General features: G+C 37.0%; 2 protein-coding genes across 2 annotated transcripts; both read right to left on the bottom strand.

Annotated features, from left to right (window-relative positions):
- Positions 1 to 10,351: 10,351 nt before the first annotated feature.
- LOC122966809 (DELTA-stichotoxin-Hmg2b-like) lies at positions 10,352 to 13,220 on the bottom strand. The gene is made up of 3 exons (XM_044331141.1): positions 13,130 to 13,220; positions 11,377 to 11,554; positions 10,352 to 11,282 (listed from the first exon to the last, which is right to left on the bottom strand). The coding sequence occupies exons 1-3, from the start codon at positions 13,218 to 13,220 to the stop codon at positions 10,853 to 10,855; spliced, it is 699 nt and encodes a 232-aa protein (XP_044187076.1). The 3' UTR covers positions 10,352 to 10,852.
- An 8,226-nt stretch (positions 13,221 to 21,446) lies between these two features.
- Positions 21,447 to 48,229, bottom strand: LOC122966808 (leukocyte immunoglobulin-like receptor subfamily A member 6). Its single transcript, XM_044331140.1, has 6 exons — positions 47,964 to 48,229; positions 47,550 to 47,864; positions 30,275 to 30,568; positions 29,920 to 30,138; positions 26,984 to 27,304; positions 21,447 to 21,556 (listed from the first exon to the last, which is right to left on the bottom strand). Exons 1-6 carry the CDS (start codon positions 48,022 to 48,024, stop codon positions 21,447 to 21,449), a joined length of 1,320 nt encoding a protein of 439 aa, XP_044187075.1. The 5' UTR covers positions 48,025 to 48,229.
- Positions 48,230 to 52,764: the final 4,535 nt, after the last annotated feature.

Raw genomic sequence — 52,764 nt, 5'->3', positions numbered from 1 at the left:
AGCACAGTTGTGCATAGTAGGGGTGTGCCCAAATACAAATACATTATTCGGCAATGCACAAATAGTATGTTTTTTTTTTAACGAATGTTTGTTTCATATAAATATTTTAAAAATTATTTGTATTCAGGAAGAAAAAAACAAAAATATGTCAAATACCAGTGTGCAGGTTGGTCACATTGCTATCTCAGTCTCTCTCCTCTGCTCTGCTGTTGCGTCTCAACAGGGGAGTCACATTCGCCTGCTACATGACACATATTTCCTAATTTGAACATCAGTCCCAGAGTCGGGGGTGTTCCCCAGAGATAAAGCTGAGCTACTGACACATGCGAAGTGCTCCCAGGGGACTCTCCATAACCTGTTGTTTCCCTTCTCCTTTCCACAAAGTTAGGTTGTAAAAAATAGGCAATAAATGAAAAATGCAAAGCAAGAATCACCTTTGAAGTTCTTCCCTAAACGTTTCACGCTGTGCTGTCTCTGTGTTATGGGTGTATAAATAGGTAGAGGTCTGTCTGTAATGAAGCGATGAGTAAAGTTTAGCTCAGTAGTCAATACAGTCACATGATCTGGGAGACTCCAGTTTGAGACCCGGTGTGGAGACCCCCTTCGTAAGGTAGTTTATTCATGCACACTTATTGTAACATTTTAATTTTCTAAAACTAAAAGCACATCCCTAGTAGGCTAGCGTTTCACAACCCAACCCCGTGTTTTTAACACTGACATTTTTTTGAGGCCACAAAGACAGCAGTTGCTTCTCTCCTACAGCTGGGAAAGTAAGACTGAAACAGCACTAGTTCCTGCTCAGATATTAAAAACTTATCATTAACACAAAATTCAGCTCCTCAAAGACTGTGGACCTGGAGGAGTATTTCTTCTTTAAAATGCAGTTTTTTAAAGGTATACTATGCAGGAATTTCCTAAAACACAATAAATAAATATAAACTCATACAAAAATAATTCCTCTCAATCATCACTTACAACCCACAAGAAGTGCGTGGTGGTGTATGTATCTACAGAGACTCTGCCCTCTGCCTGTATTTTCTTATTAGTTTGTGTGCAGCTCCCAGTTTGTAGCCCCAGGGCTGGCTGAAGGCATAGACAATACAGGCATTCGCCTAGGGTGCCACCTTGTCTTGTGGGCACTGCTCACCCTCGAAGAAAAGTAAATAAATAAATGAATAAACAAATGAATGAATGAGTGTTTACATACACCAGGGGTGTCCAAACTTTTTTTAAAGAGGGCCAGATCTGATAATGTGAAGATTCCCGGGAGTCAGTGGTCCCTTCTGACATTTTTTAAACAGTAAAAGTGACATACAAATGCACAGTTCTATAACAGTTTTATTTTAATTGTCACAATTATCATTTTTTTAAATGGCAATGTAACCAAATCTAAGCCACTCAGGCGTGAACAAATAAAAAAAAGACAATTCTGTCTTTCTTTCACATCTGGAGTCAGATAACATAGAACAAACTGTATGGAATACCTTAAACTTCCATGAAGTTGATAAAAACTCTTAACCCCATGTTCATTTTAAATGTGACTTATATGAGTAATGCAAAGTCTGTTAACATTTAAGCTTAAAACATATGACTCTTGCTCTTGTCTTTCACAAGATCATTCAGAAAGTAATATTTTGTGTCATATCTACAGGTACAACATCAGCAGTTATAGGCAAACCTTATTCAAAAGCTTAATATAATAAGTGCCAGAAGTCCAAGTGCATATATTTATAACTGTGCTTTTGGCTTTTCACTGTTACTAGTGACAGATGTTACCATTCAAAACACTCAGAATTTCAGATTGACCAAGAAACAGGTAACTTACTGACACTAATGAGAAGGGTGATACTGAGATCTGGATTTCAGTAGACAGGCCAGGTCTGGTTTGAGGGAAGTGGTTGAGAGGCGTAAAATGTCACGTAGGTGGAAGTCACTTAGTCTTGACCTCAAGCAGTTCTTTTTTAAGTTCATGACAGAGAATGTCTTCTCACACAAATATGTGGAGCGGAATAAGCTCAACATTTTCTTTGCAAATGTTCGCATTTCTGGAAACCTGCCTTTATCCAGCTGCCGCTAAAAGTCAACAACAGAAAACTGCTGGTGTCTGCCACGCCACTCATTGTCACACTGCAGCTCAATGAGCTCCAGCTGCAGCTGTGGCGAAGCATCACTGGGGTCCACGGAGAAGGGAGAAGAAAAAAGCAAATGTCCTTAAACTCCATAGAAAGAGATCCGATGGCTACTGCATACCTCTTTGTTTGCGCACCGATGTTGTCCTGTGGAAAACTGTCCATGACCTCTTGCAAAGCTAAAAATGTGCAGTGCAGGGTTCAGTTTGTGACAAGTGTTTTTGGAAAAGTTGCAACTTGGTTCCAAAGGCCTTAATGTGCGCATACAGTTGGCTCACCACTGCATCTTGTCCTTGGAGGCTAACGTTCAAGATGATTCGCTTGTTTGGCCTTTAAGGCTTTGGAGGTCAAGCAGCTCCTCTATTACGTTCATGTCATCGTCAACTCCTCTCAAAAAAATCAGTAGCTGTGCAGTGTCAGATGCATCTGTGCTTTCATCGCAGGCTAATGAAAAATAATCAAAAGTCACTCCCCTGTCCCCCAGTTGTCTCTGAATATCTGACAATATGTCCTCTATTCTCAGTGCCACAGTGTTACGAGCCAGGCAAACATTAGCAAATTCTTGCTTCTTCTAGGGGCAAATGTTCTCCACCATTTTCATGACACAGTCCTTGATAAACGTACTTTTTATGAAAGGTTTTCCATGTTTGGCGATTAACATAGCAACTTCGTAGCTTGCTTTGGTGACAGATTCATTTGACTCACAGGCCCATGTGAAGAGTTGCTGTTGTGAGGCTAAAGCAGCTTGGAGTTGCTTCACTTTTTCTGTGCGCTTACTCCCTGCTAGCTTGTTGTATGCGTTAGCATGTTTTGTCTGGTCGTGTCTCTTTACATTGAATTCCTTAAACAAGGCAACAGTCTCTTGACAAATTAGGCATATAGCGCCATATCACAACAAAAGTCATCTCAAGGCACTTTTCACATAGAGCAGGTCAAGACCGTACTCTTTAATTTACAGACCCAACAATTCCCCCATGAGCAAGCACTTGGCGACAGCGGTAAGGAAAAATTCCCCTTTAACGGGTAGAAACCTCAAGCAGAACCCGGCTCTTGGTGGGCAGCCATCTGCTTTGACCGGTTGGGTTGAGAGAGAGAAAGAGAGAGGGAAAGGGGGAGGGGGGACAGAAGAACAACAATCATAACAATAACAATAAGTATAAGCGTCAATAGCCAGGGAAGGATGCCATCAGGACTGTGAAGGACCGCGAAGGCTCAGCCCAGAACCCAGGGTTTCCTGTGAGATGAGAAAGCACAAAAAACTCCGGGGAAGAAGCAAAGTTATTGACATGAATTGATGTTACATGAATGCATACAGATGGAGAGGAGGAGGAGGAGAGAGGAGCTAAGTGCATCATGAGAAGTCCCCCAGCAGTCTAGGCCTATAGCAGCATAATTAAGGGCTGACCAAGGCGAGCCTGGTCGGCCCTAACTATCAGCTTTATCAAAAAGGAAAGTTTTAAGCCTACTCTTAAACATAGAGAGGGTGTCTGCACCCCGGACTGAATCTGGTAGATGGTTCCATAGAAGAGGAGCCTGATAGCTGAAGGCTCTGCCTCCCATTCTACTTTTAAAGACTGTAGAAACCACCAGTAAGCCTGCATTCTGGGAGCGCAGTGTTCTTGTGGGATAATACGGTATTATGAGCTCTTCAAGATATGAACACACAATTGCCTCGATTTTCAGCAAAAAAATATTGTAATTCCCATCTCTCCTGGAAGCAGCGTCCCTCACTGTCAACTTTCCTCTTTTTATTTACAGGCGCCATGGCAGAAATTAGCGAGAAGTGTTCACAGCAAGGTCACAGAGCCAGATAGAGTGGTGCTGCCACCATGAGGTGAAAGGAGAAATTGCATTTTGAGCCTTCTATGATTTATTTATTCTGTTTGACAGTCCTAGCGGGCCATAAATAATACATTATAAAACTGAAGCTGCAGGCCGTATTAAATCTGACCACGGGCCGTGATTGGCCCCCGGGCTGGACTTTGGACATGCCCGTGTTAGATGCTGGTTTGGTCGTTGCTCTTCAAAATCCCTGTTAGCGACACGCTGTCTGTCCATGACTTGTACTTACAGCAGTTTGTTTACTTTGTCTCCAATGAGACATTAAATTTTGCACTTAATCTGTGGTTCACATGGGTGCTGAACTGTGGGGATGACCCATATAAATCACGGATCACCACTAGCAGTAGTCTACAACTGTTTTCAATTGTGAGTGAGGCCATGGTCTTTACTGGTTTTCTTCCAATTTCAATCAATCAATCAATCAATCAATCAATCTTTATTTATATAGCGCCATATCACAACAGAAGTCATCTCAAGGCACTTTTCACATAGAGCAGGTCAAGACCGTACTCTTTAATATACAGAGACCCAACAATTCCCCCATGAGCAAGCACTTGGCGACAGCGGTAAGGAAAAACTCCCCTTTAACGGGTAGAAACCTCAAGCAGACCCCGGCTCTTGGTGGGCGGCCATCTGCTTTGACCGGTTGGGTTGAGAGAGAGAAAGAGAGAGGGAAAGGGGGAGGGGGGACAGAAGAAAAACAATGACAACAACAAACAACAACAAGCACAAGCAGCAACAGCCAGGGAAGGATGCCATCAGGACTGTGAAGGACCGCGAAGGTTCGGCCCGGGAGTCAGGTTTTTCTGTGAGATGAGAAAGCACAAAAAACTCCGGGGAAGAAGCAAAGTTAGTGACATGCATTGATGTTACATGAATGCATACAGATGGAGAGGAGGAGGAGGAGAGAGGAGCTCAGTGCATCATGGGAAGTCCCCCAGCAGTCTAGGCCTATAGCAGCATAACTAAGGGCTGATCCAAGGCGAGCCTGGTCGGCCCTAACTATAAGCTTTATCAAAAAGGAAAGTTTTAAGCCTACTCTTAAACATAGAGAGGGTGTCTGCACCCCGGACTGAATCCGGTAGATGGTTCCATAGAAGAGGAGCCTGATAGCTGAAGGCTCTGCCTCCCATTCTACTTTTAAAGACTGTAGGGACCACCAGTAAGCCTGCATACTGGGAGCGCAGTGTTCTAGTGGGATAATACGGTATTATGAGCTCTTCAAGATATGATGGTGCCTGACCATTAAGGGCTTTGTAAGTTAGGAGAAGGATTTTAAATTCTATTCTAGATTTTACAGGAAGCCAATGTAGTGAAGCTAAAATGGGAGAAATGTGGTCTCTTTTTCTAGTTTTAGTCAATACACGTGCAGCTGCGTTCTGGACCAGCTGGAGAGTCTTTAGAGACTTGTTAGGGCAGCCTGATAATAAGGAATTGCAATAATCCAGCCTAGAAGTAACAAATGCGTGAACTAGTTTTTCTGCATCTTTTAGGGACAGGATGTGCCTGAGTTTTTGTGATATTACGTAAGTGAAAAAAGGCAGTCCTTGAAATTTGATTTATGTGGGAGTTAAAGGACATATATTTGAAGGATAAGCTTCTGTTATTTCAAGTAGTTTTAATACACTGAAATAAAAATTCCACAAGGGTCATTCCTTGCACCTTTGCTTTTTAATTTATACTCCCACTTGGTTCCATTATAAGGAAATATAATTTAGCCTTTTCATTCATATTCTGAGTTGTATCACTGGATATCGTGAATGTTTACTATACTTCACTTGCCTCTATAGTTTCATAGCTGTAAATGTCTTTGATTAGCTGATAACACTGCAGGCAAGTTATTGATCTTAAATGTAGTAAACATAGTTTTATAAATATAGCCGCAAGCGGCAATGAGCGGGGTCCAAGCACAAAGGGCAATCTTCGACTTAATATGACCTTCAGAAGAAGTTGAAAAGATGCCACATGCATAAATTGCCACATGGTGGCAAGTTTGAATTGGCCACCTGGGGATTCAAACCCTGGACCTTTAGATCCCCAGAGAATATGACTTTCTGACTGTGACACTGGGGAGACATGGTTTCCACACACCTTCATACAGCTTGAAGCAATGACATCACATGTGCTGGACTGGGGTATTTTTGTCAGTTTAAACTTAAAACACTTACAACAGTCAAAATGTTGGTGAGACACCATTCTGCTGTGTGGTGTATTGTCAGATATTTTGGTGATGTCTGATCCAATACTGAGCAAAAAAGAAAATGTTGTGCACACAGTACAAATTACAGCAAGATATTGAATATCACAGACTCACTGTTTGACTGATCTGAACACCATCTGAAAGACTGATATCTACCATCTAGAGAATGTCTGGCAATTTTTCTGGTTTGGTCCAGAGATGCTCTGCACTAACTTTGTGTGGAATATTGTCAGACTAATTATTTAAACCAGATTGTTGCAGTCATTTTAAGTTGTTCTGAATAACATCATGAGCTAAATGCTCTTCTGAATGCAGAGTAAAAAACTGAAAACTCAGTATGCACTTTCATCAAACATTGTACATTTTCTGAACTGTAGCCTGCAAAAATAAATACACAGTAGGAAAGATTGTAGTTTTCAAAGTCCTTTACACATTCTTGGTTGATGTGATACTTTAAATTTATCATGACATGACTATTCAATAAAGTACAGCAACTTAAATAATAAATCAATGCCACCAAGTTAAACAAAATGTAAAAATCATTCCTTCCACAAAATACAATACTACAATTTACCGATCTTCCCTAAACACCTCACACAGGCTATCGGTAGATACTTCATAGGCAACCGCGCACAGAGTGCTGAAGTGTCTGAAGTGTCTAGTTCTTCAGTTACTGCAGGTCATACTACTCTGACAGGTGTGTGGCCAAAAGTAAGTAAGTTTGGAAAGATTAAAATAAGGCGTTTTAATGTAAGATTTACATAAATGACGAGTAGAGCTGGCGTTTTGCCAGAGAGAGAGAAAACTACTAAACTGTGCAGTGGAAAAAAACATCTTTGGGACTCCAGCGGGCGTTTCCCTCCAAATTAATGAGTTATCCTGGTGAGTTAGCCACTTCAGGTTAGCTGGTTAGCATTAAGGTTTTGTTCCAAAATAATTTAATCATGTGTTAGTTTACCTTGAAAGGTATGATGAAGCAAAATTCAGTCAGGATATAATGTTTGTGTGACGTGATGAGAATATAACTGATGGTGCTAAGCTTTTTAGCCGCTAACCACTTAGGCTTAATTGCAGCCTAGGTGCTCGGCTGAGTGCAACATGCTAAGCTGCTGATGTAGCCCTGGGAAAGCACTTAAGGCAGTTTCTGCATATTTGAAATGGGCTTAAATACTAATGTTTATGTACTATAAAATATACAAGGCCAGAAACGTGCATTTATTTGAAATGTATGTGTACAAAAAAAGGGGGAGAGACTTAGTTCAGAAATGTTTATACTAACACTTACTATGAAGCCCATGTCCATAATGCATTATAAACATTCCTATATTGTGTTATAATCTGCTTAAAGCACTGTATAATTATAGTTTTAAGCACTCATAAATATTCATATCTCTTTATAACAATAATCATAACACATTATAAAGCATTTTATAATGACATAAGGTATATAATCACAATACTTAATAATTGCAGGTCATTCACTGACATTTTTTGCAAGGATCACAGTGTATTATAATTCTCATAGTTGTAATACATTATAATAATTTTATGGTAAATCAACAATCACTGTCATAATGCATGAAAATGTGATTATAAGTTACTTCAATGCCAGGATCCTACTGAGTGTGTGTGCGCCACATTTCAGCTCTGACGCAGTTTTGCTCCATCCTCTGCATGGTGTCCTATCCCACCAGGAGTGTTTCAGAAGCAGAGCGTTTTGTCTACAGGGAAGCCATGCACCTTTTAAATTCAGTTGCACTACTAAAGGAATTACTGCAGCCTAGTCAAAGCTGAAAGAGCGTCTTTAGGCTACTGTGATTACTGTAGTAGCAGGGCAACTAAACTGTCCAATTTTGTTAACTTGCTCAGATTTTGTTGATTTGGTCATTTTCCTTGATTTTTGTACCATTGGTAAGTGGGCCACGTAGTTAAATGGTTGCTTAATTTGTCTGTTTTAATTGTGTTTATTATTGATATACAATGGGGAGTCTGCACAGGGTGTTTTATTTTGAAAATTGACCAGATGCTCTATGTTACTGTCTGAATGGCCTGAAGAAACCAGAGGGTTCATTATAATTAAACTTTAGAATATATTTCATTAAGATATAAAATAGAATAACATAACAAGGCTGCACAGTGTGACAGTTTCAATCGCATATGCTATTAAAAATAATTCTGTGCAAAGAGAAATATGTATCCACTCATATGTGTGACTTGTATTAAATTACTCTTTTTACTTGCAAAACTTTTAATGCACTTAGGGTAACTAGTGTTTCCCCTATGTTGGCGGGGGGCGGGGGGGTGCGCTGAGTAAAAGTCAGGAGACTAAGCAGCCAGACATTTCTCCGTCCTCTATTTCTCTGTTTAGTGTCTTCAGGTTAGGCTAACCCATTGTTGCTAACTTTGGAGCTAACCCCCTTCACTTTTCCAGCAGTTGGGGAAACAACAGAAGTGACTTTTCTTGGTCTTGACAAGCTGCAGCATTTCTTAACTTACACACTGTAGTCTGTACTGTACATCTACTATCAGACTGACCTGCTCCGTTCACATTCACATCACTTTTCTGCCACTCGCTCTCTCACTCAACTACTCACTCACCCACTACGCACACATATTAATATTATGCACTGCAATATTCCTTAAAAGGAGCTACACTCCCAAGAGTTTCCCAGGCAACAACACAGAGGTTAACTCACGTTTTGGAACAGCGCTGCACAGAGGCTCCCAAATGCTATTGATTTCTGAATGAATGGATATTTGGCATTATTTTTGGCATTAAAAAATACTTTTTTGGCCTGGCGGGGGTTCTCGTTGCCTGATAAGTGAAAAGCACTGATAATGCATTAAAATGATAGATATGATACTTTTATAAGTCATTATATAAAGATTAGTTGAGGAGATCATAGGTGAAGATAGCAACAGCGTCTCGAGGAATGTTGGGATTAAACAGCACACTCCCTGGTGAAAATGAGTCAATATGAGGCAGCAAAGGTGTGTAGTAGCAGCCACTGTCAATGTATACACTAGAGTGTAGGAAAATATGAATGAATGTTTTGGAAAAAAAACTTATTTTGATGTAAGGGATAAAAATAAAAATTGCTGTTACCTGGGCTTACACAGGGTATAGTCAGAGCATTCATTTGTAATGTCGTAATGTCATGTATGTCATGTCATGTATATATATGTGTGTGTGTGTGTATATATATATATATATATATATATATATATATATATATATATATATATATATATATATATATATATATATATACACACATATATATTAAGACTGTTGTTACCCACTTTACACTGTGGGTAACAACAGCCTATTTTGAACATGATTTTATGAAATATTTCTGTAAATTGTTAATAGCATTGAGTTCAATAACATTGATGTAAATGAAGTGGTTGCCTTACTTCACTTTGAAGCTCTTGTCTTTGATCTTCATTTTGATACATAAATTGTGTATAAAAGGTATAAATTGTGGCAGTGACAATAGTTTTGAAAACATTTATTTTTAAAAAGTTAAACAGCTGAACCTCGATGCCTGTTTCTCACAATATCCAACCAAGTTACATACATGTACATACATGACACACATATTAAAAACATTGCAAAAATTGCAGTTTATGTACTGTATGTCCATATATCTTTACAGATATATACATAGTTGAATATAAATGCATATATGGTGTATGGGTATAGAATAATGTTCCTTAAATTAATTAATTAGATATGTATTCATCCTTCCAGCCACTGAATTTAAACCCAGGATGTTCTTGCTGTGAGAGAAACAGGTAACCACTGTACAGCTGGGCAGTTAGATTTGACTAATATCCCAAAATATGGAATTGTTTTGTATGGACATGTATTCAAAACTACATTATTTTTGCTTGTTGCTGTAATAAAAAACAAGGGGAAAGCTTTTGCAAAAGTGTTTGTTTAAATACTTCAGCAATTTCATTTGAAGTATTCAGTGAAATCAACTGAAAATTTCATATGATGCTTCAGTATCTCTTTCTCAATATATGCCTGTCCTGAGACATCTTTGTACATATCAGAATCCCTTATTGAAACATGCCTAACACTAAGCTTTTCTTTAATAAATATTTGGACTATGATTAATAGGTTTAGTTTGATTATATTATTACATTACATTTTCTATTTTATTTTATAAACACACATACAAGGAGATAGAATTTACAGATTTATTTGGTGTTACAGATTTTATACATATCGGTTTGGAACTGTCAGTAACCTTTCAATGATATAACACAGCCAAAAAACACATATAGCATAACTTATGTTGAGACCCTACTTTAGACCCTTATTATTGCCTGTTCTCATCTGTGGTGTTGACTGCAAATTGTGAACTTTTGTTGTTGTTTTTGAGCCAAATTTCACATAGAGTTTTCCATCCAGAATGATATCAATATTATCTGCTTTCTTTATTTTTGGGGCTAAGGAGGAGAGGCATTCAAAATGCTGTATTTCAATATATATTAGTATAGATGCAACCCCCCTTTTGAATGCATTGGAACAATGTTTTCATTTTTCCAGATCAGTGTATTACTCTGACAGCCCATGTGATTACACCAAAACCATCTGTATAAATTTGTAAAATGACAACAGAATTGTGGTAAAATACACAAGTGAGTCATTTAGTAATTGATTGACATTTTACATTTTAGTCACGCAGTTCATGACTTGCACCTTCATGACAGGTTGGTAGGAGTCTGACATTGTTGCCATGACTTTAACACGATCATCCTCCTGAATGAGAGCTGGGCTGTTCGCTTTACCCCTGACAAATGATGGGCTGGTGTTATAATACATGTCATTAAAAAGGTCATTATCACACTCTTTGTTCTTTTCAAAGATTCCCACTGCGTACCAGACTGAGTACACATTAAAATCAAAGGGCACAGAGAACATGACAGCTATTTTCTCAGTGGGCTGGTCTGTATCCTTCTCCAGGAGATCATAAGTGAAGACACCAACAGATCCACATGCTGTGTTAGGAGTCTTGCTGAACTCCACGACATCACATTTGGAAGGGGCAATGAAAGGTGACAGAGGTATGGCACAGCCTCCACTCTCAATGTACATCCTAGTTATAGAAACAGTAGAACAATCCTTATGAATTGAAGATATTTGTTGACTATTTATTTTAACATAGATGTGTGAAAAAATGTGCAAAATACCTGGGATTACAAAGGCTGAATTTGCATTCATTCTTAATGTCAATGGTGCACTGGCGATGTGTGGGAGAAGCTTCACCAACTGCAGCACCGACCGCTGTTGCCTCCCCAATAATTCCAGCTGCTGTTCCTGCTATAACTTCCGCTATGGTATTTTGTGAGTTCTTATTCCTTCTCAGGTCTTAGCCAGGTGGAAATTTGTCACTGATGCTTGTACAATGTTTTTTTTAAATGCTGTTCCAAATTACACCGTTTTAAAACAGAGCATGTCTGCTGGCATAGTCAGCACAGTGGATCTGAGTTGTTATCGGTGAAGAAAAGCTCATCTGTCCATTTTTCCTGAAACTTTCAGTGCTTATTTTCTATGTTGTGAAACTTTCTCCCTTTGCTAACCTGTTCTCCCTCACATTCATTTGTTTGTCCCTTCTCTTCCACCACATTTTCATCTTGCGTTTCACAATAATTCAATCAAAAAATCTCTTAATTTAAACAACCAAATACGTTGTTTAAACTTGCACTCCAGAACGACACATAGCAGCATTTTCTAATCTGATGTCATCTCCACTGCGCCACTGCTCTGGGTCATAATTACTTCGGCTGCTTCACGGCATCTGTCACTCAAAATAATTATATGTCATTATGTCATATTGTGATGTTTTTCTTTCTGTTTCAATTCAACCTGTACAGTAGTTGGTCTTTCTCTCTCTGGCTGCTTTTGTTTAGTCACAAAACAATCCATAATTTGTCATGCATTGTCATGCATTGTCATGTTTTGTCATGTTTTGCATTTGTTGGCATAACAAATATATATACTGCCCCCAAGTGGGGGGAAGCTGTTTTGCTAATCAAGTTAATAATATTATACAGGCTTACATGTAAAACTGAGACAATCATGGGCCGCAAACTGAAGGCTACCCTACTTAGGATCTATTTGTTTTGTTTTATTTGTTTCGCACACATAAAGACAAAACACATGAAGGAAATATAAAAAGTACATGTGAAGGTGTGGTAGAAACCTGTAATGGCTTATATGAAAACCACACCCAAAAGACATACAAAAGGTAAAATACAAATATACAAACTCATTGATACGTTTTAAACATTAGTGTTCAAAAATAGTAGAATTATACTTTTAAAAATACAGAGAATCAGGAGTATTGCCGTATCGAGTATAAAAAACAGTTACTAAGAATGATCACTATTGTTCCAAGTCAAATGTTTTTGACAGTAGAGCAAGTCTTTGTACATAGACAATGAAAAAAGGAATCCATTAAAAGTATGTTTTCATTCCCCACGAAAACTCCATGATATTTGATAGAAAACTGATCATGTGATGTTTTTTACAGAGGGAGATGAAGATTCTTATCTGTCTTGTTGGGTAATTATGAAATTGTGAGGTAAATCTCTAAAACTGTGAGGTAAATCTGTGTTCTTATATCTCACCTAAAGTATCACAATATGAAATATTTAAAATCCTTTGGCAATATGAACAATTACACTAATCTGGAATTTTGCAAGCACCAGCACAGTGAGAATAGCAAATGAAACATTATGTTGCAAGTAGATAGAAGTAGTAACTCATGGGAAGAAGTCATCTTTAAGTATATGGACCCACCTGCCTGAAGAGACTGCAAAAACACAAATATATAACACCAATTTTGTTTTCATTGTACTGGCTCCCTGTCTCCTTCAGGATTGATTACTAAATTGCTACTCACAAACAAATCCATCAACAGACATGTGCCTCCCTACCTACAGGAATTGATCACACCACAAACCTCTGTCTGCACCCACAGATCTGCCAACAGTTTGCTCCTCCAGGCCTCCAGTACTAAGCTCTGCACCATGGGGGATCGAGCTTTCTTCTCTGCTGCACCACTCTTGTGCAACAGCTTTCCTAACAATCGGAGGGCAGCACAGACCGTAGACTCTTTTCTTTTTTTTAAAAAAGGCCTTAAAACCTTTCTATTCAGGAAAGCCTTTTCATCTTACCTCTTATTACTATTTTCTTTATGTTGTGTTTTCTATGTTATCAATACTGTAGCACTTTGACTTTCACTATGAATATAAAGTGTCATACAAATTAAATATATTATTATTATTATTACCATTCTTAACTGGAATGATCACCTCTGAAGAACGACTGCAAGCTCTAACTGTCAGGCATGAAAGTCACCTACTTATACAGTTGATGGCAAAACCTGTTTCTGCAGGAACTCTCCTTCCAAGCAAATTGTATATCAAAATGATCAAAATCTTTCATCACTCTCAGTCCCTTCACACATGCAACCAAACATACAAATGTTTTTACAGGTATTTTTTTCCATGGGGCCAAGAGATTTGTTTACTGATGTGATTAGTCAGTGAATGGTGCATAATTTTAATAAAATGCAATAATTTCAACCATGTCTGTATAGATAGATAGATAGATAGATAGATAGATAGATAGATAGATAGATAGATAGATAGATAGATATAGCTATATAGATATTTATAAACCAAGCTCTGGTTTTGCAGGATGTACAATTGAAGGCTGCAGTCAATGCCACATTCAAGAAAGCTTGTCTAACAAATAAGAATATCAAACAAAATTACTACTCAAAAAAAAACATCAGGTAGATTTGTTTTAAAAGATTTTACTACTTCATCAAAGTTCCAAAAAATTAATGAGGCAGAGTTCAAATCTATGTCACACTGTGTGCAAGTAGTAACAGCACAACAAACATTGGACTTGGCTGAGCTTAAAATCATGGTCTTGTCGTTTTTATAGCTTATTAAATTAAATGTCAACCAAAATTAACCAATACTGAATTATTTGCCATGTTAACTTAACTAGACAAACATTCTGCAGGTTTCTTGTCAACAGATTGATGTTGTCACTTCTGCTAAATGTAACTAGCTTTTCTGTGGCGCTCTGTCAGAACAACATTCTTACCTGATGGGTTAGATACTGTGTGATGATCAGATGTGATCAGATGACAGCAGACAAACACACTGTGGCTCCTTGTAGCTCACTCTAAATACAACACAGAAACAGCTTTAGTGATCAGTTCACTCGAGGTTTCAGGTCCCTAAATTTATACAACCACTATATAGCAAAAGTAACTGGTGTAAGTTTTACCTATCACCCTCAAAATACAAATATACTTTACCAACTGTCATATTACCTGGTATCTTTCACGTGATGTGTTGGCTGACTGTAATTGTAAATGATAAATGGACTTCATACAAATATGTCATGGAAGACAATGCCTCCCAAATTACATATTTTTATCAATATAATGAGGAAATCTTGTTAAGTAACGTATCTGGGAAGTTGAAAAATGTCGATAGTGAACATATCAGTAAATGTATATTTTCCCTACAAAATCTGCTCTTGCAATATTATACACTTGTAGCAACTAACTACAGCATTGTTAAAACATTTTTTATGGTCATGTTAAAGCACTCACTGCACTTGTTAAGGTTGGGAGAAAACAGTGCATTGGTTGAATACAGAAAATGTTCGACCACCTCCTTACAACTTCAGTGGTGTACATACAGTAAATGTACCACTTTATTCATTAAAAAAAACATTACCTGTGAGAATAATCCAATTAAAGATTATGTTTCTTTCATGTGAACATAATCTGGAAAACAAAACCATATAAATTTAACTTCCTTGCCCTTAACCAAGTGTTAGTTGCCTAACTATATTTGCCATAAGCGCAATATTTCTCTAACCTTAATCATACTGTAACTGTCATGCACAGATATTATAAAAAAAAAAAAAAAAAAAAGAAGAATTTCAAAAACATTGGCGTTGGATATTAAAGAATGTTGTTATTGAACATGGTAATAACTTAATAAGCAGTCTTATTTGTGCATTTTTACTTTTTCCTGAAGGAGAGGATTTGTATTATCTGGTCACACAAATACTGACTGTTCTTTCTAAATAGCAACGGAGGAAATGGTGTGATATATACAGCCACAAAAGGTTTTACAGAAGAGGTCAGGGTGAAGGCAGATTTTATCCCCCTTAGTATGCTATTTCAATTACCTATTCTCACCTGGAATGAAGACCTCTGAAGGACGGCTGCAAGATCCAGTTGTCAGGCTTAACTCTGTCAGTGTCGACGCAGGACTTAAGAAAATGGCTGTGGTTAGATCCTTTTTATTTAGTACCCTCCCTCCCAACAGGAACTTGTGTCATTTACTGAAATCACTTCATTCACTACTGACTTGGAAAAGAGATTGACATTGAAGTTTAAACTATGCAACTTTTATTTGGTGATAATTACAATATCTTTGATACTTTTCCATTTGCCTGTCTGCTTTAATCACTCTGTAAAGCCTCTTATACATACAGCAGTGATACAGTATATTTCATAATGTCATAGCACAGGGTCATGTGAGGTAAGATGAAGAGTTCTCAGTCTATCTTCCGAGGAAATGAAAGTAGCTAATGAAACCTTACCCTTTTTTCAAAGAATAATAGAAATCTTTTCAGGGACTTCCTGTTCTCTTTGGTTGCATTTTGAGACTGTGGGAATTTATTTAGCACACATTAAACTCAATAATTCTTGCACCAGTTATCACATTGGACCATTTTAAGAAATGTTGTGGCTCTGTGAGATCTCAGTTACTTTGGTAAGTACAGTGTTATCATGGCTACGAAAATAAAATGCAGGTTCTAATAAACTGTAGTTTTCCTTTAAAAAGCTGTCATTAAATAAAACCAAATACAGAATGGAAACAAATTAATTGTGAGCAAAAGACTGACGAAAATACATTAGTTACCATAAACATTGTGTTATGTCTTAATACTACTTATCACATAATAACAACAACAATTATATTTTTAAAGGCAGCCTGTGAAGTTTCTGACCACTAGTAGCGCTGTAGAGCAATGTTTTTAGAAGGGGGTCCCCATGTTGTTTGTATTGCGTAAAACACGTTTGTTAGACCCCAATGATACACACAGTGTTTTTTGGTGAGTGAATGTAAACATAACTTTTGTTTGTTTAAAAGAAAGTTCCACAGGACCGCTTTAAGAACAATACTTCCTGAGACCAAGAAGGACCCATAAAAGTTTTTTTAAAAAGTAAAAGACCTGAACAACAAAAGACCAAGCAGCAGCTCAAAACAGACACTGAGTAAATAAATAAGTCATTCACATAGTCTTGAAAAAGTTCACCGAAATTACTCTACTTTCTGGTGATAATTACAATATCTCCAACAATAAAAGATACAGCATGCAGGGACAGATTAGACAACCAGTAATACACACATATTCATCGTCATTTCTGTGACTGCATTACCAAATCTGATAAAATTATGGGCAACATTTTATTTTACAGGTCTGTTATTTCCTTAATTTCTTGGAAGTTTCATAGAAAAAAGCCATGTAATTTGGTCTGATTACAGGGAAAGGGACACCATGTTCTGAGACTGTAATTTTTTGTTGTTTAAAAGCAGTTGTTGATTTCCAGAGGAATTACTGAGAAATAAAAGTTCGATTTACACTTAAGTAAACATTTGTCCTTTATTTGAATATATTTACAAGGAAATTATTAAGTATTATGGACCAATAAGATAAAGCATAACCAAATTATACATACGTGACTTCACTAAATGTTTTTGGATTTATATAAATATATACAGTATCTCTATTTTTCCATTTGCCTGTCTGCTTTAATCACTATGTAAAGCCTCTTATACATACAGCAGTAATACAGTATATTTCGTAGTATCACAGCACAGGGTCATGTGAGGTTAGAAGAGTTCTCTGAGAAAATTAAAGTAGCCAATGAAGCCTTCCCCTCTTTCCAAGAATGAATATCATGAGAGTTAACAGAATGTGATGTGGACACAGAGCCTTTACTTTTTCAGGGACTTCCTGTTCTCTTTGGTTGCATTTTGAGACTGTGGGACTCTATTTAGCACACATTAAACTCTGTAATTGTTGCACTAGTTATCACGTTAGACCATTTTCAGCAATGTTGTGGTGTTCCGAGATCTCAATTACTTTGGTTGGTACAGTGTTGTCATTGCTACGAAAATAAGTCACAGGTTTTAATAAATTGTAGTTTTCCTTTAAAAAGCTGTCATTAAATAAAACCAAACACAGAATGGAAACAAATGAATTGTGAGTAACAGATTGAACAAAATAAATTAGATACCATAAATATTATGTTATGTCTTTACACTATTTATCATGTAACAACAACTACAATTATGTCTTTAAAGGCAGCCTGTGAAGTTTCTGACTACTAACAGCACTATGGAGCAATGTTTTTAAAAGGGGGTCCCCATGTTGTTTATATTGTGTACAATAAGTTTGTTAGACCTCAATGATACACACAGTGTTTTTTGGTGAGTGAATGTAAACATAACTTTTGTTTGTTTACAAGAAAGTTTTTTGGGGCCCCTTTAAAAAACATACTTCCTGAGACCAAGAAGGACCCATAAAAGTTTTTTTTTTTTAAAGTAAAAGACCTGAACAACAAAAGATCAAACAGCAACTCAAAACAGACACTGAATAAATAAATAAATCATTGAAAATTATTTTAATCATCTAACTCACACAGTCCTGAAAATGTTCACCTAAACTACTGTATTTTCTGGTGATAATTACACTATCTCCAACAATAACAGATATAGCATGCAGGGACAGATTAAACATCCAGTAATACACACAGTGTTTCTATTTCTGCTTAATGATAATGGACACATATTCATCATCATTTCTGTGACTGCATTACCAAATCTGATAAAATTATGGGCAACATTTTATTTTACAGGTCTGTTATTTCCTCACAGGGAAAGGAGACGCCATGTTCTCAGACTGTAATTTTTTTGTTGTTTAAAAGCAGTTGTTGATTTCCAGATGAATTACTGAGAAATAAAAGTTCGATTCACACCCAAGTAAACATTAATTCTTCATTTGAATATATTTACTAGGAAATCGAGTATTATGGACCAATAAGATGAAGCATAACTAAATTATGCATCCATGACTTCACTAAATGTTTTTGGATTTATATAAATATATACAGTATCTGTATTTTTCCATTTGCCTTTGTAAAGCCTCTTATACATACAGCAGTAATACAGTATATTTCGTAGTATCACAGCACAGGGTCATGTGAGGTAAGAAGAAGAGTTCTCAGTCTATCTTCTGAGAAAAGTAAAGTAGCCAACGAAGCCTTCCCCTCTTTCCATTTCAAAGAATGAATATCATGAGAGTTAATAGAATGTGATGTGGACACAGAGCCGTTATTTTTTTCAGGGACTTCCTGTTCTCTTTGGTTGCATTTTGAGACTGTGGAACTCTATTTAGCACAGATTAAACTCTGTAATTGTTGCACCAGTTATCACGTTGGACCATTTTAAGCAATGTGTTCCGAGTTCTCAATTACTTTGGTTAGTACAGTGTTGTCATTTCTATGAAAATAAGTCACAGGTTCTAATAAACTGTAGTTTGCTGTCATTAAATAAAAACAAACACGGAATGGAAACAAATGAATTGTGAGTAACAGATTGAAGAAAATAAATTAGATATCATAAATATTGTGTTATGTCTTAATACTACTTATCACATAACAACAACAACAATTATATTTTTAAAGGCAGCCTGTGAAGTTTCTGACCACTAGTAGCGCTATGGAGCAATGTTTATAAAAGGGGGTCCCCATGTTGTTTGTATTGTGTACAATATGTTTGTTAGACCTCAGTGATACACACAGTGTTTTTTGGTGAGTGAATGTAAACATAACTTTTGTTTCACTAGCAAGGACCACACCATCAATGAGATGCGTTTTGATGATTTATTGAGGAAAACAATTAATGTGCATAGTTCTTCCAGTTGCTGACTACGTTGTGGGGAAGCTTACGGGGAATCCGCCGCAGCACCCGGGCAACACGCCTACGAAGGAGAGGAAGAATCATGAAGAAACAGGAAGAGAGAAATAGGGTGGGAGGGAGGGGCGCAGAATACGAGAGCGGAAGAAGCGTAGAGGGTTAGGTGGTATTTATAGGAATGCCGGTAGTGGCGTAATTGAGGTGTGGTCCTGCTCCTGAAACTTCGCTGAATAGCTTCAGTTGTCTACAAGGAAGTTCCATGGGGCCCCTTTAAGAATCATACTCCCTGAGACCATGAAGGACCCATAAAAGTTTTTTAAAAAGTAAAAAACCTGAACAAGAAAAGACCAAACAGTAACTCAAAACAGACACTGAATAAATAAATACATGAATAATTGAAAATTATATCAATCACCAAACCTGCAAAGTCCCAAAAAACTGGGTAAACCTTACGGTTCACCTGAACTACTGTATTTCTGCCTCTGCAGTTAATCAAATTTCATATACATAATGTTACAAATTAATCATTTATAATTTATTCACATAAGTTATTATTTTAAGCCCAGAAATAACTGACTTGAGCATACACATTATCTCAACTTGTACCTCTGATACCAGCTAAATGAAATTCCATGACTCATGAAAACTTATTCCTGGTTGACCATTTATATGTTTGCTTTATGTCTTGTCCATCTTGACTCTGATGACGACACAGTAGCGTTATTACTCTGTTTGCACTATTAAAGTCTGCAAATCAATCAAAGTGCTTCGGTCTTCTTTTGCTAATTACCAAAACTGGACACCTACCAGATTCAAGCTACATGAAATAAATGTGGACAATAACCAACATGTCATGGCTGTTGGAAAAATACTTAAATCAAAAGTTAAATCACACAAAATTGAAAAGAAAAATCATATAAGGTTGCAGCTGCACTCCTTGCTCTCCTTCCCCTCCTCTTTTCCTTCCATGTGGAAAACCTTTCCATCAGGCTGCTTCCTCCATATCAGCTTCATGTCTTTATTCAGGTCGTTGTCCTTCAGTGTCTGATGTAACTGAAAAACACAAACAGTCTTTATTAGGGATCAAGGTGAGAAAGCTACAGTAAAAAACTAACAAAAACAAACAAACAAAAAAAACTTTTACTTCTCTAAGTCCGAGTCTGAGTCATCAGTGCTCAAGTCCAAGTTGAGTCACGAGTCCTGAAAATCACTTGAGTTGGACTCAAGCACTACAACACTGGCTCAGAGTGCAATAAATGAATCCAGTTCAAACTTCTAATAATAGTCTCTAGCAATTAAAATTTGTTTCCTCAGTACATTTCCTACCAGCTAACAGACTACAATTCATTAAGTGATGGTCTTCTAACTGTACACACTGTATAAGATTCACATCTGGTGAGGATGCTTTTTGTTATTTTGCTTTTCTGTAGCAAACCTAATGACAAGCCTGAAGACCTGAGATCTATCACAACTCTCTGATGTCATGTAAAATGATATTCTTCTGTTTTCTGTTTGAGTGCAGGTGTGCTTCTGTGTTTTGTATGGGCGCGTAAAAGCATGTGACCAGGCGGTAATAGTGAAAAGTGTTAATTAATGTCTGATGTCTTCGGGAAAGCGTGGTTAGTGAAACGTGTCCGTGCTAAAAGCAGGTGAATAGTGATCCTGTTAGTGTTCAATTGTTTTGTATGTGGGCTGAATGAGAAGTTTGTTGATGTTGTGTTTTGGTGGGTGCATGTTTCCTTTTTTAGGGCCTCGTGTGTCAATTTTCATTTTAGGAACACATTTGAGGCCTTTAGGATACACAAAAACTCACAAAACTTTGTGCTCATGTTGCACCTTGTCTTGTCTTCAACATCATTCAGCATTTCAAAAACACAGAAATCTGCCTGATTCGTTTGACTGGTTAGTTGTCACTTATTTCTTTTGTCTTAGCATATTTCCAGATTATATCAAAAGGTTTTAATTCACTGAACACTATGTACTTGCTTAGTTGCTGATATGACCAAAGAATGTAAATAGATAACAGTGTAGAAAGGACGTAGCCTGACATGAAGACACCTAAGTCTTTTGATAAATATTCTGATGTTCTCCAAACATATCCACAGTTTGTTCAGCTAAAGGCTGGGTAACATTTACATAGTCACTTTCATCATTTTCTTCTGGTCTGTTGCCGTTTACAGTAACAAAAACCTCCTCAGCTTCTACATAATTATTCTCACTCTCCTCTTCCTCTACTCTTCCTGCTTTTCTTTCTGCTTCCTCCTGGTGTCTGCAGGCTCAATATTCTCACAGACTCCCTCGTCCTTGTCTTCCTTATCTTCACAATGGTTCCTGACAGTCACTGAAACATAAGCAACACAAGAACAATTGACAGTTTATCTATAATAAAATCCGTTATCCCGTTATGCTTCGGATGATGTAAACAGGAAGTGCCATGGAGCAGGTGACGTAGGTGTGGGCCACAACTGAGCTGCTAGTTTTTCACCTTTTAATTTTGGCAAATCTGCATCATAGAAAATGATGCTGCATGAGCTATTAGCACTTCCTGTTTGCACTGTAACCATGGATATACAAACTACAATCATCATATCACTAAATATGATGACTAGGACACTGCTCTCACTAGAGAATAAGTTGTGCTGATTCCAGCAGGCTGTGCATAATGTCTGTGTATTATAATGCCACCAGCTCTGAGCGTCTCCTCAATAACGGCAGTGATGTGTTTTCACTCAGGTAACAAGAGTTCCTCTCTGAGTACTGTGTGGGAGCTGTATGCTCAGATAAATGTCAAATCTGGAGGCTGAAGAATCTCAGTAGTGAACTAAAACTTTACTGATCTGATATAACATTCAGCTCAGCTGTGTTCACAATACATCAGTACATTAGTAATTAGCATCAGATGTCTGGTTGTTAGGAACAGTAGCATTGAGCTGTTATTCATAAAATACAACAATGCTTAGCTTAAATTCTACAGTGTACTCACATTTAATGCTGACACTAATCAGTGTAGACTGTGTAGAAGTGTACTTCTGTGTGGACCATGTGACTTCATAGACACAACTGTAGTGTCCCTGGTGTTCATACTCAGCTACAGGGAAGTTAAAGGTGGCTGAGTGGTTGATGGCTGGCTTGGTTTCAATGATGTTGGAGCCAGAGAGGATGAGAAAGAAAACACCAGTGGGACAGTGGGAGGAAATAGAGTAGGTGCTGCAGTCTCACTAGGTACAAAAGGGTACAAGATACAACAGTATAAAGACAATATACAATTCCTTACTTCTAAACCAGAAACTATGAGATCACGATTTATTCTGAACATACTAAGGCTATACTGTTCTGAAAAGCAATGCACAACAAGACTGATCTTTATGCAAATATGTTGCATTCATAAAATTAAAGAAAAGTATTTAATTTTTAATTTTTAAAGCATATACAGAAAAAAATATACAACATATGATGATACAATCATTTTGAATTGGAGTGTACCAATAGGATAAATATTACCTTTTTAATAGGTGATAATTATTCATTTATATTAGTAATTGTATATAAATTAATATAATAAACAAATAATGTATGTACATTTATATCTTTTATATTTATTCATGCATTTAAGTTTTTAAAAAAAATGTATTAATTAAATTGTTATGGTTCTGTCCCAACCTGGCCTACGTCCCTCCACTAGGCTTTTCTGCCTATTTACTGGACTGAGTGGGAAGAAGGACAGATAAGAGAGGTTACAGATTATATTTATATTTAACTAGTGCTAAAGTGAACTTTAGCACTAGTTATGTTATTCAGAGCTGCAGCTGTCTTTTAGTTCAATTTATGTTGTTTCATGCAGCCTTATTATGCAAGCCACTCCACTTGACAGACTGATTTATTCATGTTTTTGTTTTTTGTCAACAGCAATGTATGTTGAAGTTTATTTTGCTGTGTGTGCTTGTTGTGACTTGTGCACTTAAGTTGTGTTCATGTGAGTTCTGAGACAGTTTGTGCATGATCATATTGTGTTTTCTGGGTTTTTTGCTTTTCTGTTTGCTCTGCATTTCCCATCTGTGTTCCTGTGCTCCACGCCTTCCCTGCATCACTTTCATTGCCCCCGCCCTGCTCCCTGTGTCCTCCCCAGCCAATCAGCTCCCAGCCTACCCTTGTGTCTTACCACCTGTTCCTTGTTGTTTCATTAGATTAGTTTGTATTCAAGTCCTGGTGTTCAGTTCAGTTTTGTTGGATCCTTTGTTCTGTATTCTGTTCGCTCTGATCTGCTACTTTTGTTTTTGCCTGCATGAGCCTAAAATAAGGTTAATCATCAGCCTTGCTCAGCCTGTAGTCTCCTGCATGTAGGTCCACTCCACATAACATAAATTAGTCTATAATCCAATCTAAGTATACAATCTATACCAAATCACACCAGTAAAATATTTTAAAGTAATCTTTAAAATAATTAATTGAGAACATCTCAGAACTATCTCTGTATTGAAAGTGCAGATGATGGAGTTTGTCAGCTCTGTTACTGATTTAAATAGATTTTAAATAGAGTTTGGAATTTGTTTTATGTTTCCAGAACAGCTGCAATGTTTAACCCAGCAGCCCAAGACATGAATTCATATTTGGCACTATGTGGGATGCCCCCAAAGTCATCTTTCAGGCATCAACCATTCTCTCAAGCTCTAAGGGATAGTACGAAAATTATTGGGGTTGGGAGGGGAGCTGAATCTTATATTTTACTTTATTAAAACAGTGCAAGATCCTCCCCAGCTATATCTATATTTTTGTTGGACCCTGCAAAAAATGCAATACTCCTTCCCAAAACTACTCAGAACAATGTATTTATGTGACATAAAATCCTCCACCTCTCATCTCTCTTGACCCTTTATTATTCTCCATTTATAGGACAAATCTTTCAGAAATACCATATCAGTTTCTATTTTTATGTGGATGACTCCCAGATCTATTTCTCCTTTGACTCCAACAACACAACACAATTGGTCAAAATACAATCCTGTCTTACAGATGTTAAAAACTGGCTCTCTCAAAAGTTTCTTCCATTCAACTCAGATAAATCAGAAGCTATTATCATAGGTCCAGACTCTTCCAATGAGCACTTTTCCCGCCACTTAGGTTCTCCGTCCTCTTGCATCAAATCACCAGGTGAAGCCTGTTTTTCAGACTTTGCTTTCTGTACCTTCAAAATATCTAGAAATATATAGTTTGAGAAATAGTTTGGAAACTGTCATACAGGCTTTTATTACATCCTGGTTAGATTACTGTAACTTACTTTATTCCTGTCTCAGTCAATATAACTTCTCCAAACTTCAAACAGTCCAGAATGCTGCAGCACAACTACTTACAAAATCCAATAAAAGATTACACATAATGCCAATTTGAGCATTCCCACACCGGTTATTATTGTGATTATTATTGTTATTATAACTGAACTGAATTACATAATTATTGGTGAGTTCTGGAGGTGTGGAAACTTGATGCAGACATGGATTATTCTGCATTGATTCACAAATGTCAAAAATCAATTTTCTAAATGTTAGTTAATAACGTGACATTGACAGAACGAACAAGGCGACACACCTACCTACCTTCCTGCACACACACACACACACACACACACACACACACACACACACACACACACACAGATCTACAGACTCTAATTGGTCCTCACAAAAACAGACACCTTCACACATGCACTAACACACAGGTCTAAAACTCAAATTGGTGACAGAGTACATACACATGCATAAACTTGCCCCTATCAATAGGGGACACAGGGAGAGATAACACAATGGCTGAGCAAAGGCCATTACAAGAGGTATAAAGTCATTGTCTTCTCAGTATCATTTCAACATGGACCAAACATTTTTATGTAATAACTCACATGCTGTGAAAATTGCATACAATACAATTAGAATGCTAAAAACGGATGAAAGGTTGCATGAGGTAAGCCTGTGCTTTTTGAGATAATATTTCTGCTTTATCTCAGTGTATTCAGTATCTTTGCCTGCACTGACATTTTACGAAAATAAATATAAAATAACTACAGGATCTGAGTTAAAAAAACAAATTACCAGTGTTTTATCAAATTAATGTCAACGATGGAAGAAACAAAAGACAGAACTCAGACAAACACATTCAAGTACATTGCTCTGTGTAAGATTTTGCATACATTCAAGTCATTTTCAATCATTTTGAACCATCTTAGAGCATGGGAACAACATGTATGAATTTCTAAAAATAAATACATTCTAGTAAAGTATTCTGTTTGAGCTCTTATTGGGTTGATCTGCATCAGACCCACATTTATTTTTTATTGACGTTTATCGGTTCATTAATTCTGAAACTTATAACAGGATAACCCTGTAAAAATAGTAAATTACTTTGTAAAGTAAGTAAGGTAATTTTACAATACATTCTGGTTATTAAACATCTTGAAATCTCATACATCTCAAATGGGGATCTGTATTGAATGGATTGGAAAATGGCAGTAGAAGAAGTTGATATAAAGGTACTTTTACATAGACCTTCTGATTTTTGTACTTTCAGAACCCCACACATTAAGGTGAAATGTCTGGAGATATACTGGGGAGTTGCTTGCAATTACTGTCAAATAATGTTTATATAAAGTAAGCCCTCTACATTAATTGGTAAAGCCTGTAAATATACTGGGAGAGTTGCTTGTAATTACTGTCAAATAATGTTTATATAAAATAATGATTATTAAAATCATGTTTGTGTAAACTATTATCACATGATCTTATTTTTTTTTGTACAGTATAAAACCAACATTTACCAGGGATTTACTGTAAATAGATTGGGTAATCACATAAAATAAAAGCCTAAAGCTTTCAAGATATCATTAATGGGTGTTACAGGGTAATTTGAATGTAATTTTACATCACAGCTTCACAGGATCAGCACCTTGGAGAGCTCATCAAGTCCTGATAACTGTTGATGATTCTTTACATGATTAAAATTAATGATTTAATTCATGAACAATATTTAACAAATATTCTTTAACATTTTTGAGAGTACATTTTTGTTTGTTTTTTTGTAGAAAGTGAGCTTGAGTGTTTTTGCATCCACTCACATCTTTCCATTGATTATATTCGATTGTACCACCTTTAAAACTCACTTTGCATGTGAGCACAACAACAATACATACATATAGAAAATTTTAATGTAATGGAGTGTTTGGGTGCAATGAGGAAGCAGTCAACCATTTAGAAATATTTTACATGGTATTTATTTACTACTGTTTCCTTCTTTCATGACTATACAAAACTGCATCCTCTGCATACACTTGCATTTTAGTTCCAAAACAGTCTGCAGGCAGGTCCTCTATACCAGTGGTTCTCAAACTTTTTCACATCAAGGACCCCTAAACTGACATAAAATAGACCACAGACCCCCATTTAAAAAGATTTTGTCCCAGGGTCCCCATGTGATAGGATTTTTGCTTTTAGATATTTTATTACAGAAAGTGTGTAAAACCTGTGACCAAAATAGTTATACTTTCTGTCATTGTGTTACTTATGAATGGAATTATAGTGAAAATAAATTATTCCCCTTTTTGCTGGAGACCCCCCGGAACCCCCTTACGTAACCCTGGGGGTCCCCAGAGCCCACTTTGAGAACCACTGCTCTATACAGACCGTAAACGGATTATGTAAGAATAAGGTAAATTGGTGTATCCCAATGTTGAATGTACATTCATAAAATATAACAATGCGTAGTTTAAATTCTACAGTCTACTTACATTTAATGACAGTAATCGGTGCTGTCTCTGTTGAATTGAATTTCTGCCCAGACAGAGTGACTTCATACACACAGCTGTAGTTGCCCTGGTGTTCATACTCAGCCTCAGGGAAGTTAAAGGAGGCTGAGAGGTTGACTGCTGGCTGGGTATAGATAATGTTGGAGCCAGAGAAGATGAGAAAGAAACGGCCTTCACGATAGATGGAGTTCATGGAGCAGGTGAAGACAAAGCTGTAGCCCCTGGTGACCTCTGCACCCTCAGGACTCCAGACCAGCTCTCCATTGGGAGATGTCAGGGAGATACTGGGCTGCTGCAGTGGCACTGGATAGAAAAAAGGGTACACAGTGGGGGTGCGCAATTCAGGAAATCTCACAATTCGATTTGATTTGATTTCTTGGGGTCACGATTCAATTCACAATCAATTCGCGATTCAAAATCGATTTGATTTGCGATTCAAAATCAGTTCTCAATTCAATAAATTCATAGATTTGATTCTAGATTCATGTTTTGAGTTACTCTCTCCGTTTGCCTGCAGTAGACAGACAGATAGGTCTCAAATAAAAAAGATCACACTGAATCAAATGTAAACATTCGCCACTCAATGTCAACCTGAGTAAGATTTATGTTCCTTTAGTCCACTTAGCCAATAGGAAACCAAAGCAGCCCTGAGAAGGGGTAAACAAAGGGTCAAATGAATTCTTAATACAAAAATAAAAATAATTGCAAAGATAAACTGCTAATTGATATTTGTATATTTACTACATGAATATAAAATAATGAAATGGGCAGCTTCGCTATTTACTGAATTTTATTGACTGTTTCACAGAACAGCTGTTTAAATGCTTGTTTTGCTGCTGCATCTTGTTGGCTCATTTTTGGCAGTTTGTCATAAGCTTGTCATAAGCAGGCAAGGAGACTACGTTTTTCATTGAGAGAAAATTAATTTCTCATTCCTGTCTGCAGATAACCAGCTGGCAGCAGACCTGCTGTGCGTTGTGCGTTTAGGCCATGGGGGTGGGGGCTGCAGGGGCCGCAGCGAGAAAGTTGAAGCAGAATCAACTTTTGGAGAAATGCAACCTGTAACGTTGTACAATCCTATACAAACCCTGTACAAAACTATGGGATTTAGCGAGCTAATTCATGTCAGAAAAAAAATGGAAAACAGTGTCGTGGCAAGACTGAAAAATGTGATTCGATTCTTGGAATTTCAGAATCGATTCTGAATCGGCAGAGATAGAATCGTGATTTTTAGGTGAATCAAGGTTTTTTGCGCACCCCTAGTACACAGGATTTAAAAAATATACATTTTTGAGAGATGAGATTTATACTGAATTCTGCATATTCAAGCTATGTTATTCTATAAAAACATTTCACAAGACTAATCTCAATGCATTTTTCTAAAAATGAAAGAAAAATGTATTAATTTACACAATTTATAATTTTATTTAGCAGACGCTTTTATCCAAAGCGGCGTACATCTGACACTGATACAACACAAGCAGGGATCTTGTCAGGAGACAATAACATGAGTAAGTGCCAAAAAACTTAAGTTTGAGTCCGATAGGACGTAGATGCCGACAGGTGATGCACAGAGGCAATGCATAGGGTGCATAGATTGCATAGAAGCTGCATGTTTTTTCTCCACCTTCAGTCCATCAAAAATGAAGGAAAAAACGAAGAACAGAGGATATGTGATGATACTATGATTTTGACTTGGAGCTGTGACACTGGAATAATTATAGACTTTTTAGTTGATTATTATCAATCAACAAACTGATTTGCTTTGAAAACATAAAGTGATAAATAAAATTAGTTAAAATGATAATTTATATGCCAATTAAGAATTTTACAATACTATTATTCTAATAAAATAATGAAAGGAGAAAAAATGGACAGAATTAATAAAAAACATACGTTTGAACATATTCTGAGGGCTTTTATATTTTTCTTGCTGTTCCATTTACTAACGGGTCTTCCTCTAATAATAATTAACCAACCTGATCTGCTGTTATGTTTAGTTTTTTACTTGACTTTTTCTTGTCTTGAACATGTTTTCATTGAGACTTGTTACATGTGTTATAGGAATATAGCTGCTACCTTAGTGGCAGCTACTGAGGATCCAAATAAAGAATAAGAATTTTCCTTTTTATTGCTTTTCATAGAGCTTGACTGCTTCCAAGTCTTTGTACAGAGAGGTGAAAATGAGATCAGTCTTCTCAAAACTGTAAAAAAAAAACCAAATATAAATGTTGCCAGAATGCAGACAAAGACAATGCGATTTTGTGTGTGTGGTGTTTATGGACATTATTGTTCCATATTGTTATGTGCAACAGAAAGGGAGCCACTTATCAATGGAAAACAGTGAAATCTCTGGGGTCACCTCAGAAAACAAAGCAATGAAGAATAGCAATGAACCTTCTTGGAAACCACTTGACTGGTTATTTGTTAAGATTTCTATTTTGAAACTTAAGCGACATTCCAGTTGCAGTTTGACTTCTCACTTTATACTAAAACACGGCCGTTTCCTCTTGTTCTTTAGCTTTTTATATTCTTAATGACATGTCACTTTAGTTTTTCAGCAGCTACATAAAATATTTTGAAGGGAGAATTTAGGATTGTCTTCACTCTTACTAATACTAATTACTTCTAGTGCTGGTTATATTGTATTTTTGAGTTCTTTTAACAATAACTTTTTGTAACACAATTTTTTGCATCATAATTTGTTTTGTTATGACGCTAACGCCTTTTATCTTGTGATGTTTTCAGACAGATTTGATGGTGTTGCTGCACTACTATTGTGTGATTCTTGTTTGTTTTATGAGTTAATGTATTGATTAATTTGCTTTTCTTACCAGTGACAGAGAGTCTGACAGAGTCACTTAGAGGGGAGTTGAAGTTTCGTCTTGAACCACTTATCTCATCCACTTATCTCAGACACTTGTACAATCCTTCATCATCAAAGTTCACATCAAGGATGTTGAAGGTTGCAGGGTTTCTCCTTGATGTTTGAGTCTGTCTGTATGAACCTGAGGTCTTCTTCAGAATGAATGTTCCACCTAAAACTTGAGTTGAGATCGAACAAGTGATGCCAATGTTCTGACCCCAGTTAACCTCACCAGCAGGATTCATGGAGATGCTGGGCTTTGGGAAGCTAACTGGAAAAGCAACACAATATAAGAGTATTAAATGTGTTGCCTTTGAGCTGAGCTTTATATTCTTATGAAGTTGTTTGATTTCCATTGATTATACACACAAGTGAATAAAACATCAAGTGCAGGACTTAGATCTTACCAGTAACAGAGAGTGTGGCAGAGTCACTCGGGGAGGAGCTGAATGATTGACTTGAAATGCTTTTTTCATACTGACACTGGTACGATCCTTCATTATCAAAGTTCACATTAGGGATGTTGAAGGTTGCAGGGTTTCTACTTGATGTTTGAGTTTGTCTGTATGAACCTGAGGTCTTCTTCAGATTGAATGTTCCACCTGAAAGCTGAGTTGAGACTGAACAAGTGATGCCGACGTTCTGACCCCAGTTAACTTCGCCAGTAGGATTCATGGAGATGCTGGGCTTTGGGAGATCCACTGAAAAAAATAGCACAGTAATCAGTGTGAGTCACAGCATTCAGTGTTATATCCTTGATTCACATTTGCTTTTCCTTTTATTTCAGAGCTCAGTGAGCATGTAGTGGTGAAACAACCACCTGAGGCAACTATTGTGGGCAGAATTTGACACACATCAATTATCAAATCACCAAGTCACAAGCTTTGTTTATTCAATCCTTAAATTGGATTCATGATAAATGATGAAAAAATAATAATAAAAAAAACATATGTATAAGGCACTCCCTTCTCTTTTGGCTTTATTATATTTCAGCCTCTTAACAAGTTCTGACTGGGGGAGTCGTGATCATTTACTTTTTATATACAGTGACAATAAAAAGATATAAAACGTAAATGTTCTGCATTGAAAATCCAACTTCAGTGAAACTAAACAAGTAGTACATGTACTTAAAGTAAGCAGTTAAGTTTATCTACTTTATACACATTTAAGTAACCATTTGTGGTTCCAAACTTAGGGGTCAGGCCCCTCCAATAGGTCATCATATAAATCTAAGTGGTCGAGGCATGATTAACGGGAGAGGAAAAAAGACAAAACAAAGTTCTACCACACAAATGATATTCTTTTCTTTCTTTTTTTAAAAGGGGACATATTACTACATACCATATTTATATTCTAGGGCTCTCCTGGAATATCTTTGCATGATTTACAGTTTAAAAAGGTCTTACACTGACCCTTTTTTGGAAGCATTTGTACATATTCTTTTTTGTACATATTCTTTTTTTTAATTTATCTCATACTGATCCTTTATGCAGCCCCTCACTTCAGCCTCTGTCTGAAACAGGCCATTTTAGCTTCTGTCTCTTTAAGGTCCCTTCTCAATGAGCCCACTCTGTTCTGATTGGTTAGCTCCCCAAAACTGTGCCTTGACTGACTTCATGTGGTTCAAGAGGTTATGCACATACTGTAGTAGTAGTAGGATTTCACTTCTTTTTCTCGTTCTTTACTCAAAATTGAAACTTATCAAATATATCCATACTTGTTTGAGCCAGAATGTGATTCCAAAATATGAGAGAGGACAACGTAAACAACACATGAAAAGACCTTAGCAGTAACCTCAGCAACCAAGGCTACAGAACAGACAGCCATTTGTGGGCAAGTCTGACCTCATCATGAGGAGGAAGTAGAATTAACTATGCAGACAAAGTGTTCAGGGCAGGTTGAAACCCTGGTTTTTAACTTGCAGGGAGCATTTTTTACTTATATTCACCTCAAGTTTTGGAACTTTGACCATATTTAACATAAACATCCGACAGCAGTACATAAATAACAGAAAATCACCAAAAGCATAATATGTACCTTTGAACTTTTATCAAATGTTTACTTTTTTATGAAATTTTCCTCTTTGAGTCTCAAATTGTTTATTACTTTATTTTAATTAAATTGCAGCACTGGAAAAAATGTTCTTTGGGTGATAATTCAAAGATAGACTGTCAGTGGAGAATTTTAATTGGTGGCAAATTAAACATAGTTAAATGTCTTGCACCATTTGTGGAGAATTTACACAATTTGTGCAACTTGTACTAAACTAGATCTGAACCGACAAGAATGACTAAACAAACACAAACAAACATCAAAAACATAGACAACCGTCAGATAACCTGAGGCAAAGGAGAAGCTGTGTTTCTGCATCTAGTAGAAGACATCCCTAAATTTTCCCTCAAATGTAAAAAAGAAGAAGTTAAAAAGTTCCACGTAGTCTGTTGTAGGCGACAGATGAAGAAAATGCCACTATTTTGTGTCAAGTGTGTGTGTGTAATATCAGCATGTGACTGATAGATGTCTTGGTGGTGATAGATGATAGGTGGTAATACAAATAAGAGGAAGTTGTAGAGTTATAAAAAGAAAAAGCCAAGAGAGACTCAGGGTCCCTTTTCTTTTTGCAGGACCTCTTTTTTCCATAGGGCTTTAAGAGAGATCTCTTTGAGACTCTTTAGTCTTTTAGCTTTTTGTATTGTAGTTGTAGTTTCGTTTTTGTACTGTACTTTTTGCACCTTATATTACTTCTTATTTTGTAAAACCAAATAAAACTGGTTTGTATTTTCATACATTCCAACAAAAGTTCCTGACTTGTGCTCATCTCTTGGGATAGACTGACATTAGTTTAAATTTATTTAGATTAAAAATGATGATGAAATTTGTTAAGGATAAATTAGTAGTGTTTATTGAATAACAGGATGGCAGATTTAATGACTGAGGTCAACATGCTGCTGTACATGTGGTAGATGTATGATTTCAGAATAGAATTAGGTTGAAAGATTTATTATTTGGGGTTTTATTGGCTACATTGTTAGGGCCAGGGCTCCGAAGCTACCCTATAAAACCAGGCGAGTGTCCTTAACCATCAGAGTGGGCCTCCTCCAGAGATGACCTGTTAGAAGGCCATCTTGGAGTACTTTCAAACCTCCAACACCTATTTGCACCAATACACTTCCTTGTGACCCAGGCTGTTAGGAATTCCTAAATAGGGCTGTTGGTAGTGGTTCAATGACAGCTGGTGATTATAGAAGCCAGGCTGAATCTAGTTCCCTAAGCAAGGCTTGGGTGGTCTTTCGTGTAGATTTTGGGAACCCTGTTTGATATCTAGGTCAGAGGTAAAGGACAGCCGTCTGACAGTGCCTTATCCACATTAGCAGGGGGTATCGGTTATCTGTAGGAAGAAACCATTACACCCTTCATAATGCACTTACAATGTAAATGATGGGGCCCAAATCCACAGTCCTCCTGTGCAAAAATGTATTTAAAAGTTTATCTGAGGCTAATATTAAGCTTAATGAGTCAAATCAAGTAGATATCTTTCAACATTACAGTCTTTTTAGCGCCAAAGTCCCTCTTTTTCTTACTATACTTCCACCACAGCTCAACAGGGAAGGAAACACAAAGTCCGAGGAAACACAAAGAGGGGATTTGATACTCAAAAGACTGTAAATGTGGCAGATATCCACTTGATATGACTAACTCAGACTGCTGAAGCCTCATATAAGCTTCACATCAACTTTTAAATGCATTTTTGTACTAAATAACTGTGTGGACACACTGTGGATTTTAGCCCCCATCACTTACATTGAAAGCACATTTAAAGGAGATTTTAATAGCCAGTATGAAGAGGAGGAATGATTGCAGTGAGGAAAACCTCTTTCACTGATCATATGGACACCTGACTGTTGTTTTAAGACACACTTGAAAACTTGAGAGCCTGTCCTTCAACCTTATTATAGACCATGAATTTACTATCTTTGAAAACTTGTAACAGGCCATTTGTGTATTATATTTCAACTTGTCAAAACATCACAACCCTCAGAGGAGATTTAGCATTGACAGAGAGAAGTATGCACACTGTGGAGGTACTTTGAAGAAAATGAAGAGGAACTTGTGGGCATTTAACACCCCAACCCAGTTTTACGAAGAGTCTCTGACAGCCAGTTCTCAGAGCCACTAGTTGCTGTTGTCGTACAGCTGAGAGAAGCACCCATACATAATTTAGACATAACAAAATGTGTGAGAAAGGGAAACAAATTCACAGACAGCAGATGGTTATGGTGCCAGAAAAGAGGAAGTTTAAACTTTAATAACAAAATACAACCATATTTATAGATTTATATGTAGAGTAACATTTGCTGTTGTTACCATTTACTGTTCAGTCTCTTAACCCTGTATCAGAGCTGTATTTAGTTACTGCTAAAGCAAATCAAATATTTCCTACTACTTCACACGAAAAGTACGCAAGTGGCCAAACACTGGGTCGCTATAATTCTGAAGCTCCACAATGAAAGCCAAAATGAAACACACTGTATTTGTCAACAAGTTATTGTGGATTGGGATAATTTATCAAAAATGTGTCATTTTTAGCATTTTTCATCGCTGGGTCATTTTTCAAAGGGAGGAATGGAACAAGAAGAAGCAGCCACAATGAGCTGTTAGATGAGGAACTACAGGCTGCACACCTCTGTCTTCTCAGCAAGGGAACAGCTACTTTTACAGTATCCTGCTGTTGTTGTGTGGAAAACTACTTGCATTGCGTGCAGCATGAGATCAGATCATGTTTGCCATTCATATTGACTGACTTCTTTATTAAAACATTTGGCTACACTGTAAACATATACATCATTCTGCTATTTTGAACAGCTGCTCAAAGAGCGTTAAACTTGAATTAAACCTCATGCACTATTACCACCAGTAACCACAGATGTCACCAAATTGACAAGGACTGATATTACACTTTAACTTTGTGAAATGAAACAGAGTTGTCATGTGCACATCCACAAGACCTTAGTGGGATAGGTGCTGGTTACAGCACTCCTTGTATCTAGTCAACTTTAAACAATAAGGTTGGTGATTTTCTATATTTTTCTTAATGTTAACAAATCTCATGTGCAGAGCCAAACCAACAATGAACTCATCCTATTACAAGTATTGTGTGTGTATTCAAAGCCTGATATATCATATTCCTCTGTGCCACAGACCTCCGTTGTCCAAAAACTATTAAAAACATGTTAATGAGTCACACCGTTGCACTGGTAGGGGAAAAAGACCTCCATGACTCACAGTGGGTTTCCTTAAATAAAGATAGTCTTACATATTTATATCACATCTTCCAGTCAAATATCTCCTATCACATTTCCCATAACCCATTTAATGCTTCTTCATATGAATAGCAAGGTGGCAAATCTGCTTTTTTAAACTCACATATGGTTTTACTCTGCCAATGATTTTCATTGTTATGTATTCAGATATAATTTTTTTATTTTTTCAGAAAGGTACCCAGCGTAATTGCACAGGGATCAGTTGGATATGACATCAGAAAAAGCCACATTCTGACAAAACTAAAATATGAATGTTGTATGTCAAAAACATAATGACTCAGGCCATTTATTATAAATGTTATTATAAAGTACCTGGTTGATCCTCCTCAAGATTTCCCAGCATGCAACAGTACAGTAAAGAGCAATAAAAAAGATGTCCGAGTGTTAGTTATTTGTCTTGTCTCATTTGCTTTTGTAGGACATTGTTAAACATATATGTATGTTTATTATGTTTTTTCAGATTAAGATTAAATAATAAAATTGTCATCACACCACAATATAAAATGTTATCAAGGTAAGACTTCCCACCTGGTGTGACTCAGAGCAGTATTGCAAAACTGACCTGCCATAATGTCATACTGCATAATCAAACCAACTCACGAGTCAGTATTATTCACCTTCTTCCTGATCAAACCAGCTTACGGGTCAATATCATTGACCTTCCTTTCACTCAAACCGAATCATCCTAGTATCATTGATCTTTAGCTGAACAAAGTGACCAGCCACCCCAATCAAACTGACTCACATGCCAGAATTATTAGCCCCACCAGTGGCAGGGCTCTAGTGGCATGCCCATCTGTCCAGATTGAACTATTTCAGCAATTATTGATGAATTTCCATAAAATTTTGTATAGACATTAGTGGATCCTAAAGTATAAAGCCTACTGACTTTGGTGATCCTCTAACATTTCCTCAAGCGCCACCATGAGGTTGGCAGTTTTGGATTTGAGTAAAATATCTTGAAAACTAATGGCAAGATAGCCATGAAATAGCCATGAAAGTTGCAGGTCAGATCCCTCGAAAATGGTCCTCACCCCTACTGGAGGGGACCTGTTCATTTGGGTTTGGGCTTTCCACTCATGATACCATACCTCTGGCACAGTATTAGATGTCAGTGAACTGTCCTCAAATGTGTGCTGTAGATGAGCGATACCTAATGTTTCCCATGAGTTGAACAGTAGTGATATATTTTATACCTGAAAGTCTGGGTTATGCCTCATTGGTGTGAATTTATTTGGGTAAGGGGAGTGTCTGGTATTTTGCTTAAATTCCTGCAATGAATATATTTCTGCAGCAATTATGTTTTTCGTCCAGCCAAGGATGGTGTGATGATTTATGACTCAGTTGGAGCCATTTTGCTACATATTGAAGATGATTTGCTGGACCTTCTGTTTATGTTGCAGATAATTCTGCCATTTTGTGCCGTTTTAAAATGAACCTCCATCTAATAGCTTGTCTCAAACCACATTGAGACATTTAATGTGGGGTTAATGTGAGACCTGTGTCATTAATTACCTTACATTACCTACATTAATTATAGTTAGGGGTGCAACAGATGCAATATAAGGAATGATACCTTCCTACTTTAAACATGGTAGTGAATGAAACAATAGGCCAAGTTCCATATAACGGGGGATATCAGAGACAGGCTTGATGATAACTTACAAACATTAACACATCTTGTCCTGCAGCTTAGCTTGTTGAACAAGCCACCAAACAAACTTGAACCGGGGAAAAGTGCACCGCTAACATCAGTTAGCAGCTAGATAGCTAATTAGCTGCTCAGCTGCAGCACATTAAACAGCATGTAAACATACCTGCAGATATCACTTCAGACCCGTTAGATGCTGGTTTGGTCGTTGTTCCTCAAAATTCCTGTTAGCGACACACTGTCTGTCCATGACTTGTCTTTACAGCAGTTTGTTTACTTTGTCTCCAATGAGACATTAAATTTTGCAGTTAATCCGCGGTTCTGAGTGCTGAACTGTGGGGGTGATCCGTATGGATCACGGATCAACTAAGTTCCGTTACACCACTAGCAATAGTCTACAACTGTTTTTAATTGTGAGTCAGGCCGTGGTCTTTACTGGTTTCCTTCCTGTTTGAAGGATAAGCTTCTATTATTTCAAGTAGTTTTAATACGTTGAAATAAAAATTCCACAAGGGTCATTCCTTGCACCTTTGCTTTTTAATTATACTCCCACATGGTGCAATTATAAGGAAATATAATTTTGCCTTTTCATTCATATTCTAAGTTGTATCACTGGATATTGTAAATGCTTACTATACTTCACTTGCCTCTGTAGTTTCATAGCTGTAAACTTCTTTGACTAGCTGATAACATTGCAAGCAAGTTATTGATCTTAAACGTAGTAAACATAGTTTTATAAATATAGCCACAAGTAGCAATGAATGGGGTCCAAGCACAAAGGGCAGTGTTTTCCATACACCTTCATACAGCTTGAAGCAATGACATCACATGTGCTGGACTGGACTCACCTTTAATTTGTATTTGTCATAGATACTTAGGATCACTTAATGGTCTTGTGATTTTATGACAAATTGGATATTATAGTGAAATATTTAGATGCAGGTTAATATGCTCATTTATCAATATACAGTATTTTACAATGTTATAGTATATTGTTCAAGCATTAAGAATATATATATATATATATATTCTTAATTCTTGAATCAGGCAAATATGATTGTATTCAATCAAATGAAGCATTGTAATAGTGTATGGGAAAGTGAAATGAAGATTGAAGTTAAAATCAATTATTAGGATGTAAAATGGGCTAATTGTACTGTAATAAAAAAAAAAAGTCATGAGATTCAAATGAATTTTAGTTTGTAGTTAAGTCAGTTACTGACAAGGCAAAAACTCACTATTAAATAAACTAAAATATAAGCTACATGGAAATTTTATAATTGGAGTATACTGATGTTGGTAGATCTATTTATTTAGCGTTATTCACATCAGTGTCAATTACATGTGGTTGTGCCATAAACTCCAATGTTAAAACTCCTCTATAAATATTATTTCAAAAGTGGGACAGCTTAGCAGCTACAATAGAACATCACCCATGTCTCAGTTATTTTTTCTTCTCATTGTTTTATAAATCAAGCTGTATCAGCAGAAAAGTCATTCTCTTTCATTCTTTTTATATCATGAAAATTAGCAAAGCAAATTATTTGCTTACTGGTATAACTTAGTGATTTGATTTCAGTTTCAGTGGAGTTTTGGTTTCACAGGCAAGTTGAAAGTTAGCTCACAAGATTGGACTCAACTCCAACCAAATTCATGGACACAACTGATATATATGTCACTAAGACTGACCACACACTTTTCAAAGTAGTAAATCAAACTTCTAATGAGGAATTTTACTATGTACTATCTTACAAAATGTCAATGCTTTCTTTTTAGCGTCCATCTTGTTAGTTTGAATAATGAATTCTCGCAGATGAAAAAGATTATTTGATTATCTTGTGGGTCTGAAGAACTAATTCTCGCAGGTGTAAAAGATAATTTAATAATCTTGTGGGTCTGAACAGTAATTTCTCACGGGTGAAACAGAGTGTTTTTTCTTCTTAATCTTCTTCATGAGCAAAGAGAAATATGAGAATGATGAACAGTACAAGGAAAAGAAAATTAAGTTTGGCAAAAAGAAATATACAAGTGATTAACATCACCAGAATAATGTCAGAGTATAGTGTAAATAGGTGCAAAACTGACAAATTTGATGCAGAAAATCCTCCTAATATTTTGCCCCCCTCATGTATGTTAATGGAGTGGACAAAATATTAGAAGCACCATTTAATGCACCCCAGTACACCACCACCACCACTCAGTATGACCTCAATAATAAACATAAAGTAAACAAAAACTGAAAACATATAGTTTCGTAAATGTAGAATTTATGGCAGAGATATTTGATTGCTTTAGATTGCACAGATGTACCTAATGAAGTGGCCAGTGAGTGTAAATGTTAATTGATTTTGCATATTTTGAAAAATATAGAGTGACAGATTTCTGAATTGGCCATAGGTTGCAGTGAGGCAAACTTTTGTCACACATCAGTGGATGTGCTGAAAATGTTCAGCTCTCTAGGATGTACAGGTGATTTATTTTTTATTTATTTTATTTTTTAACTTCAGAATGGCGGAAAATATATGTAGGCACAAATGGGTGTGGTTTATATGGATAGATTTGACTGGAACCACAAAGTCACAAAAAAAAGAATTTTGTTCTTTTTTTGTTTGTTGCTAGTGGCCTGTCATGGACCAAGCAAAAAGGCACCAGGACAAAGGTGTAAAAAGGAAATACTTCTTTTAATAAAGTTGAAAAATTGATAACAAATGACAACAGTTGCAGTTAATATAACATAGGAACTAGAAAACGTAGCAGACAAGAGGGTATATATACACACACACAGGCTAGCCTTAGACAGACACAGGGGGAAATTTACACAAAGAACATTAAACATCTAACAAACCAAAAGATACCCAAGAATAAACAACCTATTAAAATAAAGAAATCATTTACAGATCAGCAATTATTTTCAACAAACATAATTACAAAGCCAACAAAGAGGGATTTTTAAGAAGAATCCAAAATTAAGTCCCCCCCTTGCATTTCACTATTGGCCTCCTCCAGTTCCTGTGGGCTGTGCTTAAAAGGCCATCTTTCCCAGCTTTCAGGTCTTCTGCCAGAGGGGCTCAGTAAGAGAATAAAGGCAAGTATTAACTGAAAACAAAGGACCATGAGACAGAATGTCAACTAGAATGTGTGCACTAGTGATGGCGTAACTAGGCTTTCCTGAAGCAATGAAGCCTCGCAGCCAATTGTGTCACCAAAAGATTAATTACTCAAAACCTCATTTAACACAGTTTTTCTTCGCTGTGTTTGGGCTCAATGAATTGTCTTTTTTGATATTACCTCCCCTGCTGTGGAGAAGACTCTCACAAGGGGAAGGGTATTATCAACCTTTGCAGTCTCATGAAGAGCTCAATATGCTGTATTGGCTGTGTGTGAACTCTCTGAGGCACAGCAAGCACTTCACTTTCAAAATAAAATAGTATAAATAACAACAACAACAACAACAACAACAACAACAACAACAACAATAATAATAATAATAATAATAATAAGGAAAAACAAATCATAATGATTCTCAAAAATAATGTTTCAGTAACCCATAACTAATTACACATATACTACTGGCTTTCTGTTGTTTGGAATATTAAACGTGCAGAGTTAAACCCAGTCAGTGCATATATTACATTATATTATATGCCATATACCCTTTACCTTACTGGGAGATATTAATTCAAAATGGTCCCAAGCAGGAGAATTTTTCCTGTTTCTTGCAGGCTCCATTTTTGCAAGACATACACTGAAAATAATCAACATGATGAATAATAAACATGATTGAAAAACTCCACCAAAACCTCTACCTCAATATTTGAATTTAGCCAAACTGAAACTCTAAAACTCTCAGCATTTTCCGCAAAGCAACCAGCCAACCCCACCTGAAACAAAAGGTTCAGGTTTCACGGTCGTTATATCATATCATATAATCTCAAACCGAAACGTCACACGATTCTTCCAAAACCGAGGCCTCGTTTGTCATTGGATACATGATTCTCTGGAAATGATACAAGCCTTGCTTCGGAGCCTCGGTATCAAACGTAACATTACTAGTGTGCATCTAATCTTAAAAAACAAATTGTCATAAATTGAATTAAGTGAATCCTTTAAGTAAAACAGGTTAGACTACTGTAAAACTCTGTTTGCTGGATTACTTAAACAAGCAATAGGTTCCAGTTTAATCAAAACGAGTCCTTCCATGTACAGGCCAACATCACTTTAACATAAGAAATCCTCTGTTATATTTAATGTTTTGGCTCTCCAGAGCTAGTACTGTAATATATATCTCATGTAACATGACATTTTTCAGTTTTCTCTTGCTTATAATTGGTTATTGTATGTGTGCATGTGTGCTTCTGTGTTTTGTGTGTGTGAACTTTTTAGCAAACATATTAAAAAGGAAAAACTGGGATATCACACTGACATGAATACTCAGACCCTTTGCTATGACACTTGAAATTTAGCTCAGGTGCCTTTGATTTCTCTTGATCATCTTTGAGATGTTTCTACACCTTGATTGGAGTCCATCTGTGGTAAATTCACTTGATTGGGCATGATTTGGAAAGGAACACACCTGTCTATATAAGGTCTCACAGCTGACAATGCATATCAGAGCAAAAAACCAAGCCATGAGGTCGAAGGAACTGCCTGCAGAGCTCAGAGGCAGGATTCTGTCGAGGCACAGATCTGGGGAAGGCTACAAAAAAATCTGCCGCACTGAAGGTTCCTAAGAACACAGACTGAAAAAAGTGAAGGAGTCTGAATACTTTCTGAATGTACTATATATGTTATTTGTTTCTGTGTGCATTTGAATGTAAAGCATATAGTATTACTAGTAGTTAGTATTACTATATAAATAAAATGACTTTGCCTTGCCTTGTTTTCAACATCATTCAACATTTTAAAAACAGAAATCTGCCTGAGTCATTTGACTCGTCACTTGTCACTCATTCCTTTGTCTTGATATATTTCCGAATTGTATCAAAATGTCACTTTCTGAACACTATTTACTTGCTAATATGACCTAATTTACATTTAATCAAAAAACATTTGATTACAGGTTAATTTAAATAGATAACCCTGACATGTGGACACCTAAACGTTTTGTTAAATATTTTCACATTCTCCATAAATGTCCACAGTTTGTTCAGCAAAAGGCTGGGTTCCACTTAGTCACTTTCATCATTCTCTTCCAGTCCATTGTCGTTTACAGTAACAAAAACCTCTGCAGCTTCTACATAATTATACTCACCCTCCTCTTCTTCTACTCTTCCTGCTTGCTCTTTCTGTTTCCTCTTGGTGTCCATATTCACATAGTCTTGCTTCTCCTCCTCGTCTTCCTCATCTTCACAACTGGTCCTGACAGTCACTAGAGCCACAGCTTCTTGTAAAGTACTGTGTGTCTGTGTGAGCACAGAGCTTGAGTCAGGACGACAGCTCTGGGCTCGTCGTCTGCTCCAGCAGACCAGACAGACACCCGACAAAACCAGCAGGAGCAGCAGCAGACTTCTAGCTAAGGACACCAGCGGCAACAAAGGCACTATAAGAAGAAAAAACATTGACAGTTTATCCTTAAAGGGGACATATTATGCTTTTTGTGATTGTTATTTATATATTGTTATGATGTTGGATATCTATGCTAAACATGGTCAAAGTTCCAAAACCTGAGGTGAACGTATGTAGAATGGCCTCTGTTCTGTAGCCTTGTTTGCTACGATTGTTGCTAAGGTTTTTCCATGTGTTGTTCACATTGACCATATTTCAGATCGGATTTCGGCTCAAACATGTACGGATGTATTTGAGAAGTTGACATTTGAGTAAAGAATGAGAAATATTTAAATCCCACCACTGTAGTTTGTTGCATGGTTTGTTGATGTAGCCTTCAGAGCCGGTGGAAGTCTCCTGAGCTGGCCAATCAGAACACAATGGGCTACTCGGGAGGGTGGCTGCATAAAGGGCCTGTATAAGTTAAATAAATTTTTTTTTTAACTGTAAATCATGCAAAGATATTCCAGTACCGCCCCAGATCAAAAATAAAGACTTAGAAATGTGCCTAATATGTCCCCTTTAAAGCAACATAATGCAACTATTTAAACTATTTTCAAGATCATTTTAATGGTACACTGACTTGTAATGGGGAGAATGCATGGCGTCTCTTTCATTCCCATTCTGCGCCCCTGTTCTTGCACTATGTAACTTGGTTGAGTGGGTACGATCAACCGCAAGAAGTGCATAAATAGTAGTTACTTTGATGTAACTCCAGTTCCAGAGTAAGTGTACAGCCCTTACTTCAGACTGGTTCCTGAATGAGGGCCAGTACAAAGCAGGATTCTTTTGTTTTACTGTTTATTTAGCAGGTTAGTCTGTTTAACTCGGCATTACCATGTTGCATGGCTAGTATAGCTAGTGATTTTGAACTAATAATGTTGAAATAATATTGAGGATTGAAGCTGAAGATGAATATTGGCAAAATATCTTAAAATGATCATTTAAATGCCAATTAAGAATTTTATATTACTATGATTGTAATAAGATAATAAAAGGAGAAAAAAGTGGAAAGCATTAATTAAAAAAAACATACTGATGAACATATTCAGAGGGCTTTTCAATTTTTTCTTTTTGATGTTCCATTTACTAACATGTCTTCTAATATTTTAGCTTTTTACTTGACTTTTACTTGTCTTGAACATGTTTTCATTGACACTTGTTACATGTGTTATAGGTATATAGCTGCTACCTTAGTGGCAGCTAATGGGGATCCAAATAAAGAATAAGAATTTTCCTTTTTATTGCTTTTCATAGAGCTTGACTGCTTCCAAGTCTTCGTGCAGAGAGCTGAAAATGAGATCAGTCTTCTCGTTGAACTCAAAACAGTAAAAAAAAAAAAAAACAAGCAAAATTGTTGCCAGAATGCAGACAAAGACAATTTTGTTTGTGTGGTGTTTATGGACATTATTGTTCCATATTGCCTTTTGGAACTTTGACCATGTTTAACATAAACATCCAAAAGCAGTATATAAATAACAGAAAATCACAAAAAGTATAATGTGTACCTTTGAACTTTTATCAAATGTTTACTTTTTTACGAAATTTTCCTCTTTGAGTCTCAAACTGTTTATTACTTTAAATTTTGTTTAATACTTTTAATGAAATTGCAGCACTGGAGAAAATGTTCTTTGGGTGATAATTCAAGGATAGACTATCAGTGGAGAATTCCTTTAACAGTGTTTCTTAACAGTAACAATGAAAAACACTTTCTATATTGGTCCACTTTGGGGAACTGCTTGGTTTTCCCAAACGTCAGCTTAACATTGTGCAGACTTTATAAAAATCTTGTCAGTGTAGCTTTTCTGGTAAATTAGAAAAGAGTCATTTTGCAACTATGTGTCTCCTTGTATGTAACACTTTGAGATTAAAGTGATCAGTATTGTGTCACATGGCCCCTCAGACTGCCAATCAGTCTGTTTTTATATTATTATAACATACAGTATATCATATAAGTGATTAAAATGTTTTCTCACCTGAACAGACGACACCAGCGTCCTCACTGTGGTCACAGTTGTGTGTCCCAAATCCACTGTGTTGACAATCAGTTAGAGACCTTTCACTGCCTGAACAGCTCACATCATCAAGCCAGATTTGTCCAGTTCCTTCACCAAAAAGATCAGATTGAGGGGCACTTACAGCTGTCCCACAGGTCAACTGTCTGCAGACCACCTCAGCATCAACTAAGTCCCAGTCGTCATCACAGACTGTTCCCCAGGCATTATTGTGATAGATTTCAACTCTTCCAGAGCACTGAGTGGACCCAGGCCCAGCTAATCTGATCTGAACACCTAGGCACAGAACACATAAGACAAACTATTAATGGATAGATTCTATTAAATGACAGCAAACATTATTAGCAGTAAAAAAAGGTGATACATGCAGATATATCATCAACACTAAACCAACCACTAGTAATATGAACATGCACAAACGATTCCAATACATGATATTATATTATCCATTTCACAAGTAGGTTTTCTGAGACTTGTGGCAGAGTTTGGTGAATCTTGGAGGGAAACAGTGTCGGAGTCACTGTTACTTGTTTTTTATTTCAGAAGCCTTGAACCAGCAGGGCTTTGAGAAGAGGCTCTAATGAAAAGCAAGGCAAGGCAACTTTATTTGTATGGTACGTTTCATACACTGGGACAAGTCAAAGTGCTTTACAGAGTAATAAAAATACAGTAAAGGTAAAAGATTTACAATCAAAATGTGGAAATGCACATACAAGAGATACAAAAGATAAAATAAAAGATATAAAAGATAAAGCAAAAAAAGATAAAGTACTTAAAAACCAGTGCAGTTCAAATCAAGTGAAATAGAAAGATCACTGTGTTTTGTTCTAACTCTTGAGACAGCCAGTAGGCCAGCCCCAGATGTGCGGAGGCTCATATGGCACAAGCATGTCAGAGATGAACAGTATTTGGGACCAGAGCCACAGATTTGTAGACAAGCAGCAAGGGAGTTTCCTTATCTAGTCCTGTTTGTGCTATCAGATGTTCTTTTCACACACACTCACATCTTGTGCTACAGCCTTGATGCATGAAGAAAGTGGAAGAGGTGAAGAGGCCTGAGGTCTGGTTTGGTGGTAAAAGAGAGAGGCAGGCTGTATGTACTACATACATGACTGAAAATATTTTTGTAGAACACATTTTGCAAAAGTTGTCATTAATATTCCTGCTTGGCATCACTCAAACAGACTGTTGAAGAAACAAACTACTATCGTCACAACTGCCAGTAAGATATAATGCTTTTCACAGTTATCAAATGCTCGATCCACACTTACATCACAGTTTGATTAACAGTGGATTAAGCAACATTTCACACTTGCTACTCTGCTATTCAATGCTGAAAACATGCTGCAGAAAGTGGTTACAGGCTGTTTTTCACTGCTGAATAGTATTAACACATCACAAGTCACACTGACTGGATGACAGAACTGTTATAAATAAAGGTTTACATTTATTCTAAATACTTTATTCCAAAGTTTTCTCACCTGAACAAACGACACCAGTGTCCTCATTGTGTAATATGTTCTCTGCTTCAATGTTCACATTTTAACACATTAAACACATCAACAATAACCCTAACATTATTTAACCGACCTGAACAACCACAATGAAATGCAGTTTGATGTGTTATGATGTTTAGTTTTTTACTTGACTTTTTCTTGTCTTGAACATGTTTTCATTGAGACTTGTTACATGTGTTATAGGTATATAGCTGCTACCTTAGTGGCAGCTTATGGGGATCCAAATAAAGAATAAGAATTTTCCTTTTTATTGCTTTTCATAGAGCTTGACTGCTTCCAAGTCTTCGTGCAGAGAGCTGAAAATGAGATCAGTCTTCTCGTTGAACTCAAAACAGTAAAAAAAAAAAAAAAACAAGCAAAATTGTTGCCAGAATGCAGACAAAGACAATTTTGTTTGTGTGGTGTTTATGGACATTATTGTTCCATATTGCCTTTTGGAACTTTGACCATGTTTAACATAAACATCCAAAAGCAGTATATAAATAACAGAAAATCACAAAAAGCAGAATATGTACCTTTGAACTTTTATCAAATGTTTACTTTTTTATGAAATTTTCCTCTTTGAGTCTCAAACTGTTTATTACTTTAAATTTTGTTTAATACTTTTAATGAAATTGCAGCACTGGAGAAAATGTTCTTTGGGTGATACTTTAAGGATAGACTGTCAGTGGAGAATTCCTTTAACAGTGTTTCTTAACAGTAACAATGAAAAACACTTTCTATATTGGTCCACTTTGGGGAACTGCTTGGTTTTCCCAAACGTCAGCTTAACATTGTGCAGACTTTATAAAAATCTTGTCAGTGTAGCTTTTCTGGTAAATTAGAAAAGAGTCATTTTGCAACTATGTGTCTCCTTGTATGTAACACTTTGAGATTAAAGTGATCAGTATTGTGTCACATGGCCCCTCAGACTGCCAATCAGTCTGTTTTTATATTATTATAACATACAGTATATCATATAAGTGATTAAAATGTTTTCTCACCTGAACAGACGACACCAGCGTCCTCACTGTGGTCACAGTTGTGTGTCCCAAATCCACTGTGTTGACAATCAGTTAGAGACCTTTCACTGCCTGAACAGCTCACATCATCAAGCCAGATTTGTCCAGTTCCTTCACCAAAAAGATCAGATTGAGGGGCACTTACAGCTGTCCCACAGGTCAACTGTCTGCAGACCACCTCAGCATCAACTAAGTCCCAGTCGTCATCACAGACTGTTCCCCAGGCATTATTGTGATAGATTTCAACTCTTCCAGAGCACTGAGTGGACCCAGGCCCAGCTAATCTGATCTGAACACCTATAAGGCACAGAACACAGAAGACAAACTATTATTGGATAGAACAAGTATCTCTTGTGTGTGTATCTTGAGAGCAGTTTTACCAAAGCATGTCAGAGTTGAACAGTATTTGGGACCAGAGCCACAGATTTGTAGACAAGCAGCAAGGGAGTTTCCTTATCTAGTCCTGTTTGTGCTATCAGATGTTCTTTTCACACACACTCACATCTTGTGCTACAGCCTTGATGCATGAAGAAAGTGGAAGAGGTGAAGAGGTGTCACACTGACTGGATGACAGAACTGTTATAAATAAAGGTTTACATTTATTCTAAATACTTTATTCCAAAGTTTTCTCACCTGAACAGACGACACCAGCGTCCTCACTGTGTTGACAGTTGTGTGTCCCAAATCCACTGTGTCGACACTCAGTTAGAGACCTTTCACTGCCTGAACAGCTCACATCATCAAGCCAGATTTGTCCTGTTCCTTGACCAAAGCGGTCTGATTGAAGGGCCTCCAGTGATGTCCCGCAGCCCAGCTGCCTGCAAACCACCTCAGCATCATTTAAGTCCCAGTCGTCATCACAGACTGTTCCCCAGGTATAGCTGTGATAGATTTCAACTCTTCCAGAGCACCGAGTGGATCCAGGCCCAGCTAATCTGATCTGACCACCTATCAGGCACAAAAGAAGTAACACACAAAATTTTACAAATGAAGTAAACTCTTAAAAATGAAAAGGATTTAATGCATCATACAGAGGAATGTACTGACCTGAAGCAGTTGAAGTTGAGGTGAGGAGAAGATAGACTATCGGAAAGAAAAAACACGACATGGCTCATTATATAAGCTGAAAAGTGCTGAGATGAAAATTGCCCTTTTTCTGATTTAGGTTCCTATTCTAATGAAACAAAGTCAAGAATCTTTAAAGTGAATTCCAAAAGTCCTCCTTCTTCTAAAATCTGTATACAGAAAAACAGTTGTTTAGAACGATATTTTAGAAAATGCTTCAGGCTCAAATAGCAACGGTTTCTCTGTACAAAGACAGAGCCAACAACAGAAAACTGAAATAAAAACCGCATTGTACAGAAACATTCACACTGTTTGTCCTTCCTAGACCACTTCCTCTGTCTCTTTCTGGTAATTTGTTTCTTTTTTTTTTTCTTCTTCTCACATTGAATATTCTGGAACCATAATGTGCAAGGAGCAAAAGTTGCAGCACTCAAGCAACACATTTGTGTACAAAACTCACTTTTAAGCAAGCCCTGTACTTCTGAGCTATTACCTATGTCTTGTGTATGTTTTCTTCCACATTTTTACTATACGTTATATTTACTTAAACTTTTAATACTTGAGATTTTTGTAATGAAGTCAAACCTCATTTTTGATACTATTTGTGGACTGCATTTTTTCTGCAACAGCCATTCAAAATATTTAAATTCAGAGATTTTCTCTCTATATAGTGGCTTTTATTGGTAGTGGTGGAGTCTGCCATGGCAGCGCTGGATTCAGAGGCAATATCATGAGGGATTCACAGTAAACAATGCATGTATGTAAGCACAAGTTTATCTCATTAATAACAGCATTATTGTGTATGTCTCATATCAGAGCTATATTAATATAGTAATGATAATATATATTCCTTCTGCTGCTGCTTCACATTAAAAGTGTTCAACTGGCAAAACACAAGTTGGCTTTTATTGAGAAGCAGCCACAGGAAACACAATGTGTTTGTCACCACAGTTAGCACTCACAGCGATTGTTCATCAAAAGTGAACTACAGAAGAAGAAGTCATTTTAGGCATTTTTGTCATTCAGGTAACTTTCTGTATTTGTAACACTTTTCTGTTTTTGGCTGTGTTTTCTCAATTTGCAGCGTTTTTTTTTTTTGCATGTTTTCTATGTTGCAGCTCTCAGAGTCACCACAGGTTTCTTTTTTCATCCTTTCCAAAGGCAAAAACTGAAAGAGCAATGTAAGAGTTTGTTTGTCTGCTCTAACATAAACTGCAAATGTTAACATATCTGGCTAACTGGCTTATGTACAGTAGAAACCCAGTGTTACTAACAAGGCCACGGCCATTTCATACCACACTTAGAAGTCTGCTCTTGTCTACCTCTTTCTGAAACTGCATATGTACTGTCTTAAAACTACTGTGCAAGAAAGGAAACCTCAACAGGATATAGCAACAGTAACTAAGGGGGCTTTGTTTTGGTATCCACCAAACTCCTGAGGAAAATATATGGCTCTTTACTTGCTACAGGCTCTGCAAAATCTGTTTTCTGTTTGCTGAACCAGCAAATGTACAGATATTTTAAACAGTAATGTTGGAAACCTGCAGCTACAACCTGAATATCTCAGCAGCAAATAATCTGAAAGGCTGAATATGTATGATTAAATACACATACACCACTTTTACGTACAAGTTAACATTTTGAGTAAATTGTAAACTTTCCATTAATACTACTGATGTAGCTGGCCCCTACAGGATGTAACAAAGCATTTAGCACAATTTAAGAACCTTCACAGTAGCATAATCTGATAGTTTAGTGTTTAAGATCATCAGAGGTGGAACAGACTGAGGTTAGTAATTGTGCTCTTGAAATACTGTAGCTATGAGTAGAGGTCCCATAGCCACACACAGCCAGTAACAGCAGAACTGAAGAACCCTTTTGGATGAGATGTGGAACATCTTAATTCTTGTCCATGCTGTAACATATTCTCACTGAGGGGTGCTGACTATAAATGTGCATGTGTTTACACACTTTCCTTCCATCCATTTGCAGTAACACAAGTTACTTTCACTCCTTGTTTACAACCTAAGTGACCGCCATAAACAACAATGGAATATCTATAAAGTGAAGTTAATGATGCAAGATGATAAGTGAACAGAAACACCACACTCTAATATTAAATATCAAAAGGAGATCAGCATCCCCCATTTATCAGCACAGTTGTGCATAGTAGGGATGTGCCCAAATACAAATACATTATTCGGCAATGCACAAATAGTGTGGTTTTTTTTTAACGAATGTTTGTTTCATTTAAATATTTTAAAAATTATTTGTATTCAGGAAGAAAAAAACAAAAACATGTCAAATACCAGTGTGCAGGTTGGTCACATTGCTATCTCAGTCTCTCTCCTCTGCTCTGCTGTTGCGTCTCAACAGGGGAGTCACATCCGCCTGCTACATGACACATATTTCCTAATTTGAACATCAGTCCCAGAGTCGGGGGTGTTCCCCAGAGATAAAGCTGAGCTACTGACACATGCGAAGTGCTCCCAAGGGACTCTCCATGACCTGTTGTTTCCCTTCTCCTTTCCACAAAGTTAGGTTGTAAAAAATAGGCAATAAATGAAAAATGCAAAGCAAGAATCACCTTTGAAGTTCTTCCCTAAACGTTTCACGCTGTGCTGTCTCTGTGTTATGGGTGTATAAATAGGTAGAGGTCTGTCTGTAATGAAGCGATGAGTAAAGTTTAGCTCAGTAGTCAGTACAGTCACATGATCTGGGAGACTCCAGTTTGAGACCCGGTGTGGAGACCCCCTTCGTAAGGTAGTTTATTCATGCACACTTATTGTAACATTTTAATTTTCTAAAACTAAAAGCACATCCCTAGTAGGCTAGCGTTTCACAACCCAACCCCGTGTTTTTAACACTGACATTTTTTTGAGGCCACAAAGACAGCAGTTGCTTCTCTCCTACAGCTGGGAAAGTAAGACTGAAACAGCACTAGTTCCTGCTCAGATATTAAAAACTTATCATTAACACAAAATTCAGCTCCTCAAAGACTGTGGACCTGGAGGAGTATTTTAAATTTTTTAAAGGTATACTATGCAGGAATTTCCTAAAACACAATAAATAAATATAAACTCATACAAAAATAATTCCTCTCAATCATCACTTACAACCCACAAGAAGTGCGTGGTGGTGTATGTATCTACAGAGACTCTGCCCTCTGCCTGTATTTTTAGTTTGTGTGTAGCTCCCAGTTTGTAGCCCCAGGGCTGGCTGAAGGCATAGACAATACAGGCATTCGCCTAGGGTGCCACCTTGTCTTGTGGGCACTGCTCACCCTCGAAGAAAAATAAATAAATAAATAAATAAACAAATGAATGAATGAGTGTTTACATACACCAGGGGTGTCCAAACTTTTTTTAAAGAGGGCCAGATCTGATAATGTGAAGATTCCCGGGAGTCAGTGGTCCCTTCTGACATTTTTTAAACAGTAAAAGTTACATACAAATGCACTGTTCTATAACAGTTTTATTTTAATTGTCACAATTATCATTTTTTTAAATGGCAATGTAACCAAATCTAAGCCACTCAGGCGTGAACAAATAAAAAAAAGACAATTCTGTCTTTCTTTCACATCTGGAGTCAGATAACATAGAACAAACTGTATGGAATACCTTAAACTTCCATGAAGTTGATAAAAACTCTTAACCCCATGTTCATTTTAAACGTGACTTTGCGTGACTTAGTAATGCAAAGTCTGTTAACATTTAAGCTTAAAACATATGACTCTTGCTCTTGTCTTTCACAAGATCATTCAGAAAGTAATATTTTGTGTCATATCTACAGGTACAACATCAGCAGTTATAGGCAAACCTTATTCAAAAGCTTAATATAATAAGTGCCAGAAGTCCAAGTGCATATATTTATAACTGTGCTTTTGGCTTTTCACTGTTACTAGTGACAGATGTTACCATTCAAAACACTCAGAATTTCAGATTGACCAAGAAACAGGTAACTTACTGACACTAATGAGAAGGGTGATACTGAGATCTGGATTTCAGTAGACAGGCCAGGTCTGGTTTGAGGGAAGTGGTTGAGAGGCGTAAAATGTCACGTAGGTGGAAGTCACTTAGTCTTGACCTCAAGCAGTTCTTTTTTAAGTTCATGACAGAGAATGTCTTCTCACACAAATATGTGGAGCGGAATAAGCTCAACATTTTCTTTGCAAATGTTCGCATTTCTGGAAACCTGCCTTTATCCAGCTGCCGCTAAAAGTCAACAACAGAAAACTGCTGGTGTCTGCCACGCCACTCATTGTCACACTGCAGCTCAATTAGCTCCAGCTGCAGCTGTGGCGAAGCATCACTGGGGTCCACGGAGAAGGGAGAAGAAAAAAGTAAATGTCCTTTTCAATAGCTGCAAAATCCCGAAAGCTTTCCTTAAACTCCATAGAAAGAGATCCGATGGCTACTGCATACCTCTTCGTTTGCGCACCGATGTTGTCCTGTGGAAAACTGTCCATGACCTCTTGCAAAGCTAAAAAATGTGCGGTGCAGGGTTCAGTTTGTGACAAGTGTTTTTGGAAAAGTTGCAACTTGGTTCCAAAGGCCTTAATGTGCGCATACAGTTGGCTCACCACTGCATCTTGTCCTTGGAGGCTAACGTTCAAGATGATTCGCTTGTTTGGCCTTTAAGGCTTTGGAGGTCAAGCAGCTCCTCTATTACGTTCATGTCATCGTCAACTCCTCTCAAAAAAATCAGTAGCTGTGCAGTGTCAGATGCATCTGTGCTTTCATCGCAGGCTAATGAAAAATAATCAAAAGTCACTCCCCTGTCC

The sequence above is a fragment of the Thunnus albacares genome, chromosome 17, assembly GCF_914725855.1.
Source record: "Thunnus albacares chromosome 17, fThuAlb1.1, whole genome shotgun sequence".
NCBI classification, from domain to species: Eukaryota; Metazoa; Chordata; class Actinopteri; order Scombriformes; family Scombridae; genus Thunnus; species Thunnus albacares.
This window is presented reverse-complemented; position numbering and strand designations above follow the sequence as displayed.

Bases quoted from the DNA above. Each gene is read 5' to 3' on its own strand.
- LOC122966808 (XM_044331140.1), bottom strand. From the start codon at position 48,024: ATGTCGTGTTTTTTCTTTCCGATAGTCTATCTTCTCCTCACCTCAACT. The intron at 27,305-29,919 runs GTCTGAGATAAG...TTTTCTATCCAG, and splicing joins TGATGAAGGATTGTACAAGT to TGCCACTGCAGCAGCCCAGT. The intron at 21,557-26,983 runs GTAAGTAGACTG...CTTATGTTTCAG, and splicing joins ACCGATTACTGTCATTAAAT to TGACTGTCAGGAACCATTGT.
- LOC122966809 (XM_044331141.1), bottom strand. From the start codon at position 13,220: ATGGTGCAGAGCTTAGTACTGGAGGCCTGGAGGAGCAAACTGTTGGCA. The intron at 11,555-13,129 runs GTAGGTAGGGAG...CACCTGGCTAAG, and splicing joins TTGTGGTGTGATCAATTCCT to ACCTGAGAAGGAATAAGAAC. The intron at 11,283-11,376 runs GTATTTTGCACA...TTCTATAACTAG, and splicing joins TTCAGCCTTTGTAATCCCAG to GATGTACATTGAGAGTGGAG.